Source organism: Oncorhynchus kisutch, linkage group LG20 (assembly GCF_002021735.2).
Source record: "Oncorhynchus kisutch isolate 150728-3 linkage group LG20, Okis_V2, whole genome shotgun sequence".
Taxonomy (NCBI): domain Eukaryota; kingdom Metazoa; phylum Chordata; class Actinopteri; order Salmoniformes; family Salmonidae; genus Oncorhynchus; species Oncorhynchus kisutch.
Genome location: NC_034193.2, coordinates 35,149,993 through 35,222,081, shown reverse-complemented (window position 1 = coordinate 35,222,081; position 72,089 = coordinate 35,149,993). Strand labels below are relative to the sequence as shown.

Sequence of the window (72,089 nt, the reverse complement as noted above, 5' to 3'; positions counted from 1 at the left end):
TACTGTATGAAGAAGTCCCCCCCCCTCCTTATTTTTTACAAACCCGTACAGTAGGTGGCAGCAATACACCTGATGAGTGTCGTCTGACTATAAACCTCAGAAGAAGATATGGTAGGAACCAAAGTGTTGGTCATTGTTTCCAGTTGACCCTAATTAGATGTTACATTACATGTTATCTTACTTCATGTAGCCTGCTAGCTAACCAACATCTTCATACTTCGCTTACTCCTCTCTGATAAGATACCGCTGCACAAACATGCTTATCTAGGCCTACACCAGCACCAGTTAGTATTAGCTAGCTACATTTGCTCTGACTCTTAATACATTTAGCAGCTAACTAGCGATTAGCAGCTAACATTATTTGAGCATTATTTGAGCAACGCCTTGCTAAGAAAATACAATATTTCACCTTTAATGTAATGGCATGAAAAGAATTGCCAGAATATTATACAATGACTCAACAGCTCTAACAATTTGACCCCCACAGGAAATCTACACTGGCAGTTATAGAAAGACCCATTTACTATATAACCATATATAACCAGTATGACATCCGGGAACTTTTGGCATACTAACTATATCATACCAATAAGCATACTATATACTCAACATCACAAATAGTACAGTTAGTATGAGTATTCTAACACAGCTAATGACATAACAGCTCTATCAATTTGACCCCTACAGGAAATCTACACTGGCAGTTATAGAAAGACCCATTTACTATATAACCATTGATTCTTGAAGAATATAACTTATAAATGCCTCAAATGTTTCAACTGTATTACTCCATCAGAAACCAAAACATAAGCTCGTATAACACCACTGTTTGTAAACAAATACTATATGGCTGAGGAGTAGGGTCAATCCAAGAGTTCTGACCTCACAATAAAGTAAAGCACCCAAGCTAACTGGCTAACGTTGGATAGCTTGCTAGACACAAATCAGAGAAAACCTCTCTTACCATTTTACTTGTCCTAGCAGAGCTGGTTAGGCTGTTTTCATGTTATCCAGCGCGTTGGTGACTGACTGTGCTGCAGGCAACAATCTGGACATATTCAATGGGTGTTGAGCGTTAAATTCATCAGTTATTCTGCGCTTTAATCAAGTCAATAAACATTGGGTAGTTAGTTAGAATATAGTTACTATACTGGCAAGTTTGATGTATAAGTAGCCAACTAACGTTAGGTAGCTAGTTAACATACCGATACATACTGCTGTAAAGATATGCTATGCGTTTTGTAAGGATAGTGTGGCTAACATAACGTGTAACGCAAATTATTTGAAAAGTCATTACTTTACTAAATTTCTCAACATTTGTCATAATTATTTAAAGCAGTTCATTTGTATCTGTTCTCGTTGGACTTTGCCTGAATATTTTCCTCCATTTTCTTCAAATCTGAAAACGATGTGAAGTCACGCCCATTTTCTGAAGAATTGCATCATGGGCCCTAAAGTACTGCGTGTATATGTCATATTTTGGTGAATTTAGTACGACATCCGGGAACTTTTGGCTTACTAACTATATCATACTATGACCAATAAGCAGACTATATACTCTATTAACATCACGAATAGTGCAGTTAGTATGAGTATTCTAACACAGCTCAGGCCTCTGGGCAGACATTTTGTTTGTTTAAAAACTAGGTGGCCCCTTTAAAAAAGCCACACAACAATCAATCAATCAACCAACCAATCTGCAGTTCAACCAATTACAAAGCTGTAATTACACCACTATTTTGGTAATAAGATGGATAGGGCTGGAGAAATGTAACTACTCTCAAATTCATAGACAGACCTATGGATGCGAGGACTGACCATCCATGATATCAACATTATAGTTTTAACCATGTTGAGGCTATACAGTGTTGGTTTACATTGTTTCTAAACATTGGAGTAAAAAAAAGCTTATTGTGGGTTCTGATGGGGTACAACAGTTGAACTAAGCTCATGAGGCATGTGTTATATTCTATAAGAATCCATGCCTATAAATAAATAATCCAAAAATATGGATGTAGCAATTGCAAATTTCCCCTTTAACACCACGCATCAGTTCAACAACCCAGAGTTTGCGCTTCTGTTTTTAAGACAGTACTTACAAGTGTTAATCAGGGCCCGTTCATCGTTAGAACCATCGGACGCCTTAAGATGCGTTTGGGAAACCGGGCCTAGATATCCTCCCCTTCTTCATTGTTCGATGAGACAGTCACCTCCCGCTCCTCTTCTTTCACCAAAACGTTGTCGTCCTCCTCCTCTTTCACTCTGAACGAGTCTTCCTCTTCTTTAACTGAGACGTCTTTCTCTTCTTCTTTCACAGTAACAGCCTCAACCTCTTCTTGTTTTAGTATTGTAACAGACTCCTCTGCCTCCTCTTTCACGAGACCTCCTCCATCCAGCAGACCTTCTCCTCTTCTTCAGCAGGAACGGGCTTAAGTTTGAGACTGGAGCTATGAGGCATGTACTGAAGTCGCTAAGTATAATTCAAAGCAGTGTGACTTTATCAGCAGCACGTGATCAATGACGTCTGAAGAATCATTTCGTCGAACACCTGATTGGTTTGGTATTGGGCTCGTTCGACATTGCAGCCGACAGTGCAGGTGGCTGCTGACTGCTGACTGACAAATTTACAAATCACCTTGCATCATAAATAACTACTCATTATTATTTATAAATCAGTCAGCCAGTCACCGTTTACCCACAACGCAGCATGGATTTGATGCTCTCGATCACCTGATTGGTTTGGTGATTCATTTGGGCTCGTTCGACATTGCAGCCGACAGTGCAGGTGGCTGCTGACTGTTCTAAATAAAGCTCAAAGCCTTGAGTAATTAATCTATTTTTGACAAGAAAGAGCCAATGCTTCAGGAAGCTTTGTTTCCCCATCACTACTTTTCAGCATGTTTTCTGTGAATTAGACTATGGGAGTTTTGTCACTTTTTCCACCTTGGCTTACTGTTAGTTGGGTTCTAACTGGTCTCCGGTAGTTGGTCTCGCTGACCATAACCGTGCTGGTTAGGCTAGCTAGTTGGCTAAATAGCTAATGTTAGCTGGCTGGCTAAGATAACTGCATATAGCTAATATTATTAGATTTTTGGTTAGATGGCGTTATGTATTTCCAAATCTGTCCATATTGCTTCACACCATCATAGGGACATTTAAAGTTATTTTTATTATTTTAAGTTATTTATATTTCTGTTATTTATATTTCTGTTGTAGTTTACATCATAGGTAATAGGCTGGTCCACCATATTACTTCACACCATCATAGGTAATAGACTGGTCCTCCATATTACTTCACACCATCATAGGTAATAGGCTGGTCCTCCATATTACTTCACACCATCATAGGTAATAGGCTGGTCCTCCATATTACTTCACACCATAATAGGTAATAGACTGGTCCTCCATATTACTTCACACCATCATAGGTAATAGGCTGGTCCTCCATATTACTTCACATTTTATTTCTCTCACTTTACATTTTTAGATAATAACGCATTTGACCTTTCCACTGCGTTAACAATGGAGGATTGGTTGATTTCCAGTTTTTAAGTATAGTATTTAAGATGATTGACGAGAAAAGTATTGTCCAACCATCGGGTAACTTGTTTCATGCACATCAAAGGTGAGGGTGAATTTCAGATGTTCACTGCTTGTATTGATGAAGGAATGGAATTGATGAAGTTCCTCTGCTGTCCCCTGGAATAGAAGGAACACGTAAAAATGAAGTCTTTTTCAGAGCCTGACAGGATGCTAGAATGGATTGTTAGGGCTGACAATCACATTCTTCTCAAACAACCCAACATTTCGATTGGCAAAGTTAGATGCTATTTTTTAAACTACAATGACCATAATGACCTGCGAACCTACTTGTCTGTTTCTTTTACACCCGCTAAGAAGAATTGTCGATGGTCATTGCTATCTGGGATCCTTTGACATCCCTACCCTAATCCCTAACCTTAACCCCTTCCTTAACCATTTTAAATGTCAACTTCAATGGGCTAGGGAAGTCCCAAGGATGTATCTCTACCTGAAAATACATTATCTAAGTGATTGATAGTTGGTATTCAGCAGTCATAAAGCCTTATTTACTTTAATTAACTCTAAAATAGTGATTTTGTCAGACAGCAGCTCTACACTTTATTGACTGACTGATCCATTCATCCTTCCATCCCTCCTCAGCCTTCCTCTCCTCTGAAGACCCAGTGAGGGTGGAGCTCAGTCAGAGAGCTGTCGAGGGACTGGTTATGAAGAACACTTTTACAGCCAGAGAGGTCACACATGGTTTAGATACCATGCACTATATTGACATAGTGGCAGATATACTGAATTGATACTGTTTTTCATACTAAGATGGACCATGCACTATATTGACAAGGTAGAAGATAGCATGACAAACAATATAAATTCAGTCTAAGATGGACCAAGATATGCCTTTGCACATATTTGTTCATTGGTTTAGCAAGAGTCTGTTGATTGGTTGGTTACTGGGTTCATTTGTTTTGCAATATGATCAGATCAAGCTTTATTTATATAGTACATTTCAGACATGGATGCAACACAACGACTTCACAGGAAAAAAACTATATTTAGTTTTATATTTAGTACACATCAAACAGAAACTTAACTGAAAGAATGAGCATTTTAAGGAAATGTCATTGATTAAAATATTAACAATTGGATCCAATACAAATTATAAACTTGTTTTACTCCATTGTTTGTTGTTACGTTCTTCATCAAGAAAATCAAAAAACTAAAGTCAAACTAAATGTGACATGAATTGTAAAAATATTAAAAGCAAATGGAATGAAATAATAAAACGTATCTTTGTCAGGCTGAATGTTTGAAATATGAGGTGATTCTAGTCATGCTTCTTCAGTATTGGACATTTAGCACTTGAATGTTGTCAATAAATACTGGAGTGATGTAGGCTTGTTAATAAAATTGATTATAGACCAATTCATTATACTGCGTCCAGGTGTTTAGGCTGCAACTATGTTGAAATTCATTTATCAAGTCATTGAAAAAAGACCAGAAAATATTTTAATTTAGTTTTTATAAACAAAACACGACAACATCATACAAACAACATCACACCTGCTCTTTTTTTGTTAGTCACTTTCTGTTAATTTACATAAATAGTAATAGATGTAAACAGATAGCTACATTTTGAAGTGTTGCATTTTGATTCAAGAGGGTCACCAACGTGGTAAGTGTAACACAACTCTTTTTTTGTTAGTACATTTTTGTTAAATCACATAAATAATACTCTTTCAATTCAGAGCCTGGATTTTTCCCCTGAGGCTAAAATCCATATCATGCTGCAATCAACTTATCAAATTGAACAGGGGGCAAACGTTGAGGGTGCTACATTGTGACATCATTAAAATACTCTTACTACAATGTTAAAACATTCTACATTGTGACAATATTTCATTGATATCTGAAACAACTCCTTCATGTATGTATTTTCTGATGTTTGATTAGATATATTTTATCAGAGTATCTCTTGTCACATTGATCATAGCCATAAGGTTTATCTCATATGTGAGTCCACTGGTGTGATATCAGGCTGTTTGACTGAGTAAAATTCTTCCCACATTGATTACAGCTATGAGATTTCTCTCCTGTGTAATTCTTTGGTGTGATTTCAGGCTGCTTGACTGAGTAAAACTCTTCCCACATTGATTACAGCTATAAGATTTCTCTCCTGTGTGTATTCTCTGGTGTTTCTTCAGATAGACAGATGTAGCAAAACTCTTCCCACATTGAGTACAGCTATATGATTTCTCTCCTGTGTGTGTTATCTGGTGTGATATCAGGCCGCTTGACTGAGTAAAACTCTTCCCACATTGATCACAACCATAAGGTTTCTCTCCAGTGTGTATTCGCTGGTGTGAGTTCAAGTTGCTTGGCTTAGTAAAACTCTTCCCACATTGATCACAGCCAAAAGGTTTCTGTCCAGTGTGAATTCTCTGATGTATTTTAAGGTCTACTGAAGAGGTGAATCTCTTCCCACAGTCAGAGCAGCAGTGAAGATTCTTTCCAGTGTGTATTCTCAGGTGTAGTTTAAGTGAATCTGATTTTAAGTAACTCTTCCCACAGTCAAAACAGTGGTGAGGTTTCTCTCCTATGTGTACTCGCTGGTGTATTCTCTTATGTAGTTTAAGTGAATCTGATCTTGAGTAACTGCTGATCACCACTGATAAATCCATGATTATCGAAAACTTCAATAAGCATTTCTCAACGGCTGGCCATGCCTTCCGCCTGGCTACTTCAACCTCGGCCAACAGCTCCGCCCCCCCCGCAGCTCCTCGCCCAAGCCTCTCCAGGTTCTCCTTTACCCAAATCCAGATAGCAGATGTTCTGAAAGAGCTGCAAAACCTGGACCCGTACAAATCAGCTGGGCTTGACAATCTGGACCCTCTATTTCTGAAACTATCTGCCACCATTGTCGCAACCCCTATTACCAGCCTGTTCAACCTCTCTTTCATCTCGTCTGAGATCCCCAAGGATTGGAAAGCTGCCGCAGTCATCCCCCTCTTCAAAGGGGGAGACACCCTGGACCCAAACTGTTACAGACCTATATCCATCCTGCCCTGCCTATCTAAGGTCTTCGAAAGCCAAGTCAACAAACAGGTCACTGACCATCTCGAATCCCACCGTACCTTCTCCGCTGTGCAATCTGGTTTCCGAGCCGGTCATGGGTGCACCTCAGCCACACTCAAGGTACTAAACGACATCATAACCGCCATCGATAAAAGACAGTACTGTGCAGCCGTCTTCATCGACCTTGCCAAGGCTTTCGACTCTGTCAATCACCATATCCTTATCGGCAGACTCAGTAGCCTCGGTTTTTCGGATGACTGCCTTGCCTGGTTCACCAATTACTTTGCAGACAGAGTTCAGTGTGTCAAATCGGAGGGCATGCTGTCCGGTCCTCTGGCAGTCTCTATGGGGGTGCCACAGGGTTCAATTCTCGGGCCGACTCTTTTCTCTGTGTATATCAATGATGTTGCTCTTGCTGCGGGCGATTCCCTGATCCACCTCTACGCAGACGACACCATTCTATATACTTTCGGCCCGTCTTTGGACACTGTGCTATCTAACCTCCAAACAAGCTTCAATGCCATACAACACTCCTTCCGTGGCCTCCAACTGCTCCTAAACGCTAGTAAAACCAAATGCATGCTTTTCAACCGGTCGCTGCCTGCACCTGCATGCCCGACTAGCATCACCACCCTGGATGGTTCCGACCTAGAATATGTGGACGTCTATAAGTACCTAGGTGTCTGGCTAGACTGCAAACTCTCCTTCCAGACTCATATCAAACATCTCCAATCGAAAATCAAATCAAGAGTCGGCTTTCTATTCCGCAACAAAGCCTCCTTCACTCAAGCCGCCAAGCTTACCCTAGTAAAACTGACTATCCTACCGATCCTCGACTTCGGCGATGTCATCTACAAAATGGCTTCCAACACTCTACTCAGCAAACTGGATGCAGTCTATCACAGTGCCATCCGTTTTGTCACTAAAGCACCTTATACCACCCACCACTGCGACTTGTATGCTCTAGTCGGCTGGCCCTCGCTACATATTCGTCGCCAGACCCACTGGCTCCAGGTCATCTACAAGTCTATGCTAGGTAAAGCTCCGCCTTATCTCAGCTCACTGGTCACGATGGCAACACCCATCCGTAGCACGCGCTCCAGCAGGTGTATCTCACTGATCATCCCTAAAGCCAACACCTCATTTGGCCGCCTTTCGTTCCAGTACTCTGCTGCCTGTGACTGGAACGAATTGCAAAAATCGCTGAAGTTGGAGACTTTCATCTCCCTCACCAACTTCAAACATCAGCTATCTGAGCAGCTAACCGATCGCTGCAGCTGTACATAGTCTATTGGTAAATAGCCCACCCTTTTCACCTACCTCATCCCCATACTGTTTTTATTTATTTACTTTTCTGCTCTTCTGCACACCAATATCTCTACCTGTACATGACCATCTGATCTTTTATCACTCCAGTGTTAATCTGCAAAATTGTAATTATTTGCCTACCTCCTCATGCCTTTTGCACACATTGTATATAGACCCCCCCTTTGTTTTCTACTGTGTTATTGACTTGTTAATTGTTTACTCCATGTGTAACTCTTTGTTGTATGCTCACACTGCTATGCTTTATCTTGGCCAGGTCGCAGTTGCAAATGAGAACTTGTTCTCAACTAGCCTACCTGGTTAAATAAAGGTGAAATAAAAAATAAAATAAATAAATAAACTCTTCCCAGTCAGAGCAGTGGTGAGATTTCTTCCCTGTGGGTCTCTGCATGTGTTTCTTGAGGTGTTCTGATCTGGAGAGACTCTTCTCTGCCTCGTCAGCATCATGATGTCCCGTCTCTCTCCTGTGTGAGCAACAAAGTCAGACAGATGGTTAAAGGCTCAAAACAGCAGAAATCCACTGTTTATTTGCATTAAAAGGTGATGCCCAGAGCGTACCCATGAAGTTGTACAACAATTGACGTCTGTTAAATTATTTGACAAATGTCTTAAGACAGTCACGTGAGCAACAATTTTGTATTGTTTTCACATCAGTAGTAAAATCGATGATTGGAGGCTAGAAACAAGTTATTAAAGTTGCTGAAACTCTAAGCAATGTGCCAGACAACTTTTGGTCTCCAATTTTGGCCCCTTTCTGTGTTTGCCGCACGAGGGATATGCACACGCAATTTGGTTGCAGAAACTCCTCCATGCTAATGAATTATGGATGTAGTATATCTGCTAATGAGAAAACCACTAGTTATGGATGTAGTATACCTGGTTGGAGCAAAAATGGTGAGCGAAGATTTTAGTTTTTCACAATGTAAACTGAATATTACAGCTCACTATCAGAGCAAGATCAGGATGCTACTCAAGGAAACTCATTTTAAGCTCTGTGTCGCTATTTACTAATTGTTACGTAGGTAGAGTGCATTTCAGAGATCCGAATACAAAAAAACTGTACTAACAGGCCAATAACCTAAACCACAAGGCCAAATCTACACTGGAGGAGCTTACCAAGATGACATTGAATGTTCCTGATTGGCCTAGTTACAGTTAGGACTTAAATCGTCTTGAAAGTCTATGGCAAAACTTGAAAATGGCTTTCTAACAATGATCAACAACCAACTTGACAGAACACGAAGCATTTTGAAAAGAATAATGATTATTCACATGAAGAAGTCAGTCAACTTCGCTAAAACATACTATGGAGAAATTCAATCATTCCCCATGCCGACCCAAACGGATACTAAATGAAACAGCCTCTGGCAGACCACCCAGACCTAACTTCGAAAGATTTGTCAATTTATTAATTGTATTTTGTTTGAAACACTCCTGTCAGTGTTGAGTAAGGAAGCACACCTGATTACAAATATAGAAGTAGGACTAGTCTACCTGACAACACATATAGAAGTAGGACTAGTCTACCTGGTTACACATATAGAAGTAGGACTAGTCTACCTGACAACACATACAGAAGTAGGACTAGTCTACCTGATTACACATATAGTAGTAGGACTAGTCTACCTGACAACACATATAGAAGTAGGACTAGTCTACTTGGCCTGAACGCAAATGTAGGCCTATAAATGTGCCCATTTCAGGATGTCTGATAGTTTTTCTGATTGTCTTAACGCACCACCACTAATGAGTTGTGGAGTTTCTCAAAGCAAATTTCTCTTCACCTCTAACAGCATGTAAACAAAGTCTAATCAAAATCAATTGCAAATGAGAATAGTTCCTTAAAGTATTTGAAAAACATTTCCAGCTCTCGCCCTTTCGATAACCACTCGGCAGGAAAGGGAAAAATGTAATGCTCTGATCCAGTGGAAATGTCATAAAATACCTGATTACTTCTTATCCGTTGCACAAATAGCCGACAGCTGTGTCTGTCCAGAACTCACTGGCGCGGAAAACTGAGAGCCTAGAATATTTTAGACAATGTTTCAAGGTTGTTGTAGACAGGCCATGTGCAGCCAAAGTGATTTCTAGGATATTTATTTTTTCAGAATATTTTCTACCTGCAGAATGCAATGTTTTCATTTGTTGGCTTTATGTAGGCTATTTTTTTTTATACATAGTTGGCAATAAAGGTGACTTTTAGATTTGTATAATTTTCATTTAGATAGAATGTAGATTAATCACAGTCAATATTTTTGAGATACTATTATAAACTATATGAAAATCATAACTGTCACACAGATCAGTATAAATGGTCAGAAAAATTTGCGCTCCAAATGTAGGTTGCTGACTGCTTGTGTAGCCTATTACCATCAACGTCAGAATTTACGAAGGCCAGCAGGAGGAGGTGGTTCAGGAAGAGTTTCTTCTCTTCTGGTTGGGCTGTATTGATGTAATAGCATGCAAATAAATTGGCTGAATATTATACAATGACTTATCAACAGCTCTAACAATTTGACCCCCACAGGAAATCTGCACTTCTCATTCAAGAATATACTATATAGCCTAGAAACCTGGTTAAACTATCATTATGACCTCATGGATGAATTCTAGAATATTACTGTATAGCCTAGAAACCTGGTTAAACTATCATTATGACACCATGGATGAATTCTAGAATATACTATATAGCCTAGAAACCTGGTTAAACTATCATTATGACATCATGGATGGCCAGTCCTTGTATTCATAGTGTAGTGAATTCTGGGGGTAGCCCTGAGCTGAACTCAAACCTGGGTCCACTGACTGTCAAGCCAACACCTTATAACTGTTACTCCAATATGTCTGAACTTCTTGACGAGGTCCCTAGGTCTTGTGTTAAGGTTGATACAATAGCTTTCTCTATGAATTTGAGAGTGGTTACATTTATCCAGCCCCCATCCCTCAGCTGTTTACCAAACCAAGTCTCTGGGCAGCCATTTTGTTTCTGTTTAAATCCTAGGTTTTCCCTTTAAAAAAGCCACACATCAATCAATCAATCTGCAGAAACAATAACAAAGCTGTAATTCCACCACTGTTTTGGTTATAAGATGATGGATGGGGCTGGAGAAATGTAACTGGGCTCAAATTCATAGACAGACCTATGGATACAAGGACCGACCATCCATGATATCAGCATTATAGATTTAACCATGTTGAGGCTATACAGTGTTGGTTTACATTGTTTCACCCTGTTTTTAGGATATAGGATACAGTGTTTGTTTTTGTCAACATTGCTATTGGACCAGGTCTCTCTTGGAAAATAAATGTTATCTCAATGAGAATAAAACTGTATAAATAAAGGTAAATTTAAAAAAACATGTTGAGGCGATACAATTTATAGACAGACCTATGGATGCAAGGACTGACCATCCATGATATCAACATGATAGTTTTAACCATATTGAGGCTATACAGTGTTGATTTACATTTCGCCTTTAACACCAAACATCAGTTCAACAACTGCAGAGTTTGTGCCTCTGTTTTTAAGACAGTACTTACTAGTGTTAATTAGGGCCCGTTCATCATTAGAACCATTGGATGCCTTAAGATGCGTTTGGGAAACCGAGTCCAGATATCCAGTTTCCTCCTCTTCCCTTTTCACTCTAAAAACGGCATCCTTCTCTTTCTCTGCTTTTACTGTAACATCCTACTCCTCTTTCACTCTGAACGCGTCTTCCTCTTCTTTCTCTGTAACAGCCTCACCCGCTACTTGTTTTTGTATTGTAACAGCCTCCTCTTACGCCAGAGCTTCTTTCTCCGTCCAGCAGATCTCCTCTTCTTTATCAGGAGGAGAGTAGTTTAGTAAACTCATGGTCGGGGATGTTAGCTAGTTAGCATTAGCGACTAGCCTAGTTCTAAGCTAACTTAGCAAACCAGCTAGCTGACAAACAACGTTCATATATAATTAAATGGATCAACAAGTAACATACGACAGAATTGTGTTTAATACACAAAAAACGGTGTAAAGAGCGTGAATGTTGTGGCTGTGTTTGCTAGAAAGCTACCGAGGTGTCTGACTAGCTGTTGTTGTTGAAGGAGCGTCCCGTCCACTAGATTATACGTCACACTGGCAGCGTCGCCGGAACCTAAAAGATGCACATCGCCATCTGCTGACTGGAGTGGGCAACGCAGCTGAGGAACCAAACGTTTATTTTTCATTTATTTCATAAAAGTTTAATATTATATTAAGTCGTTCAAAGAGACGCATGTCTTGATTGATTCATTTGTAATGAGTGATAATTTAAAACAAACCTTACACCCACTACATATTTGCATTGAACCATACTTCTGACATGGATCATTTTGACCCCAGAGGCATATCTTTTATCATAGCCAAAATGTGGTTTATTCAATTCTTCCAAATTTTCATGACTTTGTCAATCAACTGGTTATTAATAAATCTCACATGGCTTTGTGTTTCTGTATCAAAATGTACTTTTAACAAATTCAAATCCTTTGGAGTCATTTTGACCACAGGCAAAAGCACCTTTGATAAATAGGAAGTTTATTACAAATCAAAATCAAATCACATTTTATTGGTCACATACACGTGTTAGCAGATGTTTTTGAGGGTGTAACGAAATGCTTGTTTCCAGCTCCGAAAGTGCAGTAATATCTAACAATTTCACAACATATACCCAATACACACAAATTTAAGTATTTGAATCTAGGTTTCTCTTTAGACATGATCCATCCCACCAGAGGGTGGATGTACCCCTGTTTCAGGGGTTTTGACCAGATAGACACCTGCAGAGACACAGTATAGTGCCTCCCTTGTACTCTCCTAAAATTTGATTTTTCTATACCACGTATCACGTGACAGTGTACAAACCTCAGCCAGCGGTGGAAACCTCAGCCAGCGGTATACAGTGCATTCGGAAAGTATTCAGACCCCTTCACCATCAGTGGAGCTCTGGAGCGCTGTCAGAGTGAACATCGGGTTGCTGACCAAGGCCCTTCTCTCCCGATTGCTCAGTTTGGCCGGGTGGCCAGCTCTAGGAAGAGTCTTTGTGGTTCCAAACTTCTTCCATTTAAGAATGATGGCGACCACTGTGTTCTTGGGGACCTCCAATGCTACAGACATTTTTGGTAACATTCCCCAGATCTGTGCCTCAACACAATCCTGTCTCTGAGCTCTATGGACAATTTCTTTGACCTCATTGCTTGGTATTTGCTCTGACATGCATTGTTAACTGTGGGACCTTAAATAGACAGGTATAATCATAAACAATACGATTTCAAAACACAAATTATCAGGCAAAAATAAGTCTGAACACAGCACCTTTATTCTCTCATGTGATATCAGGTTCTCTGACTGGAAAAATGTCCTTCCACACAGAGAGAAAGAGCAGTGGTAGGGCTTTTTTAGTGTGTCTTCTCATGCTCCTTCAGGCTCCCTAACCAGGTAAAACTCTTTTCACACTGGGAACATTGGAAAGGCTTTTCTCCTGTGTGTAATCTCTCATGCCTTGTCAGGCTAGCTAACATGGTAAAACTCTTTCCACACTGGGAGCATTGGAAAGGCTTTTGTCCTGTGTGTATTCTCTCATGAGCTTTTAGGTACCCTATCTGAGTAAAACTCTTTTCACACTGGGAACATTGATAAAGATTTTCTTCTGTGTGTATTCTCTCATGAACTTTTAGGTACCCTATCTGAGTACAATTCTTTCCACAATGGGAACATTGGAAAGGCTTTTCTCCTGTGTGTATTCTCTCATGCCTTTTCAGGTTAGTTAACACGGCAAAACTCTTTCCACACTGGGAGCATTGGTAAGGCTTTTCTCCGTTGTGTAGTCTCGCATGCTTTTTTAGATTTCGTATCCGGGTACAACTCTTTCCACAATGGGAACATTGGAAAGGCTTTTCTCCTTTGTGTATTCTCTCATGCTCTTTTACTTGCCCTTTCTTAGTAAAACTCTTTCCACACTGGGAACATTGGAAAGGCTTTTCTCCTGTGTGTGTCCTCTCATGAGCTTTTAGGTGCCCTAACTGAATAAAACTAATTCCACATTGGGAACAGTGATAAGGCTTTTCTCCTGTGTGTATTCTCTCATGCCTTTTCAGGTTAGTTAACACGGCAAAACTCTTTCCACACTGGGAACACTGGTAAGGCTTTTCTCCTGTGTGTGTTTTCTCATGCAGTTTTAGGTTTCCTGACCAGCAAAAACTCTTTTCACAGTGGGAGCAGTGGTGTTGTCTCACTGGTTTGGGCATCTCTGGGTCTGGTTCCGCTGAAGGACTCTTCCCGCTGTCAGAGTGAGAGTCTGGTCTCTCTCCTGCCAAAGACAGAGTATCTCGTTAAACAGAGACCTGAATGAAACCTCCACATGATAAAACTGGTCTTCCTATGAGGTTTAATAGAGACTAGATCCCTCAACAGAGTGGCTGGAGTGCTTTGTAGGCTGGGTTAATCCATTTGAATTCAATACATTTTTGACAGCATCCCCCCAAAAAAGATTTCCTTACATGTTTGACTATGGAAGAAGTGGTAAGAAAGTGACTTTATGTAACGGAATGTAAAAACATTTATGAGATATACAGTACCAGTCAAAAGTTTGGACACACCTACTCATTCCAGGGTTGGTTTTTATCTTTACTATTTTTTACATTGTAGAATAATAGTGAAGACATGACAACTATGAAAACACATATGGAATCATATAGTAACCAAAAAAAGTGGTAAACAAATCAAAATATATTTTAGATTCTTCAAATTAGCCACCCTTTGCCTTGATGACAGCTTCGCACACTCTTGGCATTCTCTCAACCAGCTTCACCTGGAATGCTTTTCCAACAGTCTTGAAGGAGTTCCCACATATGCTGAGCACTTGTTGGATGCTTTTCCTTCACTCTGCGGCCCAACTCATCCCAAACCATCTCAATTCGGTTGAGGTCAGGTGATTGTGGAGGCTAGGTCATCTGATGCAGCACTCCATCACTATCCTTTTTGGTCAAATAGCCCTGAAGGTGTGTTAGGTCATTGTCCTGTTGAAAAACAAATGATCGTCCCACTAAGCACAAACCAGATGGGATGGCGTATCGCTTCAGAATGCTGTGGTAGCCAGACAGGTGTGTGCCTTTCCAAATCATGTCCAATCAATTTCATTTACCACAGGTGGACCCCAAACAAGTTGTAGAAACATCTCAACAATGATCAATGGAAACAGTATGCACTGGAGCTCAATTTCAAATCTCATAGCAAACGGTCTGAATACTTACATAAATAAGGTATCTGTTTTTCTTATTAATAAATGTGACATGTTTTCTACAAACCTATTTTAGCTTTTTCATTATGAGGTATTGTGTGTACAGTCGTGGCCAAAAGTTGAGTGACACAAATATTAATTTTCACAAAGTCTGCTGCCTCAGTTTGTATGATGGCAATTTGCATATACTCCAGAATGTTATGAAGCGTGATCAGATGAATTTAATTTAATTGCAAAGTCCCTCTTTGCCATGCAAATGAACTGAATCCCACTGCATTTCAGTACTGCCACAAAAGGACCAGCTGACAATCATGTCAGGGATTCTCTCGTTAACACGGGTGTGAGTGTTGACGAGGACAAGGCTGGAGATCACTCTGTCATGCTGATTGAGTTCAAATAACAGACTGGAAGCTTCAAAAGGAGGGTGGTGCTTGGAATCATTATTCTTCCTCTGTCATCCATGGTTAGCTGCAAGGAAACACGTGCCGTCATCATTGCTTTGCACAAAAGGGGCTTCACAGGCAAGGATAAATGGTTGATTTACAGGCAAGGATAAATGGTTGATTTAGGTGCAATCTTACTGGCAGCAAGCCAGTAAGATTGCACCTAAATCAATCATTTATCGGATCATCAAGAACTTCAAGGAGAGCGGTTCAATTGTTGTGAAGAAGGCTTCAGGGCGCCCAAGAAAGTCCAGCAAGCGCCAGGACCATCTCCTAAAGTTGATTCAGCTGCGGGATCGGGGCACCACCAGTACAGAGCTTGCTCAGTAATGGCAGCAGGCAGGTGTGAGTGCATCTGCACGCACAGTGAGGCAAAGACTTTTGGAGGATGGCCTGGTGTCAAGAATGGCAGCAAAGAAGCCACTTCTCTCCAGGAAACACATCAGGGACAGACTGATATTCTGCAAAAAGTACAGGGATTGGACTGCTGAGGACTGCGGTAAAGTCATTTTCTCTGATGAATCCCCTTTCCGATTGTTTGGGGCATCTGTTAAAAAGCTTGTCTGGTGAAGACAAGGTGAGCGCTACTATCAGTCCTGTGTCATGCCAACAGTAAAGCATCCTGAGACCATTCATGTGTGGGGTTGCTTCTCAGCCAAGGGAGTGGGCTCACTCACAATTTTGACTAAAAACACAGCCATGAATAAAGAATGGTACCAACACATCCTCTGAGAGCAACTTCTCCCAACCACCAGGAACAGTTTAGTGACAAACAATGCCTTTTCCAGCATGATGGAGCACCTTGCCGTAAGGCAAAAGTGATAACCAAGTGGCTCGGGGAACAAAACATCGATATTTTGGGTCCATGGCCAGGAAACTCCCCAGACCTTAATCCCAATGAGAACTTGTGGTCAATTCTCAAGAGGCGAGTGGACAAACAAAAATCCACAAATTCTGACAAACTCCAAGCATAGATTATGTAAGAATGGGCTGCAATCAATCAGGATGTGGCCCAGAAGTTAATTGACAGCATGCCAGGGCGGATTGCAGAGGTCTTGAAAAAGAAGGGTCAACACTGCAAATACTGACTGTTTGCATCAACTTCAAGTAATTGTCAATAAAAGCCTTTGACACTTATGAAATGCTTGTAATTATACTTCAGTATTCCATAGTAACATCTGACAAAAATATCTAAAGACACTGAAACAGCAAACTTGTTATATTTATATATCTCAGATAAAGGACAGACACTTCAGACCAAACTCGCTTTAGATGTTTTGGGGGAAACACTGTTGTTCCATGTTGTGAATGTTATGCAATGTGTTACTATGGTTACTGTCGTTCCATGTTGTGAATGTTATCCAATGTGTTACTATGGTTACTGTTGTTCCATTTTGTGAATGTTATCCAATGTGTTACTATGGTTACTGTTGTTCCATGTTGTGAATGTTATCCAATGTGTTACTATGGTTACTGTTGTTCCATGTTGTGAATATTATCCAATGTGTTACTATGGGTTATAGCAGTATGGTATAATAATTTGACATAAATTAACTTATGAATATTTTTGGTTGATACTTCAAGGAGTCTTACAATTCAAAATCAGAAAGCCTACTTATCCTTGGTATAACCTTAAAACAGTACTATACTGGGGAAGCCCTTCATGTTGGAGGGTGTTTCTACAGTACTATACTGGGGAAGCCCTTCATGTTGGAAGGTGTTTCTACAGTACTATACTGGGGAAGCCCTTCATGTTGGAAGGTGTTTCTACAGTACTATACTGGGGAAGCCCTTCATGTTGGAGGGTGTTTCTACAGTACTATGTCATTATGTCATTATGGGGTATTGTGTGTACATTGATGAGGGGAAAAAATAATTTCATCCATTTTAGAATAAGGCTGTAACGTAACAAAATGTTAAAAAAGTGAAGGAGTCTGAATACTTTCCAAATGCACTGTATATATAGGGGCAGTACTTAGTGACATCACTTCCTGAAACAGGAGGTACACATATATAACATAGGTTCAAAATATCAACATTCAATGTATCAAAAATATATGACCAAGCTGGAAGTGGAAACGCCAGCCCAGCCACAATCCTAGAGGTTCATTGATGATCAATCTCCTCCTTCACATCTGACTCCTGATGATCAACCTCTTCCTTCACATCTGACTCCTGATGATCAACCTCCTCCTTCACATCTGACTCCTGATGATTAACCTCCTCCTTCACATCTGACTCCTGATGATCAACCTCCTTCTTCACATCTGACTCCTGATGATCAACCTCCTCCTTCACATCTGACTCCTGATGATCAATCTCCTCCTTCACATCTGACTCCTGATGATCAACCTCCTCCTTCACATCTGACTCCTGACGATCAACCTCCTACTTCACATCTGACTCCTGATGATCAACCTCCTCTTTCACATCTGACTCCTGATGATCAACCTCCTCCTTCACATCTGACTCCTGATGATCAACCTCCTCCTTCACATCTGACTCCTGATGATCAATCTCCTCCTTCACATCTGACTCCTGATGATCAACCTCCTCTTTCACATCTGACTCCTGATGATCAACCTCCTACTTCACATCTGACTCCTGATGATCAACCCCCTACTTCACATCTGACTCCTGATGATCAACCTCCTCCTTCACATCTGACTCCTGATGATCAACCTCCTCCTTCACATCTGACTCCAGTCATCAATCCAGAGCGTCTTCTTTTTTGGGGAATCCCGATGGACGACGTCATCCAATAGGACGTCATCACCACCACCGCCCACAAGTTAATTGTCATTCAGGTTATCAATGGGAAGAGCATTAGCAAGATCTCCTGTCTGGTAACTTGTCTCATTTAATGGATTTACATTGACAGGTGAACATGGAGAAACCCCATTAAAAAACATAGTCAATCTCAAACTGCAGAAACACTGTTGAAATTCCTTATCAAAGTCTGGCCTGTGATGTTGGGACAAATGATAGTCGCTTATTATACAAGAGACCATATTCTACAGCACAACGGCAGAGTCATGTCTTCAGTGTAAAACTAACAATGACTCAACAATCGTTCTGGGAATGTTATGACGTAGTTATGGGCGGAGTTAGAAAGTTGGCTGTCAGAAGTACAATTATACAAGGGTTAGGGTTAGGGTTAGGGTTAGGGGTTAGGGTTTAGGGTTAGGGTTAGGGTTAGTAAAATGTAAATGTAAAATTACTTTTAATCTGTCTGTCTTTATATTTCAAGACATGGCATTTGAGGGTGCAGTGAGATACCCCAGAGTTGGACGATACTTCTCTCATCAATCATCTTAAATATTATACTTAATTAAAACCTGGAAATCAACCAATCCTCTGTTGTTAATTCAATAGAAAGGTAAAATGCTTTATTATCTAAAAGTTGAAAGTGACGGAGAGAAATAAAATGGTGCTGATGCGGGCGCTTGAGATGGGGCGGTGTTCTCGTGGGTCTGGGCAGGTGTGATGTAGTTAATGGAGATGGAGGTGTGTTCTAGTGGGTCTGGGCAGGTGTGATGTAGTTAATGGAGATGGAGGTGTGTTCTAGTGGGTCTGGGCAGGTGTGATGTAGTTCATGTTTGTATGATGTTGTAATTTGGACGTGTATGTTTATAAAATATCAAATGAAATATATGTTTGAAGTCCCAATGCAAAGTTATACCTTATTACATTAAACCAATCTGAATTCAGAAGAATGATAAAGTCAGGTGTGAAGTAATATGGAGGACCAGCCTATTCCCTATGAAGTAAACTACAACAGAAATAACTTCAAATGTATAACTTCATATTAAACCAATCGTTTCCACTCATGACTTGAGTGATCAAAGTAAACCAACGTTTTGGAAATACATAACACCATCTAACCAAATATCAATGAAAGTTAGCTATATGCAGATATCTTAACCAGCCAGCTAACATTAGCTATTTAGTCAACTAGTTATGGTAACAAAAGTTTCTCAATACTTTGTTATATACCCTTTGTTGACAATGACAGAGGTCAAACGTTTTCTGTAAGTCTTCACAAGGTTTTCACACACGGTTGCTGGTATTTTGGCCCGTTCCTCCATGCAGATCTCCTCTAGAGCAGTGATGTTTTGGGGCTGTTGCTGGGCAACACGGACCTTCAACTCCCTTTAAAGATTTTCTATGGGGTTGAGATCTGGAGACTGGCTAGGCCACTCCAGGACCTTGAAATACTTCTTACGAAGCCACTCCTTCGTTGCCTGGGCGGTGTGTTTGGGATCATTGTCGTGCTGAAAGACCCAGCCACGTTTCATCTTCAATGCCCTTGCTGATGGAAGGAGGTTTTCACTCAAAATCTTACGATACATGGCCCCATTCATTCTTTCCTTTACATGGATCAGTCGTCCTGGTCCCTTTGCAGAAAAACAGCCCCAAAGCATGATGTTTCCAACCCCATGCTTCACAGTAGGTATGGTGTTCTTTGGATGCAACTCAGCATTCTTTGTCCTCCAAACACGACGAATTGAGTTTTTACCAAAAAGTTATATTTTGGTTTCATCTGACCATATGACATTCTCCCAATCTTCTTCTGGATCATGCAAATGCTCTCTAGCAAACTTCAGACGTGCCTGGACATGTACTGGCTTAAGCAGGGGGACACGTCTGGCACTGCAGGATTTGAGTCCCTGGCGGCGCAGTGTGTTACTGGTGGTAGGCTTTGTTACTTTGGTCCCAGCTCTCTGCAAGTCATTCACAAGGTCCCCCCGTGTAGTTCTGGGATTTTTGCACACCGTTCTTGTTATCATTTTCACCCCATGGGGTGAGATCTTGCGTGGAGCCCAGATCGGGGGAGATTATCAGTTGTCTTGTATGTCTTCCATTTCCTAATAATTGCTCCCACAGTTTATTTCTTCAAACCAAGCTGCTTACCTATTGCAGATTCAGTCTTCCCAGCCTGGTGCAGGTCTACAATTTTGTTTCTGGTGTCCTTTGACAGCTCTTTGGTCTTGGCCATAGTGGAGTTTGGAGTGTGACTGTTTAAGGTTGTGGACAGGTTGGTGTCTTTTATACTGATAACAAGTTCAAACAGGTGCCATTAATACAGGTAACGAGTGGAGGACAGAGGAGCCTCTTAAAGAAGAAGTTACAGGTCTGTGAGAGCCAGAAATCTTGCTTGTTTGTAGGTGACCAAATACTTATTTTCCACCATAATTTGCAAATAAATTCATAACAAATCCTACAATGTGATTTTCTGGATTTTTTTTCTCATTTTGTCTGTCGTAGTTGAAGTGTACCTATGATGAAAATTACAGGCCTCTCTCATCTTTTTAAGTGGGAGAACTTGCACAATTGGTGGCTGACTAAATACTTCTTTGCCCCACTGTATATCCATAATATCGACAGAAACATGGCAAACCTTTTTTTATAATCAATCCTCAAGGTGTTTTGCGAGAGGAAAAATGACTACCTCTGTCTTTTACGCAAGAATCACTCTGAGCCCTCAGCTGGCCACTTATGCAATGTAGTCGTTTACGCTCATTCTTCAACATAAAGGCGTGAAACTACGTCAAAATGCTGTAGACACCTTAGGGAATACGTAGAAAAAGGAATCTGATTGATATCCCTTTCAGTGGTCAATAGGGGTACATAGGAACACAAAGGTTTCAAAACATAAGTCACTTCCTGATTGGATTTTTCTTAGGCTTTCGCCTGCAATATCAGTTCTGTTATACTCACAGACAATATTTTTACAGTTTTGGAAACTTTAGAGTGTTTTCTATCCTACGCTGTCAATTATATGCATTTTCTAGCATCAGGTCCTGAGAAATATCCCTTTTCATTTGGGAACGTTATTTTTCCAAAAATTAAACTGTCCCCTAGTACCAACAGGTTAAACTTTTACTATAGTGTTCAAAATGCCACCACTTATCACTTTCACCATAATTTAGGTATGTGTAATGTTCAATTTACTTTAGAATTGTCTCTATATTTTAAATCCTTATATTTTACACAGCCAGCTGTCCTTCCTTTTCTGTGAGTTATCTCATCTAATAATATACATAGTTTCTAGAAATAACACCCCTCCGCTACCAAAACCTTCATTTATGAGCCCCCTCATATTCCCAATGTAGTCACAATTCTTCTAACCCATAACACATAAATCACTACTCCTAATTTCCTTCCATAGTTTGATACATATTAAAACATTCTCAAATACATTTTAGTCAATTTATAACAGTCCCTCCTCAGGAACAATATACACAAAAATAAATTGACCAAACAAGAAAATATCTATATATTTTTTTTAAATAATAACTGCATATTTGCATAAATTACCACTATTTGTAATGTAATTAGAATGGTCATTCTATGCCCATGTTATGTTGGTCTCTTTCTTCTTCATCCTTGGATGTTATCGCACAACAGACTATAAACCTTTTATTCAATGAATTATATCAATACAATTTATCATTAAAATTCTAATGACATAATAAAACAAAGGAATTAAAAACCTTTAATCTAATATTCTGTCAATTCTGTCATCCACCCTCTCCCAGGATTAGTTTCCAGAGCTTCCATAGGCATAGTAAATTTAAACAGTTCTATATCATAATTAAAATGTTTTTTATAAATTTTCCAACCCAATTTTAGGATAACAGCCCTTAGTTCTTACTTTAACTCAAATTTTACCTTATCAATTCAATACACATCATCCCTTTAATCATTTACATTTATATAAAAACACTTTTAGTACCAGTAATATCTATTTTCCAAATAGCCCCTTTTGTCCCTGTTTTTCTGTCATGAGTGGCCTGGTAATGAAAGGTCAGTAACCCATTCCCCTTTAGTCTTTCTTCTCCCAGCACATATCATTACAGCATGTCTATTTCAGATATTGTTCACAGGTCATCAGACATAGTTGTCCCTCACTCTTCAGCCGGTTAGGGTGGGTTTGAGCTTCACACACACTTGTTGTGGTGAAAATATCTCTCCCATGCATTAAAGCATTCTGACGTCACCTTCCATGATAACTCCCTTATTCTACTGGTGACCTCTCAGACGAGTTACAGATTATGTAGTTATCAACATAACCCTTGCAGAAACCCACACTCCAATAAACCATTTGGAGTAACTGTCATCCCTTGTTAACATATATTTCCCTTTTATATGCAGAATGAACCAAGCACATTTGTGTATTTACCCAAAGACCATAACCCCAGGGAACTGATAATTTTTCATATGAACCCATGTTAAATCAAAAAATAAACCTATTTGAGTAACTAGTCAATTTAAGATTACAACTCTTCATCATTTTCCCAAGGAAATAATAGAATTACAAAGTAATTGTACACTTTGAATAGAGACTGGTTGTTCTTAATTATTTTATAATTAAATCCCACCTGTTCCAACAATTTCTAGTGAAGTTGATCAGTCTTCACGGGAAATTCTTAGGGTTCAGGGCATTTGACACCATTAAAATGTTTCCACTCCCTTTTCTTTAGAAATAACTTAAATACATTTTCAAAAACATTTCCATCCTTCTGCATACCCAATTTGAAACTGAATTGAAAAAACCCCTTCCAAAATAAATCCACTATCGCATATTCATTCCCGGTATATGGTGTGTACTTACTAGTGAACCATAGGCCAAGAACACACAGGAACTGGCCCCACTCATCCGGAACTCCATTTTTAGCTTCATCCAGATATTTTTATTTTTAAAGCGTCTGACTTTAGCTGCTTTCCCCAGTATCACAGTCTCCAATGACATTTTGACCAGAGAAAATTAAACCCCTTTTTTTCTGGAAAATAAATGTACATTTCGTTAACATTCAAAATGTTACCTTTTAATCAGCAAGACTAAAATAGTATTACATATATATTGATTTGATTCTATAAGCGTCTTAGCAGTTTCAGAAAATGACGGTATTGAATGTCTAACACAATTAAAATCCCCTTACTTTTACTTTTTGGTCATGCGATAAGTTTTAGCCATGCCACAAACGCATAGTTTCTTCCTGGTCGGGGCGGCAGGGTAGCCTAGTGGTTAGAGCGTTGGACTAGTAACCGGAAGGTTGCAAGTTCAAACTCCTGAGCTGACAAGGTACAAATCTGTCATTCTGCCCCTGAACAGGCAGTTAACACACTGTTCCTAGGCCGTCATTGAAAATAAGAATTTGTTCTTAACTGACTTGCCTAGTAAAATAAATAAAAAATCTGTATCTTGCCCTTAGAAATTGAAAACTAATTTTTCCCACACCCGATATTCCCATATCTAAAACAGGGAGCTATCTTCTTACGTTTAAATATTTTCTATAGCTCTGCTAACCACTCGCACGTCTGCAAGGGCGAGCAGAGTCATATCTGTTACCCATCGTAATGTATTTTCTGATGATAGAATGTTGACATCAGAACGCTGGTAAATTGTACTTATTATGATTTTTTGTGAGTGTTCCAATTCCTAATTGCCTCCCTGAATCGTTTATTTTATTTATCCTGTTTACCGGGTAATGTTGTCCTCCATTATCCAGTTTGCTCTTTCATATTCAAGACGAATTTGGTAGAATTCACGTGCGCTTCTTTCAGCAACTCCATGACTTTATTAAATTCAGCTATCTCTGTATGCTGGGGAAAAACAGTATTTTTGTTGCCATGCCACTATTTATTTTTCCTAAACACTCCCATCGTAATACATACCTTTTATTAACTATTTTCCAAGGTAGAGCTATCCACTTTCCCAGATAATAATTCATTAGTCACATCACTTAATTTCTCCTATCAAAGCCTACTCTATAATGTCTGCAACTGTATTACTGAATATTACAGATGACTTAATGTCTTATTCTAGTACAGTACCTCAAATACCACTGTGTTTTTCCATTTCACATATATCATTACTATTCATTTTATTAGTTTGCTTATTCTATTATTTTAACTTTATTCAGTGTATTAAATCCCATTTAAAATATTTTTCCTTCTAATTCAGCTATTTATAATGTCTACACTTTCTTATCTCTTTATTTATCCGCTTGCTATATTCTCTCTTAGCCTATTTTACTTTCCTTATTGCTTAAACCCTAATTCCCTGTCAGTGAGGCAAGCCCCTCCTGTTTCCCCTCTCGTTCTGGCCTCAGTCTCTTTTACACATCTTCCTGTCCTTCAGGCTATTTTTAAACTGCAATCTCTGCTGCTACACAGTGCCTGGTCGCCTGCTGTTTCCTCCTATTTCATTATAGTGATCGTGATAATTTTAATATGTGTTCTTGACTTCTATTGTGGTGTTTTTCAGATATTTTTGTGACTATTTATTCTGGACCGCCTAGATTTATTTTAACCACGTAGTATAGTTTTTGCTTATCTGTATATTCTTTCTTCCTACTTCACACCCATTATATACTATCTGTGCCCTGTTTAATACCTATTTTTAACACCTATTGTATTTTTTACAATGGTCGTTTAACACATTGTCACGTCAATGTTTTATCCTTATTTTTACCTTCTTCTGCCCAATGTTTATCGATTTCGTTCCCTGTGTCTAGCGATAATTAAGAGTGCCTCCCCTTAATTTATTACCCTGCCTGTCACAGAAAGACTCCGCCATCCCTCCTCTGGACATCCTCTGGCACGACACACACACAACCTGTTCTTCTTCCTTCCACCACAGAGAATTCTCATTCATGCGTTTTATTTTCATTCGTTCAGTTTCTTTATTCACATTTGTTCACACACACCCTTCGTTTGACCTAAAACGACCTATAGTTTCTTACCTACTGACTTAATTCACTTCCTCTACATAAGCCGGTAATATCCTATAGGATATCTTATCTTAATTCACTTCCTCTACATAAGCCGGTAATATCCTATAGGATATCTTATCTTAATTCACTTCCTCTACATAAGCCGGTAATATCCTATAGGATATCTTATCTTAATTCACTTCCTCTACATAAGCCGGTAATATCCTATAGGATATCTTATCTTAATTCACTTCCTCTACATAAGCCGGTAATATCCTATAGGATATCTTATCTTAATTCACTTCCTCTACATAAGCCGGTAATATCCTATAGGATATCTTATCTTAATTCACTTCCTCTACATAAGCCGGTAATATCCTATAGGATATCTTATCTTAATTCACTTCCTTGACATAAGTTTTTCCCCTCCTGACTTAATTAAGTTCGTCAACATAAGCCAGAAAAGTTTCTATAATTCCTTATACTCTTAGTATGGTGAGTCTACTGCCTAATCGGGTCAGCCTGTCTTCATACCCTTCTCACGCACTTCATATTGTTCTCCGTTTAGTATTAGAGCAATATTGTAGCGTGACCTACCGATTTACACAGACCCCCGTTTAGCTAGACGGAGCGTTTTATCCGCAGGATTTATTTTGCAGTTGAACTCAGCCAAATCAGGTCAGAGTTCTTCCGCTCCCTATCTATTCACACGAGCAGTCCCTCTCTCTCTTCTAGAGGTGGTAACCGTGAAATCACCACCCAAGCAGACCACTTTCTAATCTTTTCTTTTTAAAGGGCGGTATTCGTGGACTTTCTAACTACTTATTTATGCAGATCTCCATTCTTTTAGAGCTGTATTCATAAGTAACCTGCCCATGCAGTGCTTCTACTAACTTTATTGAAGCGCTATTACAGGATAAAAAAATAAAAAAAACGTATGGATTTGTTTTGACCATATGATCAGTCAGCAGCAGCCCCACACCGGGCCAAGCAGCTCAGCCAGAGAGCGACTAGTCAGCCCCACACAAGTTCCCCAAATGAATGGCCCAATGAGAGGGGCAGTCCGAATCATACACACTCGACACAAGTCGCCCGCTCAGGTTGATTGGGCTGTGTTTATGCACATCCTAAAACAGATCCTGAGACAGTCGAGCCCGGCCAAGCAGAATCAGACGGAACAACTTCCCCAATCAACCCAGACACGTGGGTCCGTTCGAACGGTCCGACCAGAACGAGTGCAAGCCCCCTCCGCTAAACGCCTGACTCCAGCAAGGTTCACAGCCCCTATTCACTTAGTCCCTACACATGCGCACATACACTGACATTTAAAACAACCCCAAATTCACACATGCATGCAATTCATTGAATTCAAAAGTTATTTTACTGGATATTTAGGAAATTTAAAGAGAAACCTACGTGACGCCCCTCTCGCTGAGACAGGATCTCTGAAGCAATCCATTCAAACATTTTAACTATGTAAGAACATGCTTAACTTTTTATAGTTAGGAGTCCGCCTTTGTTGGTCCATCTCTTGGTCATTTGACTGACACCCTCCTTTGTGTGTCCCTCTGACCTCGGTATGTCCAGCTGTCCTATGCACTCATGGCCTTGCTTTGGTTTCCTGTCCTATACAATAGACAATGCATTTTACCCTAAACATTTATGCATTTTATGGCTTTGGCCATTACATCTGTTATTTCTTGGTTTCCTGTTTTTACCAGAAGGGCGAATGCACTCAAAATGTGTGTCCTCTTCCTCTTGTGGTCTAATGTACACCTTAGCTCTACAGTATTATGTTTGTCCCTATATGTACCGCTTGCTCCCACAGTACCAGGGGGAGATGACCTCAGGGCCAGACCCTGGTCTCTACACAAAGAGTACTGTTTTTACAGCAGATACTGTCTGCTGAGAATTATAAGTATCTTTCATACAAATCTTAACCTTGTGACCCGTTCTATACATCTGTTGTTGGTCATGTAGGTTGAAAGGGGTGTATCTTGGCTGTAAAAGACCTTTGTACTTTGTATCGTGGCTCTCAACGAATCATCTGGGGGTGATTTGTTGACCAGCCATCATTATCGTAGAGCACTCAATTGATTCACTTTATATTTGTGCGTTGTATTGACCTGCTCCCTTATTAATAAGTGAATAAATATTTACATTTAACTCTGACTTGTGTGATAAGTCTGTCTCCTCATATGATATTAAAGAAATTAACCACATTTGGCGATGGGCATGTAAATCTTCACTTGGTGACTGCTCCTGACGACCAAGGTAAATCGTGCACGAGGGATCCCTCAAACATGGGATCTGGTGGAGACCACACTTTGGGAACGGATCAGATGGTCCCACCTTTGTTCTGAGAGGCAGCGAGCCGAGTGGATGCCACATCTCAAACGCAGTTAAAAAAAAAAAAGAATGACTAGCAACACGTAAAGTGGAGTTTTTAGAAAATCCTCATAAGCTCTGAGTGTGTATTCCTGAGTGAGGGGGGCACCTTGGAGGTGTAAACAGGTACCAGCCAGGAGGCTGAGTCAGCTATCTGTGTGAACTGGATGAAAACTAGAATCTGTGTTTACTAGTTAAGACCATTTATGATATAGTATAAGCTAGTAAGGTGCACCTGTCATTTTTTAAACCTGGACCCCATTTTAGAAGTATTGAAAGATGTAAATGTATGAGTTGCATTATCCTAGGAACTAACCATGAGATAGAAATGTGAAAATATTCCTGCAGGTTAAAATATTGTTGAAAAACAACTAATTGATTAGGTATGTTTGGGAATAGCATTGTGTGACTGATATGAGAGTTGTGAGAATGTGGAAATGAGTCTTAATCTGACGTTTGGATCGTAACATATAGAAATATGCTTACTCAGATTATTGAAATTTGGATAATAAGGGGGATGATATTTTAGAAAGCAGCGAAAGGTCTGTAGTTCATGGGAGGCTTGATTTTCCCGTGGTCTCTGGGAGGTTAGAGAACCGTTGACGATCCCATGGTCATTGTCTGTTTTTTTTTTATTCTGCTGGGAGTATGTTTGGAGAGCTGCTTCTTAGCTATGGAGAGTCCTTGAAAAAGTTAATTGAATAGTTTTCGTGAGTACCTAAGAATTTCTTACGTTTTATATGGATTCTGTGAAAATATGAAGAATTGTATGTGTTTAATGATTACTAGAGTTTTGATAAAGTAAAACTGGGAATATAACTAGATACAATTTAAACAACCCATATGTAGACAAACGTAGGTTTTAAGTTGGTATCTTTAATGGATAATTTGATAAAGACGAGGTTTAAGCATTATTAAACAGTCTACAAAGTCTGGGCAGTTGTCTCAGAAACTGATGGGAGTGTGTCCACTTTAGGGTAAGTTACCCTAAGGATGAAACTATAAAATGCTTATTGGATTTTCTCCGTCCGGGTACTACATTTGAAATCAAACTGGGGGTCTTCCCAGTATGAGAGGAGTTGCTCGATTTATTGAATAAACCTTTTTTCCATCAAGTTCGAGTGAACCAGTGTCCCGTCCACTAGATTATACGTCACAGTGTCAGAATCACCTGAAAGACACACATCTCCATCTGCTGACTGGAGTTAGTATCGCAGTTGAGAAAATACTTTCAGACAAAAAGCTAAAAAAGTTAGTTGAAGAACCTTTTGTGGGAACCCCTATAAGTTATTTGAAGAACCCCTTATCATGGTTCCTCAAAAAACTTTTTGGGGTTCATTTTTTAACTCCCTGTCCACCCTCCCTCCATTATAAAACATATTATAATAATATTGACAATATTGACTTAAATAATGAATTGTTTGAGTGGAACCACAAATGTGAATTAATATTTACAAAACAATTTACCAAACAAAACACATTACAAAATTGCAACATTTCTGCAGACATGTCAGACCATAATAAATAATACATTTACTTTGTATAGTGCTTTCCATGACATTTAAAAAAAATCTAAAATAATGATGTACAATAAAAACAACATACATTAAAAATGAATCATAGGTAAACTAACAACATCATAGACTTGATGCTAAATACAGATTGTTCAGCTTTAGTGTGTATATCATGTTCACTTAGTTATGTTGGGAAGTTTGCCATCTTTATGACCGGCCCTGGTAACTTCACCCCAACTTCTCTTATCCCCAGAACACAGTAACTTAACAACATAAGTGTTTTTCTGACATTTTTGGGAAATTTAAGGGAAAATCAAAAATACAGGCCTAGCAGAGCCCCAAGTCCCATGGAGACGTCCTCGAGGGTGTGGATGTTCTCCCCATCAAAGGCCAGCGGGATTTCACTCTCGTGGTGAAACGAAGACATGTGACGTTTCCAAAATGGGATAGTATTGTCCATGTAACGTTTCCAAAATGGGATAGTATTGTACATGTGACGTTTCCAAAATGGGATAGTATTGTCCATGTAACGTTTCCAAAATGGGATAGTATTGTCCATGTAATGTTTCCAAAATGGGATAGTATTGTCCATGTAACGTTTCCAAAATGGGATAGTATTGTACATGTAACGTTTCCAAAATGGGATAGTATTGTCCATGTAATGTTTCCAAAATGGGATAGTATTGTCCATGTAACGTTTCCAAAATGGGATAGTATTGTACATGTAACGTTTCCAAAATGGGATAGTATTGTACATGTAACGTTTCCAAAATGGGATAGTATTGTCCATGTAACGTTTCCAAAATGGGATAGTATTGTACATGTAACGTTATGCCCCCTTGTGAGTTAATAGTATTGCATGCTGTAGCAGGCTATATAAAGAGGAAGACCTCCATTGACGATTCAGTTCATTGTAACATCTCGTCAGGACAGGTCACCGTCCTTAGTTAGTTAATTAGTTAACGTTTGCTAATTCATTATCACAAAACTGAGAACTGCTCTAGATTGGAAACTTACGTTAATGAGTGTAAAGCTATGTTGGCTTTATGGAAACGATATACAATATATGGGAACGAATATAGTTGAGGGAAATAATCCAAACTTAGTTGTGCCTAGTTAGGACATAACGTAATCTAGCGAGATAACGGTACTGTACTGTAACTCATAAAACGCCGACGGTCAAACCCGGCTTTCTAATATTTACGGTAATTAGTAACGTTACGGAATATATTCACAGAAAACCATCATTGTCTTCAGTATTCATTATTAGTATGTTATATTATAATAATTATTATTTCTGGACATGTTCAGAGGCAAACATCAACCCAACTTAACCTTTATAACTTGTCGCATCCAAACTTGCCACCATCGTTTTCAGTTGTAATTGCGAAGTTCCCGGAAGAAGTCCAGCAACAACGGAGGTTCCTCGATGAACCCACCTTCTAACAAGTTCTTTGAAGAACCTTTTGATCTGACATTCTGTTAATAATAATAATAATGCTGTTTTTCATTGACCAAGAACCCTACGGTTTTTAGGGGATCTGAGAACAACTCCAGTTGAACCCTTCGTTGTTAGAGTTGTAGTCGGCTCTATTTACTCTCAGATTCAAACATGATGATTAGCATCAACGATCAAGTCAGCTGCTGCTGCTCCAATACAGTATGAGATGAGACGGTGAACTGATGTTGAACTGGGCAGTCAGCTGCTGCTCCAATACAGTATGAGATGAGACGGTAAACTGATGTTGAACCAGGCAGTCAGCTGCTGCTGCTCCAATACAGTATGAGGTGAGACGGTGAACTGATGTTGAACTGGGCAGTCAGTCATTCATTCTGTACTTTGAGTCTGGTCTAACATTGTTACTGCACATTGTGGTGGAAGTTCTAACCAATCAGGAGAAACTTTGTCATTTCTTCAAACAATCAACCTTTATTTGATAAGAATTGCAATAATGTAGCTGGTCAGCCCTACACTCTGAGGTGGAAGGCCGAGAGCTCGATGACACAAGGAGTTCTGAAGCCTTATATAGTCAAACTATCTTGTGCATATAGAAAACACGTGATCTTGGTATGTGTCCGTGTGTGGAGAACGAGACACAGACTAACTGTGAATTGGCCGTCTCGTTCTGTAGCAACAGCTAGTTATTCTAGTCTTCTAGTGAGGTGTCAAAACAACAGGAAATAAATCTAGACACAGTTTCCTCTGAAGTAGATCAACGAATCCCTGAATTGGGCCAAGCGCCTTTGGCCTGTCTGTCGAGAGGGTGTGTGGTTGCACACATGCACAAACATACACATAAACGTCTCAACCTTAAAAACATCCTTGAACACATTAGAAGTTATTATCAAAGATTTTTCCTTCACAACATTGATAAATCAGATCTAGCCTGAACTGTGTGATGTAGTAGGGAGTTGTAGTTTCTCTAGAGAGAAATCGGACCCAGACTGAACTGTGTGATGTAGTAGGGAGTTGTAGTTTCTCTGGAGATAAATCAGACCCAGCCTGAACTGTGTGATGTAGTAGGGAGTTGTAGTTTCTCTAGAGAGAAATCGGACCCAGACTGAACTGTGTGATGTAGTAGGGAGTTGTAGTTTCTCTGGAGATAAATCAGACCCAGCCTGAACTGTGTGATGTAGTAGGGAGTTGTAGTTTCTCCAGAAATAAATCAGAACCAGACTGAACTGTGTGATGTAGTAGGTGATGTAGTTTCCAACAGGCCAATATTCTACATAGTTTAGCGCATAAAACGTAATTGACTATAATGACCATAATTTATTGCCTTGTCTGTGTTTCTTTTACACATGTAGCATGTGTAAGAGAGAATGCACAATGGTCAATGCTATCCGGGATCCTTGGGACATCCCTATCCTAAACCCTAACCCTAACCCCTACCTTAACCATTTTCAATGTCAACTTCAATGGGCTAGGGACTTCCCAAGGATGCATCTCTACCTGAAAATACATGATCTAAGTGATTGATAGTTGGTATTCAGCAGTCATAAAGCCTTATTTACTTTTATGAACTACTAAAATAGTGATTTTGTTAGCCAGCAGCTCTACACTTTATTGAGTGACTGATCCATTCATCCTTCATCAGCCTTACTCTCCTCTGAAGACCCAGTGAGGTTATGAAGAACACTTCTACAGCCAGAGTGGTGAGAGGTCACACATGGTAAATATTTCATCACGTTAGCAAAAGGGATCATGTTCCATCATCTATGTTAATTTACATTTGTGCAAATTGTCCACTAATATTGGTGTACTTTCTCACCCCTTTCGGCTGTATGAAAGTTAATTTCCCCTCAGAGACACACATTTGGTCTTTGATATTATGATTCCAAGAACACAGGATGAGATGTTACTATCCTTTGTGCAAGCACTTCCAAGAGTTAATGAACAGTGAGCCTGGTGAAATTTGGGGAGCGCATCGTCAGTAGTGTACCTTTGGTTCCTAGGGTGTTTCGGCCTTTCACACTATACACCCTCCCCAAAGACGGCCAGCGACAGGGTGATCAATCCTACGCTTGCATCCCATTCCCAATTAGTCATAGGAGTTGCCTTGTTGATGATAGCCAACATCCCATGGGACTATGCATGGCAGGGGCGTCCTCCTCCCTGAGTCAAGCATTGTTGACCGCATACCTCCTGGCCCTCTCACTTCGGGGCCCAGCTGGGGTCTTTCCTCTTCATCCAGAGCCACTGACTGCTGCCTTCTGCCGCCTCCGATACAGCTTTGATTGCCGAACGCTGGCTCTGGCCCTTAATTCCATGGTCTCCATGGCAGTCTGGTTGTAGATGTTGCCAAACCTCTGCAGCCCACCTGCACTGGTCGGACTTCTGTGTTCCAGCCATGATGCCGTGCTTCAGCAGCTAGATCGGCATAGCGCAGATGCTTTCGCTCATAAGCCTCATCTACTGAGTCCTCCCAGGGTACTGTGAACTCAATGATGAAGCCCTTCTTGAGCGAACGGGACCAGAGCACCATGTCAGGTCTTAGGGTGGTGGTTGCGATCTCTGGAGGAAACACAAGTTGCCGGCCAATGTCAGCTCGCTTGTCCTCCAGGGCGGATGCAAGTTTTTTAAGGACTTGGTTGTGACGCCAAGTGTAGCGTCCTTGGGTGAGGCTTGTTTTACACCCTGTGAGAATGTGCCTGAGGTTGGCTGGCATGGAACAGAAGGCACAGTCCGGATCTTCACCATACCATTTGTGAAGATTAACTGGAGTTGGAAGGATGTCATAAATTGCTCTGATGGAAAAGCTCAACCGCCTCGCTTCCATGTCCCACAGATCCTTCCAGCTGATCTTCCTCTTCTCCACACTGTCCCATCGAGTCCACTGTCCCTGTTTGGAAAGAGAGGCTGCCTTGGCCCACCTTGCAGCCTCCTCCTGATGGCGTACTTCCTGCACTACCATCTTCTGCCGCTCTGGTGCAGTGGCCTTACTCCAAGCAGCACGGCTAGTTAGCCCAAGGCCTCCTCTCCCTTGCTGAACATGACCCACAATGTCAGCATGTCTGAGGGCTGCTGTTGCCTCCTGGACTGCTTTTCCTGGCCTCCATTTGCGCCCAGTTGCCAAGGTCGGCGCGTTGTTGCTCACCACTGGGTCTCGAGATTCATTCAGTGTCATCTGGAGCCTGGTTTTTGAACATTTGAATTCCTGTTAGACTGGTGAGGGGCAGCTTGAGTAGCCTGTGACTCCTCTTTCCATCTTCTCCACTGTTGAGATTGGAACCTCATACACTGCTAAGGGCCACAACACCCGGGGTAGGAGACCAAACTGCTGACACCAGGCCTTTAACTTTCCAGGTAGCTGGGTGTTGTCGATGGACTGTAGGCTACTACTGATGTCTTTGCGCAGCTGTTGCACCTGGTCTTTGTCCTTCAGGCTTGCATCATACCACCTTCCAAGGCTTTTTCCCGGCTGCTCAGACACTGTTGGGATTTGGTCATCTCCGATGAAGAATTTCAGGTCAGAGTGTACTCCCTTCACAATCGAGATGCTGCGTGACTTGGATGGTTTAATCTTCATACGGGCCCAGCTGATGTTCTCCTCAAGTTTTCTGAGCAGTCCCCTGGTGCATGGGACAGTGGTGGTGAATTTTGTAATGTCGTCCATGTAGGCTCTGAGTGGAGGGAGGCGGAAACCAGAGTCGACTCGCTGTCCACCAGCAACCCATTTTGAGGATCTGATGATAACCTCCATTGCCATTATGAATGCCAACGGAGAAATGGTACATCCCGCCATTATACCTACATTCAGGCACTGCCATGAGGTGGTGAACTCTGAGGTGGTGAAGCAGAACTGCAGATCCTGGAAATACGACTTCACCAGGGTTGTGATGGTGTCCGGTATGTGGAAAAATCTGAAGGCAGACCACAGGAGTTCATGGGGCACAGAGCCAAATGCATTGGCGAGGTCGAGAAAGACTACATGGAGGTCCCTTTTCTCCACCTTGGCCATTTGGATCTGGTGCCAGATCATGCTGGAATGTTCCAAGCAGCCAGAGAACCCTGATATTCCTGCCTTCTGTACAGATGTATCGACGTACGCATTCCTTTGCAGGTACTCGGCCATCCTCTGGGCAATGACTCTAAAGAAGATTTTACCCTCGACATTCAGTAAGGAGATTGGGCGGAATTGGCTGATGTTCACTGCATCCTTCTCCTTAGGGATCAGGACCCCGCCTGCCCTACGCCACACTCTGGGTATTATCTTATTTTGCCAAGCTGTTCTCATAAGCCTCCAGAGGAACCTCAGGACGTCTGGTGCGTTCTTATACACTTTGTACGGGACTCCATTTGGCCCCTGGGCTGATGCTGTTCTTGCCCGTCGAACTGTGTTTTCCACCTCTTTCCATGTCGGAGGGCTGGTCTCAATATGATGTTCCGGGGGTTCAATGGATGGGATATCTGATGGGATGGCCAGATGTTCATGTCGCTTTGAGTCAAAGTTTGTTGTTCTCAGGTGCTCCTCTAGGTCTTTCTTTGTTGTTTATAGAGCTCCACTTTTTTCCTTCGTGAAGAGACTTTTAAGGAACTTGAAGGGATCTTTATAGAATCAAGTTCTAGTTTGTTCTTTCTTCCTTCTGCGTTTCCGTAGGTTCTCTGCTCTACGGAGGGATGCCAACCGGGTTTTGATATCAGCCTGAAGTGCCTCTATTTCCACTTCCGAGGCCTTCTTCCACTGTTTCCTAAGCTGTCGCCTTTCTTGAACGAGGCGCTTGATTTCTTGTTGCCTCCTGGAAACTGGTGGGGTTGGAACCTTTCTCCCGCCTTTTGCCTCTTCCACTCCAAATCTTTCTGTCCCATACTCATAGATAATGTCCCCCATCCTCTCCAACTTCTTCTCCACTGTGCCTCGAAGTTTCTCGAGGGTCAAGGTAAGGTCAGTATTCAGTGTTTCCCACAACTTCTTGTCACTGGCGCCAGGCCACTTCACATACGGTCTGTGCCCTGGTAGTCTCCTCTCGACTGCAGGTCTGGGAGGCTCGGTGAGTTCCACTCCTGTTGTTGGTTCCACCTCAGTTGTTACTTCGGTGCTTGAGTTTACGTCCTCCATGGTTTTACGTCCTCCATGGTTTGGAGGACGTAAACTATGGTTTGCGTCCAGTTGCTGTGCTTCATTCGACTGATTTGATCGCTTTCGCAGAAAGTAATCAATGCGAGGCCTCTGTCTCTCTTTACCCAAACACCCCTTCTTCCCCTGGTGGATCCTCAACCCATGGTGAAGGTAATTTGTGTAAAATGTATTTTTCCCCACTCATTCACCCCATCTCTTTACATTGCTTATGCTTATTTGATGGTCTGACTGCATCCAGACTATGTCAAAGGCCCATCCTGGTAGATCTGAACCTAATGCAAATTGGAGTGATCAGATGACAGAAGTCACATTTAGGTGTCAGGTGTAACTAAGGCAATTGATGCTCCATATCCATTACTTTTAGTTTTTTATATATTATGACTTAATGTGTTTCTTTGTGTTGCAGGGACAGTCAAGAAATGTAACGGCAAGACCACAGAACATGACCTAAGCAGTGGGAGACCACCTCAAGCCCCTGGTAGAGCCGGGGGTGGTGTTTACCACTCCACCACACCTTCAGCAAAAGTGGGATTGATACTTTTTTCATACCAAGAGGGACCAAGAGTCTGTGGATTGGTTGGTCATTGGGTTAATTTGTTTTGCAATATGTTCAAAACAAATCAAGCTTTATTTATACAGCACATTTCAGACATGGATGCAACACAATGGCTTCACAGGAAAAAACAATGAAAAAAACAGAAATATTTAGTACAAACATAAGATAAAAAAACTATAACAACTTAAAGACTAAGAGCATCCTAAGGAAATGCCATTGATAAAAAAAAAAAAAATCCAACCCAAAATATAAGCTCGTTTTTAAGGAGGGGCTCTGAAAGAGAGTGTCCATTGAAAATGGACAAGTAACAACTGGGACATAAAAGACACCCACCATGAGACCCACTAAATCTGCCCAGGAAAAGGAAAATGAAATAAAAACCCACACCAAACTTAAAGACAGGAAGCAAACCAAAAAGGTGGTTAAAATAATTTATTACAATCAAAACCATTCATACTATTACAAAATCACAATTCTCATTCATTCTTAATTAATTCTATTTACAAAAACATCAAACAAAAACAAACCTCAGGGGAGCATCGTCCCTCCCCATCATACCTAACCAATACCTAACCCTTTCCCTATCTCCCCTTCCCTAATCTATCCCCTTACCAAACTCACTCTAACACTCCCAGCCCTAAACCCCCTTTCCACCTCTCCCGTGCCGCATGCTTCCCCCACTTCCTCTCCTCCCTCTTCATCTTCCCCCTCAAATCACCTTCCACCCTTCTCACTATCCCTTCCACTCCCCAATCTCTCCCTGTCTTGACTAAATTCTGCCTGGCTTCCCACAGTCCCTTTTTAAAGAGACTCATGAGAAGCCAGAGCAGAAACCTGTCCCTATCCGTTCCCTTTGCTCTCCCTACGCCTCTCTCTAGCCTAGCCCATGTCAAAACAAAATCACTCCTAACCACACCTAGCATCACCCGTGCCCTAGCCCAGACTAGTCCTGCAAAGGCACAGTCCCAGAAGGCATGGCGCAGTCTCCTCCCTGCCACAAGAGGATCTTGGACAGGTGGGGGATTGCACCAAACTATACCGGTACAAGATGGCACGTACCGGCAAGCACTTATGGAGGCCCAACCAATTCAGGTCCTTGAGCCTGTTGTCCAGGCCCCGCGCCTGCACTCCCTCCCAGACCACTGACGAGATGCCCGCTACAGGCGCAGGACTCCCTGCCTGCCTGACCTCCTCGTACAGGTGCCTGTGGTCTAAACCTACTCGGGCAACTTCAACCTCGGGGTGCGCACGCAGCCACTTGGCCGCATGGCCAAAGTGCCACGGCAGCTGTTCCGCCCGAGGACCCGCGTTAGACCACACCATTACGCTTCTCGCCTTATACGAGAAGAACACCCGCAGGAGGTAACCAGACGGGTGTATAACCGGACGAGCAAGCTCCGTCAACAAGAAAGAAACAAAAATGGCGTCCAGCTTGAGGGGGAAATGTGGTACCCCCCTACCTCCCTCCCTGATGGGACAGATCATGCGTGCCCTGGCGACCCACTCGCACCTGCCACTCCACATAAACTGAAACACAAGCCTCACTAGAGGCCTCCTCAGACAAGCCGGCAATGGGTAGATGTATGCCAAATACAAAAGAGACGGAAACACATCCACCTTTAGGACCAGGACTTTGCCCATAAAAGACAAATACCTAGCCTTCCACATTGCTAGCTTCCTCTGTACCACTGCGATACGCATGTTCCAGTTTAGCGTCGCTGAGCCGGAGGTCTCAAAATGAACCCCGAGAATCCTCAGGGCCCCTTCACAGAGAGATAATCCCCCAGGCACATCCGTTCTACCGTGCCATCTTCCGAAAAACTTGACGGAAGACTTTGCATGGTTCAGAACTGCTCCCGACGCTCAGGTGAAATCCCCAAAGATGGCAAGGGACCTTGTCAGGCACAAGTCCTTGCACAACAGCAAGGAAGTGTCGTCGGCGTACTGCGTCATCTTAACACGCAGCCCACCACTTCCAGGGATCAACAAGCCTTCCACCCCTGTGTCTGCCCTAATGGCAGCCCCCAGAGGCTCCATGTACAGAACGAAGAGGAGAGCCGAGAGTGGGCATCCCTGCCTGACCCCAGACGAGAGGTCAAAAACGTCACCTAAGTGACTATTTACACTAACTCGACACCCCGCTCCGACATATAAAGTACGGATCCATCCTATAAACTTCTCCCCAAATCCTAATCTACCTAACACCCTGAATAGAAAAGATCTATTCACGCGATCAAAAGCTTTCGCCTGATCTAGCGCTGCTACCATTAAAGGCAGCCCTCTATCTTCAACCCAAGCGATGGAATCCCTGATCAACTGTAGGTTCCATCTTATAGAGCGGCCCTCTACCCCGCACGTCTGATCCTCGTGGACGACGTAGGGAAGGGCTGTGCGCAACCGGTCTGCTAAAACCTTTGCAAGAATCTTGTAATCTATGCACAGCATGGTCAATGGCCGCCAGTTGCCAAGGTCAGTTGCTTCCCCCTTCTTATAAAGAAGTGACAGCACACCAACAGCCATTGATCCCCCCGGGACCCCCGTCTCAAGGATGGCCTTCAAGACTTCGAGAACCACTGGTCCAAGTATACCCCAAAACTTGAGGTAAAACTCAGCCGGCAGCCCATCCATCCCAGGCACCTTCCCTTTTCCCATCCTCCTAAGAGCGCTCTCAACCTCTTCTAGTGAGATCTGGGCCTCCATCACGTCTCGAATGTCCTCTGGCAACCGCCGGGACAAGTGTTCTAAAAACACGTTTCCCTGCTCTACATCTATTTCCCTTTCCTTAAATAAACCTTGGAAATGATCAGTTGTCACCCTGACCATTTCCTCTGGTTTACTTACTACACTACCATTTTCTTCCCTAACTCCATGCATTACCTTCCTACTCTGCCTGGCCCTAACCGACTTAAAGAACATAGCGGAACAAGTCTCATTATGTTCTAGAAAGCCACTATGCGCACGCTCCAGGAAAGCTCGAGCCTTCTGCTCCTGCAGCTCCCTGAGCTGCGCCTTTAGGGCTGCGAATCTCTCCCAGTCAATCGACCCGCCGAGGTTGCCTGCCTCGTACTCGAGTTCAATTAACCTTTGGATACGATCCACCTCCCTCCTTTCCTCCCTTTTTTTCCTTCTACAATATCCTATTATAAAAGCCCTAATCCTCACCTTAACTAAATCCCACCACTCTAACACCCCCTCGCACATGGACCAGAGGCCGTCAAGCCTCCGAAAGAAACAAAAAAATGCGTCAACGAAAGCCTGCTCCTCCAGTATATCCCGATCTAACTTCCAGTACCCCCTACCGAAGAGGCAGACTGGCGACCCCACCTGCAGGAACACCCCGTCGTGATCCGTGAAGAAAACAGGCAACAGCCGCCCAGACAACTGACCCAAAGACCTGGATACAAAAATGTAGTCGAGCCTCCGCGCAACCCCCCTGGAGTTGCGCCATGTAGGACCGACCATTGCCGGAGTAGTGTGCAGGCCACCATCAACCAGACCATGGCAAGCCATTAGCCCAGAGATGGCACCTGCACTGCTATCACCGCCTACCCCTAAATCTATATTAAAGTCTCCTCCTATCACAAAGTGCCTGTTTGTAACACACAGGGGCGCCAGACAGTCCACCATCTCCCTCCTGTCTGCCGCCACCTGTGGCCCATACACCCCAATTAACCTATATCTAGCTTCTCTAAACTTAACATCTATCCCCAAAACTCTACCCTGCATTATTACAAAAGTGTTCTCTATTTTAACCTCTCTATGCCCACACAAAATCCCTACTCCTGTTGAGTGCACCCCTCCTATGCCCCCAAAAAATTCCCCCTTATCCCACTCCCTCTTAAATCTACACACATCCCCACCATCCCTCAGGTGAACCTCCTGTAAAAAACAGAAATCAAACCCCACACCCTCTAAATAACAAAAAAACGCCCTCCTTTTAACATTATCCCTTAACCCCCTAACATTTAGACTAAAAAAAGAAACAGAACTATTCATTTAATTATTAACAACAAATAAAATAAAAAAAAAAAAAACAAAGAAAAACCAGGAGACTCACCCGATGCTCCCCTGGTCCATCTCCACCGGCGGGGACGTCCTCTCCTCTCCTGACGCCCCCCCGTCCTCCATCCCAACCCATGACCCAGGCAATCCCCCCCTCCCTGTTTGCCTCGGGGCTGCATGTAGGGGACCCCATCTCCCCAAACAGGAGTTGGGATCCCTCTAGCAAACAGCCCACCGACCCCTCACTGGAGTCATCCACTAAAATGCAAGGGGCTGAGGCAAACCGGGAGGACAAATTACCCCCCCCCCCCCGCCACTCTCTTAGCCCCCCCCCTCCCCCTCCACACCCCCCTCCCTCTCACTTCCTGCCAAGCTCCCCCTCTTCATCCCTTTCTTCTTTGGTGAAGGAGGTAGCGGGGAGACACAACGTCCCATCCCCGCTAACTCCTCCACCAAATCCCTCATTTCGACCTCGAGGAAGCCTGGCAGGCTGTCCCCCCACTCCCCTCCCACCTCCACTCCTCCCTCCTTCTCCATCACTGTCCCCGTTCCCTCTTCCACTCCTTCTCGTACCACTGTCCCCTTCTCCCTCTTCTCAGCTCCTCCACCTTCTTCCGTCCCCTTTTTCTTCTCTCCTTCTGTTCCATTCTTTTCTTTTCTTCTCCTCGCCTCTTTCTTCCCACCTCATCCTTCTTCCCATCTTCTTCCTGCGCCGTCTTTTCCCCTGTGCCATCCATGCAATCCGCACGCGTCCTTTCTTTCCTCCCCCCCATCCCCCGCTCCCCCCCCAGCTGCAGACGCGTATGACCTGTGACGAGCCGGGCAATCACGCCACAGGTGTACTTTCGAGCCACACCCGTGGCAAGCCTTGGGCTCGTCACACTCCTTGGCCTCGTGCTCTTCCGACCCACAAAAACGACATTTCTTGGCGCTGCACGAGGCCAGGATATGACCGTAGGCCATACAACGCCTGCAGAACGGGGGCTGACGTGCATAGTAGTGTTCCCCTGTCAGCCCCCAGGGAGAACATCGCCGGAGGATGGAGGTAGCCATCCACACTCTTCGGGGACTCCCTGAGTAACGCCTGGAACCCTCTCCTCCCATTCCAGAAACCCAGGGAGTCCCTGAGGTACCTCGCTGAGGAGACATTGTCCATGTATCTCCCCAGAAAGGCCCTCACTTCTTCATCCTTCACGTGCGGATTGTACATGTTTACGGTGACCACCCTGAAGTTGTTCTTTGCCAGGCTGGTCACCGCATAATGGCACAGGGGTCCTTTTCTTTCCGCTTCCTTTGCCATCTTCAATACATCATCATGTTTCTCTTGCTTGTGAAACGTCACATCAAAACCCTTTTCATTTGGGTTGCCTTGAAGGCAGAGTACTTCCTTCACCTCTATCCTGAGGCATCCCATCAATATGGTCCTTCCAAAGGTTTCCCTGCCCCAAGGTTCCATCTCCTTTTCAGTCCATGAAAATCTTACGGTATTTGCTATACCAATCCCCGGAACCGACCAGGTTTGCTTGTTTGTATTCATTTTCTTCTTCTTCAAAAAAAAAAAAAAAATCTTCAGAAAGAAGCTTCAACCTGAAATGAAAACATCTTAAAACAAAAAGGTGGCGCAACTAAAGGTGTTGACTCTCCACATCTATCAAGACAACTGGAGCACTGGGCCAGACACTCTTAAATAGAACCTGGACCAGCTCAGGTGAAACACCTTCCCACTAACGAGATGGACAAGCCAGCACAAGTGTAACACATAGTGACTAACGAGGTGACACCAATCAGTGCGTCCTACGTGCTAACGAGCAAGACGTGCTAAAGTCAAACCTCAAAACATTAAATGGAAAAACCAAAGACTAACACCTTAAGAGAATGCTTACCAACAGAAAACAACTTCCATTTCACATTATAATCAACTAAAATGCTACACCTTCACTAATATAAACATGGTGTCTACTGGCTGTCAACAATTAAAACAAGAAAAAAATGTTTTTTCCCCACTAGCTTCTAGAACTACCGTCTTCCTAAAACTCACTAGCTTCTAGAACTCCCGTCCCTCTGAAACGAGCCCAAACAAAACCTTTCTACAAAACGGAAAAACGTGCAGTCAAAATAAATTGTGATCCATGGCAACTCACTGCCTTAACGCAAAACAGAAAACTTTTTGGCTGCCCACCCTTGAGACAATCAGCAACCAAGTTGTCCCTACCAAGGACGTGTCTGATTTCAAGCGGAAACTCTTGCAATATCCGTAGTAACTTTCCAACTTATTGCGGCGCTTCTCTTTTCAGGGTTCACTAGATAGGCATGTTGTTGGATCGGGGGCCCAGTCCCCAATGTCATGCTCTAGTACATTTGGGTTGGCACATCTGAGAATGAACCCTGATATTCTAAAAGCAGGGAAACAATGTCAATATAATTGTACCAAATTGTCAGTTGGTTGCATTAATAATCATTACTAAATGTTACATGAATTGGAAATATTACATATTTGGTTACATAGTCTTATTTTCAATGGCTTTTCAATTACATTTTGACAGGTGGGATAGCCCCAATGTTAAAACAGTTTTAACATGTCCAAATCAATAACCAATATGCAGAAACAGTTTGGGATAAATTAAAAACCTAAACATAACATGTGCTATTTACACAAACATCTGCCACAATATCATATTTCTTGTATTTATTTAAACAAGCTCCTTAAAAACTGCACAAGCACCAGCAACGCTGGTTGTTGAAACTAACACGACTAAAAAAACACATGGAAATGGGAGATATCTTTTACCTCACTGGTTAAAGGACAACCTGCAGAAGACAGTCATCTACAGATTGGAGTGATGCATTTAAATGTAGGGGTCGCTAAACTAAGGAACGCAACACTTATTTGTCATCACTCATCGATATCATGTTGAAATCCATTGTGCTGAGAGGAGAGAGATGAGGTTGCACGTCCTGTTAGTTTTAACAGCACAAAAACCACACGGAATCTGGGAATAATGTGTACATCACTGGTTAGAGGACAATTCGTAGAAAACAGCTAGCTACATTCTGAAGTGATGCATTTTGATTGAAGTGGGTCACCAACATGGTAAGTGTTACAAAACTCTTTTTGTGTTAGTCACTTTTTGTTAAATCACATAAATAGTACTCTTTCAATTCAGAGCCTGGATTTTTCCAAAGGCTAATATCCATATCATGCTGAAATCAATTGAATGGGGCAAACGTTTAGGATTCTACATTGTGAAATTCCTTAAAATACTCCTACTACAATGTTAAAAACATTCTACATTGTGACATTTTTTCATTGATATCACAAAATAACTCCTTCATGTATGTATTTTCTGATGTTTGACCAGAGATCTTTTATCAAAGTACCTCTTGTCACACTGAGCACAGCAAAAAGGTTTCTCGCCTGTGTGTGTTCTCTTGTGCAGAGTCAGAGTGCCAGATCTACCAAAACTCTTCCCACATTGATCACAGCTATAAGGTCTCTCTCCTGTGTGTATTCTCTGGTGCAATGTCAGCTCTCCAGATTGACCAAAACTCTTCCCACACTGACCACAGCTATAAGGTTTCTCTCCTGTGTGTGTTCTCTTGTGTAGATTGAGAGAGCCAGATCTACCAAAACACTTCCCACATTGACCACAGCTAAGAGATTTCTCTCCTGTGTGTGTTCTCTGGTGTGACACCAGATGGCCAGATTGACCAAAACTGTTCCCACATTGAACACAGCTATAAGGTTTCTCTCCTGTGTGTGTTCTCTGGTGTGATACCAGATGGCCAGATCTACCAAAACACTTCCCACATTGATCACAGCGATAAGGTTTATCTCCTGTGTGTGTTCTCTGGTGTGAAACCAGATGGCCAGATTGACTAAAACTCTTCCCACATTGATCACAGCTATAAGGTTTCTGTCCTGTGTGTATTCTCTGGTGTAAAGTCAGAGTGCTAGATGTAGTAAAACTCTTCCCACATTGATCACAGCTATAAGGTTTCTCTCCTGTGTGTATTCTCTGGTGTAAAGTCAGAGTGCTAGATGTAGTAAAACTCTTCCCACATTGATCACAGCTATAAGGCTTCTCTCCTGTGTGTGTTCTCTGGTGCACTGTCAGCTCTCCAGATTGACCAAAACTCTTCCCACATTGATCACAGCTATACGGTTTCTTTCTTGTGTGTGTTCTCTGATGAATTTTAATGCCTGATGAGGTGAATCTCTTCCCACAGTCAGGGCAGCAGTGAGTTCTCTTCCCTGTGGATCTCTGCGGGTGTTTATTGAGGTGTTCTGATCTGGAGAGACTCTTCTCTGCCTCTTCAGCATCACGAGGTTGTTGAGGCTCCCCAGGGGATCCACGATAGTCATGTCTCTCTCCTGTGTGAACAACAAAGTCAGACAGATGATTAAAGGCCCACAACAATGGTAATCCACTGTAAAATGTGATGCCAACAGCATAGCCATGATGTTGTACAACAATTGACGTCTGTAATGCATGTTAAAATGACTTGACAATTGTCTTAAAATGAGCAAGAATAGTCATATTTTGTCTTGTTTTCACATTAGTATTGACATCGATGATTGTAGGCTAGAAATAAGTAATTCATGCTGTTGAAACTCTAAGCAGTGTGGCAGACGGCTTTTGGTCTCCAATATAGGCCCCTTTTGTGTTTGCTAAAATTGAGGCACGAGGACAATTTGATTGCAGAAACTCCTCCCTGCTAATGAGGAAACTGATAGTTATGGATGTACTATCTGCCTGGAGCAAAAATGGTGAGCAAAGATTTTAGTTTTTCACAATGTATTCTGACTGTGAATGGGGGAAAACTCAATTTCCAGGTTGCTTATGAGTACATATCACACTACTTTGGAGTATAATTGTATGGCTCGTTTGAATGTCCTGTTTAATATATTGTTTGCTACAGTATCAAGAACTACGTGTAAATATTGAAAAACCGTCCAGTCAATAACACAATAGAAACATCTATATACAGTGTGTTCAAATGGAGTATGGGGGTCCAGTCAATAACACAATAGAAACATCTATATACAGTGTGTTCAAATGGAGTATGGGGGTAAGGCAATAAATAGGCCATAGTAGCGAAGTAATTACAATTTAGTAAATTAACACTGGAGTGATAGATGTGCAGATGATTATGTGCAAGAAGAAATACTGGGGTGCAAAAGAGCAAAAAAAGTAAATAAAACATGGGGATGAGGTAGGCAGTTGGATGGGCTATTACAGATGGGCTGTGTACAGCTGCAGCAATCGGTAAACTGCTCAGATAGCTGATGCTTAAAGCTAGCGAGGGAGATAAGTCTCCAACTTCAGCGATTTTTGCAATTCGTTCCAGTCATTGGCAGCAGAGAACTGGAAGGAATAGCGGCCAAAGTAGGTGTTGGCTTTGGGGATGACCAGTGAGATTTACCTCCTGGAGCGAGTGCAATGGGTGGGTGTTGCTATGGTGACCAGTGAGCAGAGTTAAGGCGGCCTAGCAAAGACTTATAGATGACCTAGAGCCAGTGGGTTTGGCGACGAATATGTAGCGAGGGCCAGCCAACGAGAGCATACAGGTCGCAGTGGTGGGTGGTATATGGGGCTTTGGTGACAAAACGGATGGCACGGTGATAGACTGCATCCAGTTTGCTGAGTAGTGTTGGAGGCTATTTTGAAAATGACATCGCCGAAGTCAAGAATCGGTAGGATAGTCAGTTTTATGAGGGTGTTTAGCAGCATTAGTGAAGTAGGCATTGTTGCGAAATAGGAAGCCGATCTAGATTTAATTTTGGGTTGGAAGGAGAGTTTACAGTCTAATCAGACACTTAGATTTTGTGGAAAACAAATACCTAAGTCAGAATCGTCCAGAGTAGTGATAATAGTCAGGCTGCGGCTGCAGGCAAGATCGGTTGAAGAGCATGTATTTAATTTTACTAGCGTTTAAGATAAGTTGGTGGCCACAGAAGGAGTTTGGTATTGTATTGAAGGTTTGGAGGTTTGTTAACACAGTGTCCGAAGAAGGGCCAGATGTATACAGAATGGTGTCGCCTGCGTAGAGGTGGATCAAGGAATCAACCGCAGTAAGAGCAACATCGTTGGTATATACAGAGAAAAGAGTTGGTTCGAGACATGAACCCCGTGGAACCCCCAGACAGCCAGAGGTCCGGAACACAGGCCCTCCGATTTGACACACTGAACTCTATCTGAGAAGTAGTTGGTGAACCAGGCAAGTCAGTCATTTGAGAAACCAAGGCTGTCGAGTCTGCCGATAAGAATACGGTGATTGACAGAGTCGAAAGCCTTGGCCAGGTTGATGAGGAGGGCTGCACAGTACTGTCTTCTAACGTTGGCGGTTATGATATCGTTTCGTACCTTGAGTGTGGCTGAGGTGCACCCGTGACCAACTCAGAAACCGGATTGCACAGTGGAGAAGGTACAGTGAGATTCAAAATGGTCAGTGATCTGTTTGTTAACTTGGCTTTCGAAGACTTTAGAAAGGTAAGGCATGATGGATTTAGGTCTGTAACAGTTTGGGTCTAGAGTGTCACCCCCTTTGAAGAGGGGGATGACCGCGTAAGCGTACCAATCTTTAGGAATCTCGGACGATGCGAAAGAGAGGTTGAACAGAGTAGTAATAGGGGTGGCCACAATGATGGCAGATAATTTTAAAAAGAGAGGGTCCAGATTGTCTAGCCCAGCTGATTTGTACGGGTCCAGGTTTTGCAACTCTTTCAGAAAAACTGCATTTGGGTGAAGGAGACGCTGGGGAGGCTTGGGCAAGTAGCTGCCGGGGTTGGGGTAGCAAGGGAGGAAAGCATGGCCAGCCGTAGAGAAATGCTAATTGAAATTCTCAATTATCATGTAGTTATCGGTGGTGACAGTGTTTCCTAGCGTCAGTGCAGTGGGCAGCTGGGAGAAGGTGCTCTTATTCTCCATAGACTTTACAGTGTCACAAAACGTTTTGGAGTTAGAGCTACAGGATGTAAATTTCGGGTTTGAAAAAGCTACCCTTTGCTTTCCTAACTGACTGTGTGTATTGGTTCCTGACTTCTCTGAAAAGTTGCATATCGCGGGGACTATTCGATGCTAGTGCAGTAGGCCACAGGATGTTTTTGTGCTGGTCGAGGGCAGTCAGGTCTGGAGTGAACCAAGGGCTATATCTGTTCTTAGTTCTACATTTTTTGAAAGGGGCATGCTTATTTAGCCAAACCCACTGGCTCCATGTCATCTACAAGACCCTGCTAGGTAAAGTCCCCCCTTATCTCAGCTCGCTGGTCACCATAACATGACCCACCTGTAGCACGCGCTCCAGTAGGTATATCTCTCTGGTCACCCCCAAAACCAATTCTTTCTTTGGCCGCCTCTCCTTCCAGTTCTCTGCTGCCAATGACTGGAACGAACTACAAAAATCTCTGAAACTGGAAACACTTATCTCCCTCACTAGCTTTAAGCACCAGCTGTCAGAGCAGCTCACAGATTACTGCACCTGTACATAGCCCATCTATAATTTAGCCCAAACAACTACCTCTTTCCCTGCTGTATTTATTTTATTTATTTTGCACCCCATTATTTTTGTTTCTACTTTGCACATTCTTCCACTGCAAATATTCCATTGCAGTGTTTTACTTGCTATATTGTATTTACTTTGCCACCATGGCCTTTTATTTGCCTTTACCTCCCTTATCACCTCATTTGCTCACATCGTATATATGACTTGTTTCTACTGCATTATTGACTGTATGTTTGTTTTACTCCATGTGTAACTCTGTGTTGTTGTATGTGTCGAACTGCTTTGCTTTATCTTGGCCAGGTCGCAATTGTAAATGAGAACATGTTCTCAACTTGCCTACCTGGTTAAATAAAGGTGAAATAAATATAAAAACATTTAAGGTAGTGAGGAAATAACTTTTAAAAGAACAACCAGGCATCCTCTACTGACGGGATGAGGTCAATATCCTTCGAGGATGCTCGGGCCAGGTCGATTAGAAAGGCCTGCTTGCAGAAGTGTTTTAGGGAGCGTTTGACAGTGATGAGGGGTGGTTGTTTGACTGCGGACCCATAACGGATGCAGGCAATGAGGCAGTGATCGCTGAGATCCTCATTGAAAACAGCAGAGGTGTATTTGGAGGGCAAGTTGGTCAGGATAATATATATGAGGGTGCCCATGTTTACGGATTTAGGGTTGTACCTGGTGGGTTCCTTGATAATGTGTGTGAGATTGAGGGCATCTAGCTTGGATTGTAGGACGGCCGGGGTGTTGAGCATATCCCAGTTTAGGTCATCTAATAGAACAAACTCTGAAGATAGATGGGGGGCAATCAATTCACATATGGTGTCCAGGGCACAGCTGAGAGCTGAGGGGGGTCTGTAACAGGCGGCAACAGTGAGAGACTTATTTCTGGAGAGATTCATATTTAAAATTAGAAGCTCGAACTGTTTGGGCATGGACCTGGAAAGTATGACAGAACTTTGCAGGCCATGTCTGCAGTAGATTGCAACTCCTCTCTTTTTGACAGTTCTATCTTGACGGAAAATGTTGTGGTTGGGGATGGAAATTTCTGAATTTTTAGTTGCCTTCCTAAGCCAGGATTCAGACATGCAAGGACAAGCAGTGAGTAAAAACAAACTTAGGGAGGAGGCTTCTGATGTTAACATGCATGAAACCAAGGCTTTTATGGATACAGAAGTCAACAAATGAGAGCGCCCAGGGACACCCAGGGCCTGGGTTAACCTCTACATCACCCGAGGAACAGAGGAGTAGGATGAGGGTACGGCTAAAAGCTATCAGAACTGGTCGAATAGTGCATTTGGAACAGAGAATAAAAGGAGCAGATTTCTGGGCCTGATAGGATAGATTCAAGGTATAATGTACAGACAGGGGTATGGTAGGGTGCGGGTACAGTGGAGGTAAACAACAACGGGTAAGACAACAGTTTATCAGCTAAGACAACAACAACAGGTAAAATGGCAATGAATGGGCAGAGAGGGTCAGTTAACTACACACAGGGCTTGACTTTGAGCCTGTGGCCGACAGATAAACAAAATAAACAAAATGGAGACCCGTGATTAATGAACAATCCAACAGGCATCAGCTATGTAGCCAAGTGATCATAGGGTCCAGTGAACAGGAATATATGAAACAGGGAAGCCGTTAGATAGTTGTTACTACGCTAGCCAGGAGATGCGCCTGGCTCGAGGCTAACTGGTGCTAGCTTCGGGACAAGGGCGTCACCAACGTCCTGCAAAGGCTGGTTGAGGGCACATCGGACGAATTCCGTCGGCAGACCTGTCGTGATGGATCAGCGGTGCTCGGTGTTGACAAAGGGTCCAGGCCAATTGGCAAAAGAGGTATTGTAGCTGGAGTAATTATGTTTGCTAGCCGGGAGATGCACCTGGCTCGAGGTTAAATGGTGCTAGCTTCGGGACAAGGGTGTTAGCCACTATAGCCACTCCGTTGCAAAGGTCCAGAGCCTTTGCAACGGAATCCGGTGATGTAGTGGCTTCTACTCATCTTAGTGAAGAGTCTGGGAGACATCAGCTGTGTAGCCGAGTGATCATAGGGTCCACTGAGTAGGCTGGGAGATGGGCCTGACTCAAGGCTAGCTTCAAGGCTGGACCAATCGGTAGCAGCTAGCTAGCTGCGATTATCCGGTGTAATGGTCCAGAGCTTACGGCAGGAATACAGTGATGTAGTGGAGAAAAACAGTCCAATATGCTCAGAGTTGAAATTGCGCTGTGCAGACTGGAAGGTATTATCCAGGCTAAAAGCGGCTGGTGTCTGAGCTAAAAAAGTAAAGGCCACAAGCAGTGGCGAACAATGACAAAATAGCTAGTAGCTAATTAGCTGGTTAGCTTCTGATGGAGGTTCTAGCTATAAGGTCAAAAATAGCAGATCCGTATTACATTGGGTGAGGCGGGTTGCCGGAAGGTATATTTAAACATAGAAATATATTACAATATATACAAAAAAAATACAAAAAAAACAAACACATCATACTGCTACGCCACCTTGGATTACAAGTTGATATTGTATTTAGCAAAATCTAAAATGATTTTGTATTTCTGTGCCCACAAACTGTTTTCCCAGCGTAACTTAAGGAGCCACTAAATGACACGTAGGTCGAGTGCATTTCAGAATACAAAAAAATGTCAGACAGCAACAGTAATTTTTCAGAGTAAACAACTCACAGACACTAGAGAAGCTTAACTTCTTCGATATAGGGGGCGCTCTTAATTTTTGGATAAAAAAACGTTCCCGTTTTAAACAAGATATTTTGTCATGAAAAGATGCTCGACTATGCATATAATTGACAGCTTTGGAAAGAAAACACTCTGACGTTTCCAAAACTGCAAAGATATTACCTGTGAGTGCCACAGAACTGATGCTACAGGCGAAACCAAGATGAAATTTCAAACAGGAAATGCCCCAGATTTTGAAGGCGCTGTGTTCCAATGTCTCCTTATATAGCTGTGAATGCGCCAGGAATGAGCTTACACTTTCTGTCGTTTCCCCAAGGTGTCTGCAGCATTGTGACGTATTTGTAGGCATATCATTGGAAGATTGACCATAAGAGACTACATTTACCAGGTGCTCGCTTGGTGTCCTCCATCAAAATTATTGCGTAATCTCCAGCTGCGTGTATTTTTCCATTTGCTTCCGAGGAGAAACCCAACTGCCACGAATGATTTATCATCGAATAGATATGTGACACCTTGAGGATTGATTCTAAACAACGTTTGCCATGTTTCTGTCAATATTATGGAGTTAATTTGGTAAAAAGTTTGGCGTTGTAATGACTGAATTTTCGGGGGGTTTTCTTAGCCAAACGTGATGAACAAAACGGAGCGATTTCTCCTACACAAATAATATTTTTGGAAAAACTGAACATTTGCTATCTAACTGAGTCTCCTCATTGAAAACATCCGAAGTTCTTCAAAGGTAAATGATTTTATTTGAATGCTTTTCTTGTTTTTGTGAAAATGTTGCCTGCTGAATGCTAGGCTTAATGCTATGCTAGCAATCAATACTCTTACACAAATGCTTGTGTAGCTATTGTTGAAAAGCATATTTTGAAAATCTGAGATGACAGTGTTGTTAACAATTAGGCTAAGCTTGTGAGTGAATATATTTCTTTCATTTCATTTGCGATTTTCATGAATAGTTAACGTTGCATTATGGTAATGAGCTTGAGGCTATGATTACGCTTCCGGATACGGGATTGCTCGACGCAAGAAGTTAACCAAGTTCAATTCTTCCCAAAGGGTCGTTACATCTGTAGATCAGACAAAAACATGTCCTCACCATTACAAGTATATATACCCCACTTTGGACACTCCTCCTTCTCTCCAATCCTTACATCTTCGGGGTCGACAGGAAGAGGGTAACAGGATACTAAACCCTTACTACTCCCTTCAGGGGGTCTGACCTGACCTCCTGACCTAAACCCCTCCTTCGCCTAATCCACAGATGTCCATCCTCTTCCCCTAAAGCAATCCTGTGATCTCCTCCCGTCCACCCAGCACATTCCAGTCACTATGTCTTTCTACTAATCTCACTCCTTTATATACTCTGCGTCTGAACTATCATGTCTTGAATAAGTTCAAAGTTTAGAATCCAACAATAATCATAAAGTTACACTCCCTTTCAGTCAGTCAACTTCGGTACAACATACAATGGGAAAAGACAATCATTCCCCATGCCGATCCAAACGGATACTAAATGAAACAGCCCCATGGCAGACCACCCAGACCTGACCCTGCAAGATGCGTCAGTTTTGCCAATTTATTGTCTTTTGTTTGAAACACACCTGTCAATGTTGAGTAAGGATGCACACCTAATTATGCATATAGAAGTAGGACTAGTCTACCTGGCCTGCACAAGAATGTAGGCCTATAAATGTGCACATTTGGGGATGTCTGATAGTATTTCTGATTGTCTTAATGCACCACCACTAATGAGTTGTGGAGCTTCTCAAAGCAATTGTTTCTTCACCTCAAACAGCAAGTAAACTAAGTCTAATCAAAATCAATTGCATATGACAATAGTTCCTTCAAAGTATTTTCGTAATATATTTTCACTCGGCATGAAAGGGAAAAATGTAATGATCTGATCCAGTGGAAATGTCATAAAATACCTGATTACTCTTAATCCTTTGCACAACTAGCCGACAGCTGTGTCTGTCCCAAACTCACAGGCGCGGGAAACTCTGAGGGCCCAGAATATTTGATACAATGTTGCAAGCTTGCTAGCACAAGTTTTGGAGGACCCAGTTGATAGTTGATACAATGTTTCAAGTTTGTTGTAGACAGGCCATGCGCAGCAAATGTGATTTCTAGGATATTTATTTTTAATCAGGATATTTTCTACCTGCAGGCTGCAATGTTTTTATTTGTTATGTAGGCCATTTATTTTTACATAGTTGGCAATAAAAGTTACTTTTAGATTTGTATAATTTTCATTTAGATTTAGATAGAATGTAGATTAATCACAGACAATGATTTTGAGATACTATTATAAATTAAATGAAACTGTTCCATAAAAATGTGCATATGAAAATCATAACTGGCAAGCAGATCAGTAGAAATGGTAAGATACATTGTCACTCTAAATGGAAAAGTTTAACAACCGCTGGTGTAGTTAATTACTGAAAACTTCGGGAGCAAAATGACAGAATTTACAAAGTCCAGCAGCAGCAGGGGGAGGAGGAGAGTTTTTCTCAGTTATATTGATGACTGGCTCCCTCAAATAACTTGTGTATCTGTTATTTAATCAAACAGCATGCTTAAAGCATCAGACAAGTTACGTACATATAGTTGATTTTATTAAAACACATGGAGCGATTGGTAGAAAGAACAGATGACTCTTGGTTGACCAAGATTTATTTTAGTTGGGGACAGCACTAGAACATGATTTTGGGGCTCTCGAGTGGCACAGCGGTCTAAGTCACTGCATCTCTGTACTTGAGGCGTCCCTACAGGCTGTATCACAACCGGCCGTGATTGGGAGTCCCATAGGGTGGTGCACAATTGTCTCAGCGTCGTCCGGGGTAGGCCATCACAGAAAACTTAACTGACTTGCCTAGTTAAATAAAGGTTACAATTAAATAAATAAAATAGTGTTTTCTGACAAACCATTTTTTACAAATCCATCCAGGCACCAACTTTGAGAAGGGTTTAAAACAAAGGTTTCAAACCAATTCATGAATATTATTGAATCTAGGTATGTTTCGCCTTTCATGTAATGGCATGAAAAAAAATTGGCTGAATATTATACAATGACTTATCAACAGCTCTAATAACTTGACCCCACAAGAAATCTTCACTGGCAATTCTAGAATATACTATATAGCCTAGAAACCTGGTTAAACTATCATTATGACATCATGGATGAATTCTAGAATATACTATATATCCTTGAAATCTGTTTAAAACCATAATTTTGACCTCATTGATGGCCAGTCTTTGTATTTATGGTGTAGTGAATTCAGGGGATAGTCCAGAGCTGAACTCGTTTTATCCACGTTTTGAGGCTATACAGTGTTGATTTACATTGTTTCTAAACATTGGCGTAAAAAAAGGTTATTTGGGGTTCTGATGGGGTACAACAGTTGAACTAAGCTCATGAGGCATGTGTTATATTCTTCAAGAATCAATGGCTATAAATAAATAATTACAAAGTCAAAATATGGATGTAGCTATTGCATATTTCCCCTTTAACACCAAACATCAGTTCAACAACTGCAGTTTGTGCTTTTGTATTCAAGACAGTACTTACTAGTGTTAATCAGGGGCCGGTTTCTCAAAACCATCTTACGGCTAAGTTCATCGTTAGAACCATTGGATGCCTTAAGATGCGTTTGGCAAACCGGGCCCAGAAATCCAGTTTCCTCCTTTTTGGATATGACAGTCACCTCCCCATCCTCCTCTTTCACTCTGAACGCATCTTCCTCTTCTTTCACTGAAACGTCTTTCTCTTCTTCTTTCACTGTAACAGCCTCACCATCTACTTCTTGTTTTACTGGGAAATCCTCTTCTTCCTCTTCTTTCACGACAACGTTCAGCCACAGTCCATCTTTTTCCGTCCAGCAGATACCCTCTTCTTTAGCAGAAGGAGAGTAGCTTAGTGAGCTCATGGTCGGGGATGTAAGCTAGCTAGGCTAATGCTAATTTAACCAGCCCGCTAGCTGACTAATAACAACACCGTAATATGAAATTAAATCGGATAACTAACTAGACGACAGAAGTGGGTGTAAAACACAGTGGTTAATATACACTAAAGCGTCTAAGGAGCTCTACTGGTTCGTCTATTTTGTCTACTCAGCTACCGAGGTGTCTGACTAACTGTTGCTGCTGTTGAAAGAAGCGTTCCGTCCACTAGATTATACGTCACACTAACAGCATTTCCTTAAATTCCCATACCGCCATCTGCTGACTGGAGTGGATAACGCAGTTGAGTAAGATGTATATTTAATTTTCAGACAAAAAGTTAAAGGGTAGGTATCAGAGACGACGCTAGTCCTAAAATATTAATTACCCCCCCCCCCCCCCCCCTAAATAAATCAATATCAGTCAATAGATTTTTTTCTGCGATTAATTTTTTTCGTCAACCGTTCCATCACATTAAGATTCTTACGGGCGGCACTAGGACCGGGGAAGGCTGCTGCTGCGCTAGTGACTGTCAGACTTTCTTCAGCAAAGATGGCGGACATAAATACTAGGAGAGGGGTACCCCTACACAGAACTGAACTGGATCAAAGATGGCGAACAGAAATACTAGGAGAGAGGGGTACCCCTACACAGAACTGAACTGGATCAAAGATGGCAGACAGAAATACTAGATTGGAAGCAAATGTAAGGGATTATAATGTCATAACGAATCATGCAAAAACATGTACAGTTGACAGGAATGTTTGTTCATGTAGAGACAAACGATAATGCATTTTCTTATCATAAAGTTCATTTATGAAAATCGTGATTTAGCAGGCTAGATGGGTGTTGTGACATGAGTTTGAAATTGTAATTCTGGTTGTTTTAGGGACTCCTGAAACAACCAGCAAACCAGGCTGTCGTTTTGTGAAACAGTGGGTGTATAGAATCTAGCTAGCTGAAGAATTTACAGCAAATTGAATGTACAATTGTGTAAGCTTGTCTTGCTGATATTTACCATGCAGATAGATTAAATAACGTAGCCAGCTATGTTCTTGCTTATTGTGCAGTGGATGATTAAAATCCCGGTATGCCCATGGATGTGTAGCTAGATATCTAGCCGATCTGTGTATGGACCCAAACGTTTGGTATACATATTAGTTCAGAACCTAGCTATGAACCTCAGCTATCATAGCCAGTTGTATCAACTTCAAAACAGCCTGAATGACATTAATGAAGCCTATGGATTGAGTAGAATATAATATGTTGTGCCAAGGATGAAAGTCATATATACATGTAGTTATTACCATGCATGAGATCCCCACATTGTATCCTGTACATTTAATATATTCACTGATCATGTACTCTACCTTCGCAAATAAAGGTGCATTTCAGGTATGAATGTCTTTGAGATTATTTTTCAGTCATATCCAATACCAGGAGTATCAAATTCCAGTCTTTGAATGACTCTGTGTCTGCATGTATGTAATACAATTATACACTTCAACAGTGTTTACCAATCGTGATCCTGGGACATCAATGGTTACACATTATAACTAATAGACTAGAAATAGGATTTAACTAGTTAATTCAAATATACAGAAATATAATGTTAAAAAACACTATACTACACTTCCTATGCATCATGTAAATACTCTAACACCGGTTCATCTCAACATCTAATGCCCTTCATCTGCATTGATCTGATAAACACAGGATAGGTGGAGTATTTCATCACATTACACTTCATTTCAACCAGTAGAGAATGTGAAACGCTTTATTGAAAAGCTCATTATACAGGTGTTATAAATACAAGTTCAATATGTACTTCAATGCACTTCTGTTGTGAATTATAAAAACAGGAAGAAAGAGGAGGTGGAGAGAGAGGAGTTAAAGACAGAAAGGGAAAGAGGTAAACACATAGGAGCAGGGAAGGCAGCACGTGATTAATTAATCACAGTGCTACCTAAATATTCTCTCAGTTCATCACAATTACATAAGTGTCTAGTCGGCACAATGGTTATCTTTAAAGCAGGTGAGGTGGCGATGATGGGACTGGGGGTTGGCATCCTCTCACATCAAAACATATCTGCAGACGAGAGACAGATGGAGAGAGAGAGCATGTTTAAGCCTTGTTAGTCATCAATCAGGAGGTGAAATGCAAAACTGACCTTGGATCATTAACTCTGGGACTACTGCATCTATCTGTATTTCAATGTAAAGCATATCTTAAATAATACTTCCTGTTGACCTGACCAAGTGACCCCTCACATCTGATCATGCTTACTTACTTACTGACTTTATTGTCCCCATAGGGAAATTCTGTTGCAGTGTCATGTACACATTCGAAGTGGCGTTTAAATACAAAACACGATTGACAACTTTCATAACAGTTACGCACCAATAAGAAGAATAATAGTAAGAAATGAGAAATAAAACTTTTAAAACAATAAATCAATCCATTTTTTTTAAAGAAGAAAAGACTAGCCTGCTGGCCTTACGGGGTCAATGGGAACATTCACCGGAGCTATTTAGGAGGGATATCACACCTGGCACAAATTATTGTCTTGTTCTATTCCTCCTGCTGGGGGGTGCCCTATACCTGCGCCCAGAGGGGAGTAATTCAAAGTCCAGGTACAGGGGGTGGCTTGGGTCTAAAATGATTTTGAGAACCTTACAGAGGGCTCTGACCTTAAAGATCTCATCCAGGCCTGTCTGTTTGACTCCAAGTACCTCGCTTTCTGTGGTAATAATCCTCCTCCGCATGCTTCTCTGGCTGATAGTGGCATTGCCAAACCAACAAACAATACAAAAAGTTAAAATACTCTCAATAAAAGATTTGTAAAACAGAGTCAGTATAGTACAGACTATATTAAAAGAACCCAATTTTTTTTTAGAAAGTACAGTCTCTGTTGGCTCTTTTTGTAGATCAGGTCTGTACATTTACTCCACTGAAGCTTATTGTCCAAAAGGACACCCAGATATTTACATTCCTCTATGATTTCTATATTCTGACCTCTGATAGATGTTGCAGAGGTAGGTGTTGTACGCTTCCTGAAGTCTATGCACATCTCTTTGGTCTTGTTGGTATTGAGGACCAAGTGTGATTCCTCATACCACTCTACAAAGTCATCTAGGACCGGGCCATGATGTTCCTCGTCATCATGCAACAGGTTGATCAAGGCAGTGTCATCAGCGAACTTAATGAGGTGTCTGTCAGTATGGGAACTAGTACAACTATTAGTGTACAAGATGTACAGAAGTGGGGACAAAACACATCCCTGAGGAGAGCCTGTGTTGGTATTGCGTATATCTGACACATGGGGACCTATTTGACTCACTGTGAGCATTGGCTCAGGAAGTCCAACAGCCACAAAACTAGCCCCCCGTCTAAGGAGAAGTCCCGAATGAGTCTCTGTGCCAGAATGTAAGGCTGGATTGCTGTGCCCTCGATGTAGCCAGTTCAGATGCAGGAGGTGTTCACCGACACAGCTGATATATCCTAGAGGATTTAGGGAGAAGGGGAGAGAGGGATGAAGTGAAGGAGAGAGACTGTTATTGAGAAAATAAGGTTGTTAAAGTGACAGTGTTCAACAGGAATGTGTGTGTGTGGCCTCACCTGGTGTCCACACCACACTAAGTGGCTGCAGAGTACTTTATGCTGAAAAATATGAACGGACCCACAAGGACAAACAATTATAGCGTAATTATAGAAATTATTAAGTGTCTTAATATTCTCTATGGTTGGCCCTCTTGCCTATTTTTTAAGGTGGAAAGAGCCACAGTTATACATCTGAACCTGCTTACTGCACAACACAATCCATCAATCAGATTGATACATGAGTGTGTAGGTGTTGGTTATAGGGTGTCTAATTGTTCTATATTTTTTCAATATAGGTGACTTAAAATAGCCTGTTTTGTTTTTGCATAGACATCATACCCTTACCTAAACTGCACCCTCACATGAGAAGTAGAAATCAAAGGGAGAGAAACTGTGAATTGTATAACTGCAGTTGACATACCTAAATAAATGGAAGACTACTCTTATTGCAATGTGAATGGCTCTTAAAAGAGCCTTTGGTTGTGCATAGTGTAGTCTATGGTGTTGCCAGGGAACAGCACCCTCTTTGAAGAAGTAGGAGGTGAAGATCTCCTGCACACGGATTGCCTCTCTTGCTGTGTTGTTGGACCCCATCCTTGAAACATCCTGCAGAGCAGCAGACTTCTCCTCTGGGACACGGTGGTGAGCTGCGGATCCGCTCCTGGTCCTCGTGTCCATCCTCATGAAGTTACGCAGGACACAGGTAGCCTTCACACACCTGAATTCCTCCAGGAGGCAGTCCCAGATGAACCTGGTCAACCAACCTTGCAGTGCCCTACCTGGTAACTGTAGGCAATCGTTTTGAAGGAATCTCCAGTTACAAGGTATCTGTAGGAATATGGAAGACAATGTAATTATTAGACTGTTACATCTCCGGGTCATTGTGGATTACTAAAGTATAATATCCCTGATAACAAATCATGATAATATTGGATTGATAGATACATGGGCACACATATGTGCATGTGTAGCATGTGACAATAACAGGATCATATCAAGGATGGCATCACAAATGAATACATAAATACCATTTGAAGCTTGATGATGAGTTGATCATTTGATTCAGCTGTGCAGTGCTGAGGCAAAAACAAAAATGTGCCTCTTGAGTCCCCAGGACTGAGAACCACTGCTCTTCATTGGGATCTCTTCATATGTAGACTGGCTTTCATGTAGCTTTTTATCTGAGGACAGAAAACCTCACAAGAAACAGACTTCATTACAAAAGTACCTGCCCTACCCAGAATAGCCTCCTCTCTCACTGACAGTTGGGGCTGCTATCCTTTCACCCTCCTCCATGGCTGTTAGCTAGCTACCTACAAATGCATTTGAATTTTATTTTTTATAGTGATAAATACATCAAGATAGCTAGCTAACATGAAGTTAGGTAGCTGGTAGTATTTAATTCACTTAGCTATGCTCAACCGGTGTCGCTCATTCAGCCGACAGAAAATCCCCATTAAGCAACGAGTCGGAGTCAGAGGCCGAGCCTTCTCTTGTCTCTACTCCTCCCGTTATGCGGTCTGAGATGCAGAAGCTTCCCATCATTAGCTCTGACAAATTGAAAACTCAAGTCATTGGCGACTCCATTACCCGCAGTATTAGGCTTAAAACGAATCTTCCAGCGATCATACACTGTTTACCAGGGGGCAGGGCTACCGACGTTAAGGTTAATCTGAAGATGGTGCTGGCTAAAGCTAAAACTGGCGAGTGTAGAGAGTATAGAGATATTGTTATCCATGTCAGCACCAGCGATGTTAGGATGAAACAGTCTGAGGTCACCAAGCGCAACATAGCTTCAGCGTGTAAATCAGCTAGAAAGATGTGTCAGCATCGAGAAATTGTCTCTGGCCCCCTCCCAGTTAGGGGGAGTGATGAGCTCTACAGCAGAGTCTCACAACTCAATCGCTGGTTGAAAACTGTTTCTGCCCCTCCCAAAAGATAGAATTTGTAGATAATTGGCCCTCTTTCTTGGACTCACCCACAAACATGACCAAGCCTGACCTGCGGAGGAGTGACAGGGCTCAAACTCCTCTAGCTCCACAATGAAATTGGGTGCAGGCCAGGCAGCAGGCTGTTAGCCAGCCTGCCAGTTTAGTGGAGTCTGCCACTAGCACAGTCAGTGTAGTCAGCTCAGCTATCCCCATTGAGACTGTGTCTGTGCATCGACCTAGGTTGGGAAAAACTAAACATGGCGGTGTTCGCCTTAGCAATCTCACTAGGATAAAAACCTCCTCCATTCCTGTCATTATTGAAAGAGATCGTGAAACCTCACATCTCAAAATAGGGCTACTTAATGTTAGATCCCTTACTTCAAAGGCAATTATAGTCAACGAACTAATCACTAATCATAATCTTGATGTGATTGGCCTGACTGAAACATGGCTTAAGCCTGATGAATTTACTGTGTTAAATGAGGCCTCACCTCCTGGCTACACTAGTGACCATATCCTCCGTGCATCCCGCAAAGGCGGAGGTGTTGCTAACATTTACGATAGCAAAATTAAATTAAAATAAACTAAAAATGACGTTTTGAGCTTCTAGTCATGAAATCTATGCACCCTACTCAATCACTTTTTATAGCTACTGTTTACAGGCCTCCTGGGCCATATACAGCGTTCCTCATTGAGTTCCCTGAATTCCTATCGGACCTTGTAGTCATAGCAGATAATATTCAAATGTTTGGTGACTTTAATATTCACATGGAAAAGTCCACAGACCCACTCCAAAAGGCTTTCAGAGCCATCATCGACTCAGTGGGTTTTGTCCAACATGTCTCTGGACCTACTCAATGTCACAGTCATACTCTAGACCTAGTTTTGTCCCATGGAATAAATGTTGTGGATCTTAATGTTTTTCCTCATAATCCTGGACTATCGGACCACCATTTTATTACGTTTGCAATTGCAACAAATAATCTGCTCAGACCCACATTCACAGACAACACAAAGATTCCTTGATGTCCTTCCAGACACCCTCTGTCTACCCAAGGACGTCAGAGGACAAAAATCAGTTAACCACCTAACTGAGGAACTCAATTTAACCTTGCGCAATACCCTAGATGCAGTTGCACCCCTAAAAGCTAAAAAAAAATCTCATAAGAGACTAGCTCCCTGGTATACAGAAAATACCCGAGCTCTGAAGCTTCCAGAACATTGGAACAGAAATGGTGCCACACCAAACTGGAAGTCTTCCGACTAGCTTGGAAAGACAGTATAGTGCAGTATCGAAGAGCCCTTACTGCTGCTCGATCATCCTATTTTTCCAACTTAATTGAGGAAAATAAGAACAATCCAAAATGTATTTTTGATACTGTCGCAAAGCTAACTAAAAAGCAGCATTCCCCAAGAGAGGATGGCTTTCACTTCAGCAGTAATAGTCATGAACTTCTTTGAGGAAAAGATCCTGCGTATTCCTTCAAAGCTCAGTTGTCCTGAGTCTGCACAACTCTGCCAGGACCTAGGATCAAGAGAGAGACTCAAGTCTTTTAGTACTATATCTCTTGACACAATGATGAAAATAATCATGGCCTCTAAACCTTCAAGCTGCATACTGGACCCTATTCCAACTAAACTACTGAAAGAGCTGCTTCCTGTGCTTGGCCCTCCTATGTTGAACATAATAAACTATAATAGACTCTCTATCCACCGGATGTGTACCAAACTCACTAAAAGTGGCAGTAATAAAGCCTCTCTTGAAAAAGCCAAACCTTGACCCAGAAAATATAAAAACACTATCGGCCTATATCGAATCTTCCATTCCTCTCAATCTTTTTTGAAAAGGCTGTTGCGCAGCAACACACTGCCTTCCTGAAGACAAACAATGTATACGAAATGCTTCAGTCTGGTTTTAGACCCCATCATAGCACTGAGACTGCACTTGTGAAGGTGGTAAATGACCTTTTAATGGCATCAGACCGAGGCTTTGTATCTGTCCTCGTGCTCCTAGACCTTAGTGCTGCTTTTGATACCATCGATCACCACATTCTTTTGGAGAGATTGGAAACCCAAATTGGACTACATGGACAAGTTTTGGCCTGGTTTAGATCTTATCTGTCGGAAAGATATCAGTTTGTCTCTGTGAATGGTTTGTCCTCTGACAAATCAACTGTACATTTCAGTGTTCCTCAAGGTTCCGTTTTAGGACCACTATTGTTTTCACTATATATTTTACCTCTTGGGGATGTCATTCGAAAACATAATGTTAACTTTCACTGCTATGCAGATGACACACAACTGTACATTTCAATGAAACATGGTGAAGCCCCAAAATTGCCCTCGCTAGAAGCCTGTGTTTCAGACATAAGAAAGTGGTTGGCTGCAAACTTTCTACTTTTAAACTCGGACAAAACAGAGATGCTTGTTCTAGGTCCTAAGAAACAAAGAGATCTTCTGTTGAATCTGACAATTAATCTTAATGGTTGTACAGTCGTCTCAAATAAAACTGTGAAAAAAAGGACCTCGGCGTAACTCTGGACCCCGATCTCTCTTTTGACGAACATATGAAGACTGTTTCAAGGACAGCTTTTTTCCATCTAAGTAACATTGCGAAAATCAGAAACTTTCTGTCCAAAAATGATGCAGAAGAATGTATCCATGCTTTTGTTACTTCTAGGATAGACTACTGCAATGCTCTACTTTCCGGCTACCCGGATAAAGCACTAAATACACTTCAGTTAGTGCTAAATACGGCTACTAGAAACCTAACTAGAACCCCAAAAAAATATCATATTATTCCAGTACTAGCCTCCTGTCAAGGCAAGGTGTGATTTCAAGGTTTTACTGCTAACAAAGCATTACATGGGCTTGCTCCTACCTATCTCTCTGATTTGGTCCTGCCGTACATACCTACACGTACGCTACGGTCACAAGAAGCAGGCCTCCTAATTGTCCCTAGAATTTCTAAGCAAACAGCTGGAGGCAGGGCTTTCTCCTATAGAGCTCCATTTTCATTGAATGGTCTGCCTACCCATGTGAGAGACGCAGACTCGGTCTCAACCTTTAAGTCTTTACTGAAGACTCATCTCTTCAGTGGGTCATATGATTGAATGTAGTCTGGCCCAGGAGTGTGAAGGTGAACAGAAAGGCTCTGGAGCAACGAACCGTCCTTGCTGTCTCTGCCTGGCCGGTTCCTCTCTTTCCACTGGGATTCTCATCCTCTAACCCTATTACAGGGGCTCAGTCACTGGCTTACTGGTGCTCTTTCATGCCTTCCCTAGGAAGGGTGCGTAACTTGAGTGGGTTGAGTCATTGATGTGATCTTCCTGTCTGGGTTGGCGCCCCCCCTTGGGTTGGGCCGTGGCGGAGATCTTTGAGGGCTATACTCGGCCTTGTCTCAGGATGGTAAGTTGGTGGTTGAAGATATCCCTCTAGTGGTGTGGGGGCTGTGCTTTGGCAAAGTGGGTGGAGTTATATCCTTCCTGTTTGGCCCTGTCCGGGGGTGTCATCGGATGGGGCCACAGTGTCTCCTGACCCCTCCTTTCTCAGCCTCCAGTATATATGCTGCAGTAGTTCGTGTGTCGGGGGGCTAGGGTTAGTTTGTTATATATGGAGTACTTCTCCTGTCTTATCCGGTGTCCTGTGTGAATTTAAGTATGCTCTCTCTTTCTCTCTTTCTTTCTCTCTCTCGGAGGACCTGAGCCCTAGGACCATGCCTCGGGACTACCTGGCATGATGACTCCTTGCTGTCCCCAGTCGACCTGGCCGTGCTGCTGCTCCAGTTTCAACTGTTCTGCCTGCGGCTATAGAATCCTGACCTGTTCACCGGACGTGCTACCTGTCCCAGACCTGCTGTTTTCAACTCTCTCGAGACAGCAGGGGTGGTAGAGATACTCTTAATGATCGGCTATGAAAAGCCAACTGACATTTACTCCTGAGGTGCTGACTCGCTGCACCCTCGACAACTACTGTGATTATTATTATTTGACCATGCTGGTCATTTATGAACATTTGAACATCTTGGCCATGTTCTGTTATAATCTCCACCCGGCACAGCCAGAAGAGGACTGGCAACCCCTCATAGCCTGGTTCCTCTCTAGGTTTCTTCCTAGGTTTTGGCCTTTCTAGGGAGTTTTTCCTAGCCACCGTGCTTCTACACCTGCATTGCTTGCTGTTTGGGGGGTTTTAGGCTGGGTTTCTGAACAGCACTTTGAGATATCAGCTGATGTACGAAGAGCTATATAAATACATTTGATTTGATATCCATAATCTTTGGTGTAGCCAACCCAACTCTCACATGGCACTATTGCGGGGCACGGTGTGTAGTAAAACATTACTACATGAAAATCACAGTATGCGTGCCCCCCAGTCTGCGGTCAGCAGATAGACCCTTCTCAAATATATATGTTAAGTTATTTTTTGGAAACGGAACGGAGAAAACAACAGGTAGCAACAAATTGAATGCGGTACTTACTGGTGTTAATCAGATCTCCTATCTCCACCTCTTCTTCTTTCAATGTGACAGTAATCTCCCCTTCCTTCTTCATTCCAAAAACTGTATCCTCCCTCCTCTTTCTCTTCCTCCTCTTTTTTTACTGTAACATCCTATTCCTCTTTCACAAATGGAATAGACAACAGGTGGAAATTATAGGCAATTAGCAAGACACCCCCAATAAAGTAGTGGTTCTGCAGGTGGTGACCACAGACCACTTCTCAGTTCCTATGCTTCCTGTCTGATGTTGTGGTCACTTTTGAATGCTGGCGGTGCTTTCACTCTAGTGGTAGCATGAGACAGAGTCTACAACCCACACAAGTGGCTCAGGTAGTGCAGCTCATCCAGCATGGCACATCAATGCGAGCTGTGGCAAGAAGGTTTGCTGTGTCTGTCAGCGTAGTGTCCAGAGCATGGAGGCGCTACCAGGAGACAGGCCAGTACATCAGGAGACATGGAGGAGGCCGTAGGAGGACAAAAACCCAGCAGCAGGACCGCTATCTCCGCCTTTGTGCAAGGAGGAGCAGGAGGAGCCATGCAAAATGACCTCCAGCAGGCCACAAATGTGCATGTGTCTGCTCAAACGGTCAGAAACAGACTCCATGAGGGTGGTATGAGGGCCCGACGTCCACGGGTGGGGGTTGTGCTTACAGCCCAACACCGTGCAGGACGTTTGGCATTTGCCAGTGAACACCAAGATTGGCAAATTCGCCACTGGCACCCTGTGCTCTTCACAGATGAAAGCAGGTTCACACTGAGCACATGTGACAGACGTGAGAGTCTGGAGATGCCGTGGAGAACGTTCTGCTGCCTGCAACATCCTCCAGCATGACCGGTTTGGCGGTGGGTCAGTCATGGTGTGGGGTTGCATTTCTTTGGGGGGCCGCACAGCCCTCCATGTGCACGCCAGAGGTAGCCTGACTGCCATAAGGTACCGAGATGAGATCATCAGACCCCTTGTGAGACCATATGCTGGTGCGGTTGGCCCTGGGTTCCTCCTAATTCAAGACAATGCTAGATCTCATGTGGCTGGAGTGTGTCTGCAGTTCCTGCAAGAGGAAGGCAAATCAAATCAAATCAAATTTATTTGTCACATACACATGGTTAGCAGATGTTAATGCGAGTGTAGCGAAATGCTTGTGCTTCTAGTTCCGACAATGCAGTAATAACGAACAAGTAATCTAACTAACAATTCCAAAAAAAACTACTGTCTTATACACAGTGTAAGGGGATAAAGAATATGTACATAAGGATATATGAATGAGTGATGGTACGGAGCAGCATAGGCAAGATACAGTAGATGATATCGAGTACAGTATATACATATGAGATGAGTATGTAAACCAAGTGGCATAGTTAAAGTGGCTAGTGATACATGTATTACATAAGGATGCAGTCGATGATATAGAGTACAGTATCTACGTACGCCCGTTCCCCAGACCTGAATCCAATTGAGCACATCTGGGACATCATGTCTCGCTCCATCCACCAACGCCACGTTGCACCACAGACTGTTCAGGAGTTGGCGGATGCTTTAGTCCAGGTCTGGGAGGAGATCCCTCAGGAGACCATCCACCACCTCATCAGGAGCATGCCCAGGCGTTGTAGGGAGGTCATACAGGCACGTGGAGGCCACACACACTACTGAGCCTTATTTTGACTTGTTTTAAGGACATTACATCAAAGTTGGATCAGCCTGAAGTGTGGTTTCCCACTTTAATTTTGAGTGTGACTCCAAAACCAGACCTCCATGTGTTGATAAATTTGATTTCCATTGATAATTTTTGTGTGATTTTGTTGTCAGCACATTCAACTATGTAAAGAAAAAAGTATTTAATAAGAATATTTCATTCATATTTCATTTCATTCAGATCTAGGATGTTATTTTAGTGTTCCCTTCATTTTTTGAGCAGTGTATAATGTTTATAGACTGATCAGAGCGCTATAATATATAATGTTTATAGGCCTAGGCGTGAAGTGTCCTATGACCAGTTGAAGTAGAACAGAGCTCTATAATATATAATGTTTATAGGCTGAACAGAGCTCTATAAAATATATAATGTTTATAGGCTGAGGCCTGAAGTGTCCCAGGACCAGTGGAAGTTGAACAGAGCTCTATAATATATAATGTTTATAGGCTTGTCACGTTCTGACCTTAGTTCAGTGTTTATTAAAACCATTTTAATATGAACACTTACCACGCTGCACCTTGGTCCTCCTCTCTATCTCCAGATGACATCCGTTACAGAAACACCCACCAAAAAAGGACCAAGCAGCGTGGTATTGGGCAGCAGCGATCTCAGGACTCCTGGACATGGGAGGACGTTTTGGACGGCAAGGGTTGCTCATGGGAGGAAATCCTGGTGGGAGGGGATCGCCTCCTATGGGAACAGGTGGAGGCAGCCAGGAGAGCGGAGGCAGCAGGTAATGGGAACCAGCGCTTCGAGGGAACACGGCTGGCAAGGAAGCCCGAGAGGCAGCCCCAAAAATGTATTGGGGGTGGCACACAGGGAGTGTGGCAAAGTCAGGTAGGAGACCTGCGCCAACTCCCCGTGCTTACCGTGGAGAGAGAGGGTGTCGTACTGGTCAGGCACCGTGTTATGCGGTGGAGGGCACGGTGTCCCCAGTACGCGTGCTTAGCTCACGGCGCTACATCCCGGCTCCCCATATCGGCCGGGCTAGAGTGGGCATCGAGCCAGGTGCCATGAAGCCGGCTCTGCGCATCTGGTCTCCAGTGCGTCTCCTCGGGCCGGCGTACATGGCACCAGCCTTACGCATGGTGTCCCCGGTTCGCCAGCACAGCCCAGTGCGGGCTATTCCACCTCGCCGCACTGGCCTGGCTACGGGGATCATTCAAACAGGTAAGGTTGGGCAGGCTCGGTGCTCAAGAGCTCCAGTGCGCCTTCACGGTCCGGTCTATCCGGTGGCAGCCCCCCGCACCAGACTGTCTCTCTGTCTTCTCCCTACAGGTGCTCCCGCCTGTCCAGCGCAGCCAGAGCCTTCCTCCTGCCCAGCACCGCCAGAGTCTCCCGTCTGTCCTGAGCCGCCAGAGTCTCCCGTCTGTCCTGAGCCGCCAGAGTCTCCCGTCTGTCCTGAGCCGCCAGAGTCTCCCGTCTGTCCTGAGCTCCCGTCTGTCCGGAGCCGCTAGAGCCGTCAGTCAGCCGGGAGCTGCCAGAGCCGTCAGCCAGCCAGGGGCCGCCAGGGCCGTCAGTCAGCCAGGCGATGCCAGAATCGCTCTTCACTCCGGAGCTGCCGGAGTCTCCCGCCTGTCCGCCGCTGCCGGAATCTCCCGTCCATTCGGGATCCGTGGCGTGGGTCCCCAGTCCAAAGTCGGCGGCAAGGGTCGCCGCTCTAAAGAGGTCACGGAGGCGGCCCCGAGGCGCAAAAAAACTATGGTGAAGTGGGGTCCACGTCCCGCGCCAGAGCCGCCACCGCGGACAGACGCCCACCCAGACCCTCCCCTTTAGGTTCAGGTTTTGCGGCCGGAGTCCGCACATTTGGGGGGAGGGGGTACTGTCCCGTTCTGACCTTAGTTCCTTTGATTTGTCTGTGTGTAATTATGGTCAGGGCGTGAGTTGGGGTGGGCAGTCTATGTTTGTTTTTCTATGTTGATTTTTGAGTTCGGCCTAGTATGGTTCTCAATCAGAGGCAGCTGTCAATTGTTTTCCCTGATTGAGAATCATACTAAGGTAGCCTAGCCTTTTGGTTGGTGGTGTTTTTTTCCCGTGTGAGTGTTTGGGCCACACGGTACTGTTTCGGTTTTGTATATTTCACGTTTATTATTTTGTTCCAGTGTTCAGTTGTGTTTTTTTAATAAATCAATATGGACACTTACCACGCTGCGTTTTGGTCCGATCCTTACTCCTCCTCAGACGAAGAGGACGATATCCGTTACAAGGCTGAACAGAGCTCTATAATATATAATGTTTATGGGCTGATGCCTGAAGTTTTCCAGGACCAGTGGAAGAAGATCAGAGCTCTATAATATATAATGTTTATAGGCTGAACAGAGCTCTATAATATATATAATGTTTATAGGCTGAGGCCTGAAGTGTTCCAGGACCAGTTGAAGTTGAACAGAGCTCTATAATATATGTTTATAGGCTGTTCAGAGCTCTATTATATAATGTTTATAGGCTGATCAGAGCTCTATAATATATCATGTTTATTGGCTGATCAGAGCTCTATTATATATCATGTTTATAGGCTGATCAGAGCTCTATAATATATAATGTTTATAGGCTGAACAGAGCTCTATAATATATGTTTATAGGCTGATCAGAGCTCTATAATATATCATGTTTATAGGCTGATCAGACCTCTATTATATATAATGTTTATAGGCTGATCAGAGCTCTATAATATATAATGTTTATAGGCTGAGGCCTGAAGTGTTCCAGGACCATTGGAAGTTGAACAGAGCTCTATAATATATCATGTTTATAGGCTGATCAGAGCTCTATAATATATAATGTTTATAGGCTGAGACCTGAAGTGTTCCAGGACCAGTTGAAGTTGAACAGAGCTCTATAATATATCATGTTTATAGGCTGATCAGAGCTCTATAATATATAATGTTTATAGGCTGAGGTCTGAAGTGTTCCAGGACCAGTTGAAGCCCAAAGATCCAGCACCATATTTGACAGTAGGTGCAGGGTTCTGTTCTGCATTCTAATTTAGACTCTAAACCCACTGGTGTTACCAAGGAGCTCTATGTTCATGTCATCCAACATGTAAATGACTGGAGACAATAAAAGGCTGAACTACATTGGTAATTGGATTGAAAGCGGTGCTGTAGTCAGATTACTGGGAAATAGAGGTGTTTAGCCACGCCCACCAGTGATGGGTTTGGTGTCAGAATGAGAACGCAGGGCCATCTCAGGCCCCACACTTTAACCCCATTTGGAAACCTGTGGTTTGAATTGAAGAGGGCAGTCCATAAGGACCTGGAAGGACTCTGTAAGGAGAATGGTATAAGATCACTATGTGTTCTAGAACTCATCAAACATCTGGTAGGATTCTCTATGGAGAATGATATAAGATCACTATGTGTTCTAGATCTCATCAAACATCTGGTAGGATTCTGTATCGAGGAATGGTCTAAGATCCCTCATACGGTGTTCTCCAATCTCATAAAACATTTTATCATCGCAAGGTGAGGTATCGAGAGGTAGTAATCAAATCAAATATTATTGGTCACATACACATGGTTAGCAGATGTTATTGTAGTGAAATGCTTATGCTTCTAGTTCCGACAGTGCAGCAATATCTAACAAGTAATCGAACAATTCCACAACAACTACCTAATACACACAAATCTAAAGGGATGGAAGAAGAATATGTACATATAAATATATGGATGAGCGGCATAGACAAGGTGCAATAGATGGTAAAAGATACAGTGTATACATATGAGATGAGTAATGGAAGATATGTAAACATTATTATTAAAGTGGCATTGTTTAAAGTGACTAGTGAGTCTCTATGTAGGCAGAAGCCTCTCCGAGTTAGTGATGGCTGTTCAGCAGTCTGACGGCCTTCAGATAGAAGCTGTTTTTCAGTCTCTGGGTCCCTGCTTTGATGCACCTGCACTGACCTTGCCTTCTGGATGGTAGCGGGCTGAACAGGCAGAGGCTCGTCTGGTTGTTATATTTAAAGGCATTTTTAACCTTTATTTAACTAGGCAAGTCAGTTAAGAACAAATTCTCATTTTCAATGACGGCCTAGGAACAGTGGGTTAACTGCCTGTTCAGGGGCAGAACGACAGATTTGTACCTTGTCAGCTCGGGGATTTGAACTTGCAACCTTCCGGTTACTAGTCCAACGCTCTAACGACTAGGCTACCCTGCCGCTATATAGTGTTTACATTTATCAAGGGTGCCAATAATACTGGACCTGATTGTATATCTTAAATGACCACGTTTTCACAAATTTGATGACTAAATCACCAAGTAATTCAAAAAGGTCAGGGGACCCTGGCTGGAAGTATGATGTAATGCAACTTTCACGCGGTATGGCTGAGCAGACCCCTATCAGGCCTCTCAGTTCCATTACAATACACCGAAGGCGTCTTCGGTACGGGGAGGGGGGGGGGGTTTAGAGCCCCTACGCTCGATTACGCACAACGCTTGCGGTACGGTTTTGGAAGCATAAGGACCTAATCTTTCATATCAGCCAGAAACTATTTTTTTAAACTAAAGGTTAAATTGATACACACCTTTATAGGGTTAAAGTTGTGTTCCCACTCGGCCACACAGAGGGGTTCAACTGTGCTAAATAGGTCTCTAACATGATCTGAACACCCACGTGGAATGGAAAAAGGCCTCCAGAAATGTGTCGTAACTGAAAAATACAGTCGGCTGCAACTGTGACGAATCACTGAAACATACTGTCAGTTGCAACTGTATTAAAACACTGAAACATACTGTCAGCTGCAACTGTGATGAAACACGGAAACATACTGTCAGCTGCAACTGTGATAATTACTGAAACATACTGTCAGCTTTAACTGTGATGAAACACTGAAATGTACTGTCAGCTTTAACTGTGATGAATCTGGTTAAAACAGTGTGCATTAAGTGTGAAATGATTTTGATGTGATATGAAAGTATTATGTGAAATGATTTTGATGTGATATGAAAGTACAGCGATTTATGTTTCTAGAAATGTATCGCAATTGAGAACCGATTCACATTTAGATGGAATATTTGACTATTTTGGCTGCCCGAGCCAGTCTACCTCTGAAAATAACATACAGTCCTTGGACCTAGAGGAGTAACGGGGGCAGCAATCAGCAGTTGATACAATAACAAAGCGTACTACCTGCCCGTTTTGGTAAAAAGCTGAGGGATGGGGCTGGAGAAATGCAACCATCCATGATATCAACATTATAGTTTTAACCATGTTTTGAGGATATACAGTGTTTGTTTATATTTACTGACAAATATTAGTTTGAAAAAAACGTGTATTTTGGGTTCTGCATTTATAAGTGAATTCTTCAAGAAACAGATGGGTACATATCATTAATGTATAAGTCCCAAAATGGATGTAACAACAGCTGATTGCCCCTTTAAGACTACATATTCGGCTAATCTAATAGGAGATATTGAGGACTACAGTATTTCAGGCATTGTCATTGGATGCATCAATTATAAGGTTTTGTTGATGGTCCACTCTTGCTGTTCTACACGTTACAGTGAAGCTTCAGCCATTCCTACAGAACAACATTAAAGTGTAGAACTCCTTTATTGCATATTGGTTCAACGACTGAAGAAACGGTACTTACTGGTGTTAAACAGATCTCCAACCTCCACTTGTTCCTCATTCTCCTCTTTCACTCCAAAAACTGCATCCTCCTCTTCTTTTACAGTAACATCCTCCTCCTCTTTCACTCTGATCGGTCTTTCTCTTCTCCTTTCACTGTAACAGCCTCACCCTCTACTTGCTTTTGTATTGTAACATCCTCCTCTTCAATGAGAGCTTCTTTCTCCGTCCAGCAGACCTCCTCTTCTTTATCAGGAGGAGAGTAACTTAGTA

The 72,089-nt window shown here is 42.4% G+C and overlaps 3 protein-coding genes and 1 long non-coding RNA gene across 5 annotated transcripts; all 4 read right to left on the bottom strand.

Annotated features, from left to right (window-relative positions):
• Positions 1–5,448: 5,448 nt before the first annotated feature.
• LOC109876097 (gastrula zinc finger protein XlCGF67.1-like) lies at positions 5,449–6,295 on the bottom strand. The gene has a single exon (XM_020468561.2). The coding sequence runs from the start codon at positions 6,213–6,215 to the stop codon at positions 5,568–5,570; it is 648 nt and encodes a 215-aa protein (XP_020324150.1). The 5' UTR covers positions 6,216–6,295; the 3' UTR covers positions 5,449–5,567.
• A 6,892-nt stretch (positions 6,296–13,187) lies between these two features.
• LOC109876095 (zinc finger protein 180-like) lies at positions 13,188–14,255 on the bottom strand. The gene has a single exon (XM_020468558.2). The coding sequence runs from the start codon at positions 14,188–14,190 to the stop codon at positions 13,342–13,344; it is 849 nt and encodes a 282-aa protein (XP_020324147.1). The 5' UTR covers positions 14,191–14,255; the 3' UTR covers positions 13,188–13,341.
• A 28,804-nt stretch (positions 14,256–43,059) lies between these two features.
• LOC109876102 (zinc finger protein 664-like) lies at positions 43,060–54,744 on the bottom strand. The gene is made up of 2 exons (XM_020468565.2): positions 54,156–54,744; positions 43,060–44,760 (listed from the first exon to the last, which is right to left on the bottom strand). Exons 1-2 carry the CDS (start codon positions 54,511–54,513, stop codon positions 43,718–43,720), a joined length of 1,401 nt encoding a protein of 466 aa, XP_020324154.1. The 5' UTR covers positions 54,514–54,744; the 3' UTR covers positions 43,060–43,717.
• Positions 54,745–56,285: 1,541 nt separating this feature from the next.
• Positions 56,286–60,027, bottom strand: LOC109876099 (uncharacterized). 2 transcript variants are annotated; one of them, XR_004204381.1, is made up of 4 exons: positions 59,156–59,500; positions 57,868–58,955; positions 57,218–57,302; positions 56,286–56,615 (listed from the first exon to the last, which is right to left on the bottom strand). It is a non-coding gene; the product is annotated as an uncharacterized LOC109876099 (long non-coding RNA). The 2 variants fall into 2 exon arrangements; XR_004204380.1 differs by lacking the exon at positions 57,218–57,302 and having other exon boundaries at positions 59,156–60,027.
• Between the last annotated feature and the right edge of the window lie 12,062 nt (positions 60,028–72,089).

Coding starts and splice junctions, on each gene's coding strand:
- LOC109876095 (XM_020468558.2), bottom strand. CDS start 14,190: ATGCCCAAACCAGTGAGACAACACCACTGCTCCCACTGTGAAAAGAGT.
- LOC109876097 (XM_020468561.2), bottom strand. CDS start 6,215: ATGGATTTATCAGTGGTGATCAGCAGTTACTCAAGATCAGATTCACTT.
- LOC109876102 (XM_020468565.2), bottom strand. CDS start 54,513: ATGAGCTCACTAAGCTACTCTCCTTCTGCTAAAGAAGAGGGTATCTGC. Junction 44,761..54,155: donor CCGGCCCCTGATTAACACTA/GTAAGTACTGTC, acceptor TTGTTCACACAG/GAGAGAGACATGACTATCGT.